Source organism: Lytechinus variegatus, chromosome 10 (genome assembly GCF_018143015.1).
Source record: "Lytechinus variegatus isolate NC3 chromosome 10, Lvar_3.0, whole genome shotgun sequence".
Taxonomy (NCBI): domain Eukaryota; kingdom Metazoa; phylum Echinodermata; class Echinoidea; order Temnopleuroida; family Toxopneustidae; genus Lytechinus; species Lytechinus variegatus.
Window position 1 is genome coordinate 22,905,433 of NC_054749.1, and position 72,089 is coordinate 22,977,521.

Sequence of the window (72,089 nt, forward strand, 5' to 3'; positions counted from 1 at the left end):
CTTTGATAGATTATCATGCATTTATGTTGTGGAGGAGTATATAGAGGATTCAATTTGAGAAAAGTTTAAATAATAGTACGATATATAAAAAAAACTCACCATAAATTAACCAATTTATTGATTAAATGAATATAATATTATACATATCAGTTTAATTCATTATCTATTTATTATGTGAATTTTATTTCTTATCTAATATTCATGCTTTTTAATTCGTTCGTTTATTTATCAATTTTTTTTCCAATTGAGATGTTAAATAATTGATTCATTGATTTAACTTTCTTTCTTGTCTATTTCATTCATTTTTTAATTTCATTTATTAATCTATTTATTTATTCATTCATTTTACTTTAAAACCATTTTGTTGCCTGCATTTTTTAAAGATATTTTGTTATAATATCGGCATCATCATCATCATCAACAACAACAACAACAACAGCATATGTCATTATCAAAATTAGACGTAAACAGTATAGCGCCATCTCTAGTTTGAAACATTATACTGAAGAGCTGTGCCATTTTCAAAGCTCAATTTTATGATAAAAGGCACTTTTAAAAAGAAGTCAGATGGATCGAATGCTCAAATATTGATGTATTTAATATTTCTGCGTACCCGTTTTATTTCTCGATGCATCAGAAGAATCACTTTCATGTCATCGAATAAAGATAAACCGAAAAGTGATGTAGCGCCAGCTATAGTTGAAAATCTTATACCTGTATGATATTGCAGAGCAGCTCTAGCGCCCTTCAAAAGTTATTTTTAAAAGTTCTGTACGTTCGTCTATCGTTCAAAAAAAATATGAATGAATGATGTTGCATGGTCTTGTGTTTTCGTTATATCTAAAAAAATATAACACACCTTGTTGTGGGCGTAAAGTTTTACCTATAAAACTTGTTTGCCCCTCCCAACTAAGTGGAAGATAGACTGCATGGTTATGGTTTCAGCATGAGAGCATGGGCAAGTAAAAGATTGGTCAGGGTTAAACTTTTCCTTTTTGAACTCCCAAGATTTCTCTAAGTTTGACTTGAAATTTCATCTACGTCCTATAGTTCATTTCAACACTCGAGCTGAAACTCTTTAGCATATTGTGTTTGAATGGCTAGCTAACTTTCATTTTCGAATGGGATTAAAATTATAAGATTTTCCCTGTTAAAAGCAGGGTTTGGGGGTTCGATTCCCACTTAGATGTGCTAGTGCCCTTTGGCCAAAGGCATTTGTCCTCAGATTAGCGGCGGATCTTAAGCATTCAGTTAATCCGAAATCACCGATTTCTTGTTTTGTATTGGGGTTCTATTGACTCATAGGCCTACATGATAATAAACAGTGGGATCCATAAATGCATGTTTTATTTAAATTTATGACAAATTTCGAATTACAAGAGACAGGGATGAAAAGTCAAGCTTACAATGTCTATTCCTTGGCAGACCGTGAAGTCGTTTTGTCGATTAGGTCTATAATGAGTCGTAGAAATTATAACAAACTCCTATGCCTCTTGTTTTTCACATGTTATCATTTTGATTGAACCTTTTCAATTCGATCATGATATCAACGCACTTATCTATATGCTACTGATGATGTTCATTTTGAGTGATGATTAAACATGGTAAGGGGCAAATGATTAAAATACCCATCAGTTCTACAAAAAAACTTAACAATTTTGATCAATAATAAATGAGGAGGAAACAAAATCCATAGGGGCCTACTTATACACCCACATATACACCATTAGCTGGGTATATATCCCCTGCACGAAGAACTGAAGGGAAGAATAAATAAATGAATTATTTAACACTACACTCTAAAAAAAGAAATGTTAACTAAATGATTTGAAAGGTTGGACGAGTGACAACATTTTCTAAATGTTGCATTTACCTCTTTAAATGGTTCTACCCAACACGTAAAGGTCAAGTCCACCTCAGAAAAACGCTGATTTGAATCAATAGAGAAAAATCAGACAACACAATGCTGAAAATTTCATCAAAATCGGATGTAAAATAAGAAAGTTATGACATTTCAAAGTTTCGCTTATTTTTAACAAATAGTTATATGAACGAGCCAGTTACATCCAAATGAGAGAGTCGATGATGACACTCACTCACTATTTCTTTTCTTTTTTATTGTTTGAATTATACAATATTTCAATTTTTACGAATTTGACGATAAGGACCTCCTTGCCTGAAGCACAAAATGTTAAAACAATGGAATTCCACGTGTTCAGGGAGGAATGAAACTTCATTTCACATGACAATGACGAGAAAATCAAAATATTTCATATCTCATATAATAAAATACAAAAGAAATAGTGAGTGAGTGATGTCATCAGTTCCCTCATTTGCATACCAACCGAGATGTGCATATAACTGTTTTGTGAAATGAAGCGAAACTTTAAAATGTCATAACTTTCTTATTTTACATCCGATTTTGATGAAACTTTCAGTGTTATGCTCGTTAGATTTTTCTCTTTTTATTCAAATCAACTTTTTGTTGGGGTGGACTTGTCCTTTAAAATGTTGGATTCAGCTTTATACATGGTTGAATGTAACATTTGGAAAAGGTTGTCACTCCTCCAACCTATGTTGATTTAACATTCGAATTTTTAGAGTGTATATAGTCCCCAATTAGGGTTAGATAAAGGATTTCTTGAAAGACTGGGGAAATAGGACCCATTCTTTTAATCACAAAAGTGCAATCATTCTATAGGCCAAGGCTAACAAGAAGAAACATTTCCTCTGCAATAGGGGTAGACCTATATACATGCAGCAATTATGAAGTATTTATTTTCATCTTGGATCATAAATGTCTGGGTTAATACATAGGCGGCGGAACTTCGCGGGGGGGGGGGGGACCTGTCCCCCCTAAATTTGAGGTGGGGAGAGGAGGGTCCCCCTAAATTGTTTGTTGAGAACTTTTTTTTTGCTTGTCGATTTTGTTTCATGCGTCCCCCCTAAGCCCCCCTGAAATGTTTGTGGTCACCCCCCTAAAATTTAGGTTGATGACCTTTTTTTTTTCTTTGCTTGTTAAGTTTTTTCCGTGTCCATCCAAAATTTCAGGTGGCCCCCTATTTTTTTGGCTTCAGCCGCCAATGTAATATACCCCAGGCCTTGTAATGTTGATTTCATTATCTCCGTGAAAAAAAAAATCATTTGGATATTTCTGTAAATTATACTCAGTCATATTGCATCATAGAGATGTATCTCTATGATATTGCGTTAAAATTGGCAACGCATCGTTGTTCTATTCATCTTGTGTTTACATTTCGCGCGATGCATGATCAGTGATACACAGATATAAAAATGAGATAGGAAGTGGTCTATTGACGGGCTTTGCATAATCATAAGGCAGTTCTTTGCCATACGAGAGGATATAGGCAAGTAGTAGCTTTTAATACTTTAATAGGTAAGATTTTTTTTAGAAAGAATTGTATTTTTGCATTGATAATAAGGCATCGTTAACTCAATACTGTGTGGTGCTCGATCGCGTCCCGCTCGGCTCTGCTCTGAGCTCTGGCGACAACCCTCCCGACGCGAACCGAAGGCGATCTGCCGAAGCTTTGGGGCGAGCCTCGCCTGGCCTGGCCATATTTATACATTACATGATTGCCTTTTGCTACGAGCTCGAACTAGAGCTTGACTATAATATAGCAACCTTGTTCATAGACCAAAAGCTTCGTTCCCTGTTATGTTGGTTGTTCAGCTGAACTCCGTTGGCTTCTCTCACCACATCGGCGGATCCAGGGGGGGTGCGCAGGGTGCGCGTGCCCCCCCTAATATTTGAGCGGCGCCGAAGGCGCCGCTCAAAATAAAGAAAATAAAAAAAAAGTAAAAGAAAGAAAAGGCGCCGCTTGAAAAATCAAAAATAAAGGAAAGAAAGGGAAAAGGCGCTGCTTAAAAAAAAAATTATACACTGATATAACATTAGCAACAGTAAAGGAAAGACTATCCCCAGCAAAGCGTAATCATATCATCTTCCTTATTTTTTCTTTTAACTACCCTTTTCCCAACAACTTCGCCGGTAGCAGTGCGCTGCCTGCATATAACTGGCGCCAATCAAGAATAATCAGCGCCACCTTAATCTAAATCGGCGCCGGACAAGAATAATCAGCGCTATTTAGTTATAAATCGGCGCCAGTCAAGAAAAATCGGCACTGCCAGAGTCTTAACCGGCGCCGATCAATGATAATTAGCGCCGCCTAAATCTAAATCGACGCTGGACAAGAACAATCGGCGTCATCTGGTTATAAATCGGCGCCGGTAAAGAAAAATCGGCGCTGCCTGAGTTCTTAACCGGCGCCGCAAGGATAATCAGCGCCACCTATATCTAAATCGGGGGTGGTCAAGAATAATCAGCATCACCTGGTTAAAAATCGGCGCCAGTCAAGAATAATCGGCGCCTCCTGGTTCTAGATCGGCGCCAGTCGATTATGGATTGCCGCTGCCTGAATCTTACGTAACGTCGGTAAAAATAATCACTACTACTTGTTTCAATCGGCGCGGTCAAGACAAATCGGCGCTGCCTTTGTCTTAACCGGCGCCACCTAAATTTAAATCGGCGCCGGTCAAGAATGATCAGCGTCGCCTGATTTCAATAAATAAGCGCCGGTAGAATAATGAAGAAGGGCCTATTGCTAACCAAATCTAGATCGGCGCCGCGGTCAAGAATGATCGTTTTGCCCTCCCCCAATAATTCCGCATGTGCAAAAACAATAAGATGGTAATGTTACACAGAAATCAGCAAACGAGACTGAGCTACACAACTCGTTCTTTATTAAAAATCGTGCTCAAATTATCAGATTGGAACATAAAAATTTTCAGCTCGCGCTTCGCGCTCGCATCATTTTTATAGCAATACCCCATACTTTTCATGATTAAATAGGTGAATAGAATGTCCCGTTTTTAGTTCTGAACCTCAAAAGAACTCCCGCTTCGATTTGCAATAATCTTTTGTTGGATATAATCTTGTTCTTTATTAAAACGTACATTAAACTGTAATGTTTTCAGATCGAAATATCAAAATTTTAAGCTCGCGCTTCGCGCTCGCATTTTTTTTAGATACCCATCTTAATCATTGGTACCAAGAATGCTTAGAATATCAAGCTTTCTGGTCAGAATATAAGTAAATTTCAGCTCGCCCTCGGCACTCGCATTATCTGTGTAGTGAGATATGTATCCTCCTCATGAGTTACTACAAACAGTCCTAAACAGGCACCTTTTTCCTGTTTTCAGGTCAGTATACTTTAAAAATTTCAGCTCGCGCTTCGCGCTCGCATTAATTTGTCGGTGAAATATGTGTCTCTATCTCATGAGTCATGTATATCTATATGATATGAGTCATATATATATATATATATATATATATATATATATATATATATATATATATATGCATGTGTGTGTGTGTGTGCGTGTGCGTGTTTTGACAGGGTCAGGCATTACCTCTTTTTCTTTTTCAACATTTTCTTTTATGGCGCCGGTGAAGTGCAAAAATATGTGCGCCGCTCGGCAGTGCGCCCCCCCTTTCGCCAAAAGCTGGATCCGCCTATGCACCAAATACAGAGACCAAAGTTCTAGCGCGATCTGTACAGGGACTCAATGGCCATGGCCATATGTTTATGTAGGCCTAGGCCTACTTAAGATCGGATAAAACGGGGAAGTGAATTTGCGCGACAGCTGAGGTAAGTCACTGTTTTTGTCCCTTTTAACTTGATTTTTCTCCGTTTTTTGGCTATCAATGCCAAGAGGGGATATTAATTTGCATTTTGGTCGCATTAATTTTCAAATTTTTTATTCATTAAAGACAAAAATTGAAGAGCCCCGACGGGGGGATTTTGCATTGCAAGTCCCCTAATGGTGGGTGCACGATAGCGAGCCGTCTGTGTATGAGGAGAAATTAAAAAAAAAAAATGTTATAAAACTCCTCGAAACAGACGGCTGCCAGCTGTCTACCTTGTTCATTGAATGGGTGGACTACTTGTATGTGGCAGTGTATCCTATTGCCGGACACCTTTATTTCAGTGCTTTAATTAAAAATGACAACTAGAGCCTCAAATTCATAATCATATTTCATGGACATGATGGAATAGCAACCAAGGGCGATTTTTTTTTGATCGAGGCTCAATCAAAAAAAATTCGCACTTGCTATTCCAAATATAATTATGAATGAAAATTATGAATATGATAAAATTATTTTATATTTAGATCTACCAACCCTTTTCTTTGCATCGCACTTGCCGCATACCCCTCCACGAAAAACAATTTATTTTCGTGCGCGACAAAATAATCATGATTCCGGACGGGTAAAGATATCCTTTATTATAATGATGTAAGACTAAGAACAATATTTATGTGATTTTTTCTTATATCATATCATGAGTAAATTCTAAGTTTTTGTTTGCTTTTTTTATATCGAATCTGAGCAGATGTTGGTAATAAATTTGTGTTTGCTAACTAATTTTATCTGTCTTTTTAACTGCATATTCCATGGCACTGTCTAATATTATACTCTTTCGTATCGTGACGCTTATCAAGTTCTATCAATGCACTAGCTGCCGATCGACGGCTCTACTCACGGTAAACCTCGCGCACAGGTATCCTGGAGGCTTCTGGGGAGTAAAAGTCATCTAATGACCTAGGCTTACTCCCCATGAAGCCTGGGACGGATAGCCATATCTGGCTGTAGAAGCTATGATTTCCCATGGTGAAACAAGACCTAAATCACCAATTTTGCGTTTTGTTTTGCGCCCAAACTAACGTACATGGGCCAAAACAATATTTACACCCAGTTTTTAATAAAGTTCTTAATATTTATGAAATAAAAGATAAAACTTACCCAGTCTGTTTACGTCGCCATTTTGCAGTCTTTTGTTATCGATACCACACGCGTGTAAAGCTGCAACTTAGATTTGTTTTAAATACTTGCCTCGGCCGATAAATATCACGAATTGTAAAATATTTGTTTTGGTCGATAAATATAAAATAATTTTAATGACATCAGATTTCAACACGGTACTTGAAATCACCCAATCTATACAGGGAATGCTAACTCCTTCAATTTACTGCCAAGATTTCTTCATTATTATGCCACCCCCTCTTTAAAATGATGTGAGTGCAAGGAGTATTTTTATGTGTTTTTATTACCAAAGGCAGAGCACTATTTCCATAAAAGAAATTGCAAATGACCCACCAGAGTTTATATTGATTTGTGAAAATTTGAAATATGATTTCTTTTTGCTGCTTTGCTTTGATTAAATTTGGTGTCTTCTAAGTTCTTTGTGAACTCCAGTTTTATTAATGTACTGGTACTTTGAAAATTGATAATGTGTCTTTGTATACTTCACAGGTAAATGAAAAGAAGATGAGTACTGAAAAGAAACCAAAGCCTCCTAGGCCACCTGCACCCAACCTGGCTGCTAAGAAAAACATTAAGAAGCAAGCGTCCTCTGGGTTGTCATTCAGCTTCAATGACTTGAAGGCAGTAGACAGTGATGAAGATGACAAGAGCTTTACTTCTTTCACAAAACCTGAACGGGACAATCATATTTCTGATCCAGCAAAAGTAAAAGAGTTGAAACCTTTGACAACTGCTAGTCATGACTTTAAAACCAAAGAGATGAAGCCTTTGACTCATTCTAGTAATGGGGCCATGCTTGGAGAGCCCCAGTCTCTTCAAAAGGAAGACAGGGACTCGTCGTTTGAGGACATCTTTGATGCTGTCAACCGTCTCCCAAGTTCAAAACCAGTAGCTGTATCTAAACCAGTGACAGAGCAGGTTAGGAAAGTACAAGAAGAGATCGAAAGGTCATCCCCACCGAGAAGTAGCACCAACACTGAGAACAGGGAGAGCGATAGCATTAAAAGCAAACCAAAGCTCCAGAAGGGAGGGTCAGGCATTTTGAAAGTAGCAACAGAAGTCCTTGAGGAGAAAGAAAATGAATCTTTCAAGTTGCCATCAGATTCACAGGAGGCGCTTGCAGATCCTTTGAGCTTCCTCGACAAGGTCATGGAAGACCAACTAGGTAGTAGCTTTGAGGATGATGACAGTAGCCTTGGAAAGGGTAGTCTTTTGAGGAAAAGAAGACAAAGTGGGAATGGCAAGAAGAAGATCCTTCAACAGCAGCCTCGCACAAAGAGTTTGGATGCTGACATGGGTCAAAACAACGGAAAGGTGGAGCAGGAGGATTCAATGGATATTAACCCTTGCTACTTCAATGTCCCTACCCCTGCAGAGCTAAAGGATGAACCAATAAGACGGCCAGACAGTATTCCCACCTCAAGATCAGGTCCTAAGTCCAAAACCAAAGCGATATCTCTCTCTGGTCTTCTGGCCTCCCCAGACATCACCGAAGAAGACAATGAAAAACCAAGCTCCAGTGTCAACTCTGATGGCTTCCAAACTCCAGACATGCCACCAGATGACGACTGGGTAACCATTGACAAGAAAGCTCCAGCAGGCACATCTAGTCCTCCCTCATCCAGCCAGCTCCTGTCACCAGAAGAAGAGAAGAAAACTGTCCAAGCAACTCCTCAAAGTCTTCATCCATCTTTGCCTTTCTATACCCTCTACACTTTGACATTCCTAACTTTCCTGTACTACATTTTCCCTTTGCCACTTTACATCACTGGCTTCCTAACTGGCCTCCTTTGTTCCTTCTACCTTGTACTGTTCTTGATCTGGATGAACCTGCCACCAACAGACAACTCTTTCAAGGAGCCTGATGGTACTGATGGAGATCCTCTTGTCATCCCAGGGCCTCGCCTGACTGCTTCCAAGGTCAGGATCAAAGAACAAGAGAAAGTCACCTTGAAGGTAAGTTTCTGTTTAATAGAAGACACATTTAGCAATGATATTTTCATATTTTTTTCTGAGATAATCATTTCATAACATTATTGCTAGATAATATTTTGCATGTTAAATAAGTTTGTTTTAGAAAGCTCTTGCTTCAACTGAAACATGCATGCATGTGAAATTTTGTTCCAAATATTGGCTTCTGCATTTTCTTTGTGAAAAATCTTGGTTTCTTAAAATCATTGACATCCCTCCTTCGATTTTCTCCATTAAACGAGACTCAGGATAATCTTGCATGTTATTTTTATACAGGCACACGTAGATGTACATGTATTAAAAGACCAGGGCACTCCGTCGTACAAAGAGTTGCGATCGATCCAATCAACCTCAACTATTATGGAAATCCATGACTCATTTTTCATACAGGAAAATTTTCATATTGTCCTTCATAAAGAAAAGGGAACACACAAATTATCAAGAAAGTGATGAATGCATGAGTATACATTAAATCTAGAAAACAAATTGATGAAATGTGCATTTTTTTAAATGTTGGCGTTGGTGGTTTTCCATGGTTTTGGTTGATCGGATCAATCACAGATTTTTGTCAGTCGGCCCAGGGCTTAAATTACCCCAAGGCCATGGCCTATTGATTGGCCCTTACACCCTCTTTCACTGTCCTTTTTAAAAGTGATATTGCCCTAAAAATATAGAAATTAAAGCCTGAAAGTCCTCTAGATATTAAGAACTACATTTGCAACAGGGCCCCGTCTTATAAAGAGTTGTGATTGAACTGATCACTCATAATTATGGACAGCCAGTAATGTCAACATCTATTATGTTTGATCAAAATATTTTCTAACTTTGATGTTTATTCATGACATGTATTCATTTTTTTCTTGAAAATTTACTGTGCTCTTTGTTTACAAAGGACATAGTGCAAATTTCTTGTAGAAAAAATTATGACACTGATGGATGTCCATAGAGTTATGATTGATTGGATCAGTCATAACTCTTTGTAAGATGGGGCCCAGAATAGAGATATCAACCTTTCTTTTTAAATGGTTAGTCTGATTTGATTCAGAAAGTATTGAACTTAATCCTGATCTAGTCACTTGTTATTTTCTATGGGAAGGCAGTCAACATTTGAAAATTGCTACTCTATACATTGTCAAGGTACTTGACATAAGAATTGATACAAGGTGGTTTCAAACCGCCTCGATCACAAGAATCCCCTTTAAATTACAAGAACTTTTTTAGGCTAAAAAATACCCATTAATTATTCCTGCATTCACACCGCCCCGAAACATACCCTTCGGAATAAATTCCTGAAGTAGGAGCATGCGCAGTATGGTGTGATAAGCAGGCAAGGTGAGAGATTCAAACAACTAGCTCAGCAGCAACCCACGGCACCCGTGCCCAACTACACGCTGGGCTAAAAGTTCCCTAACTTGCTTTCACATTGCCAAAATACCTGCGACCTTGGAAAAATCCCCGCGAAAGTTCTCGTAATTTTGCCAAATACCTACTCTTTAGTGGGTATTTTCTTTCGGGGATATTACGCGTAATTTGCTTTCACATTGCCAATATTACCTGGTATTTTCTGATCGAGTAAATTTCAGAAAATACCTGGAACTGACGAACTTCGAGGCGGTCTGAAACTACCTAAGTGTCCCTAGTCTCTTTGTATTTGGGAGGGTAACAAAGGGTAACATTGGGAATAAAATTTTGCATAAAGATGAATTCCAACCCTAATAGTGTTAATGTGGCTTTGGATTCTTTGAAGGAGAAACTACACCTTCATACATGTACATTGTATATATAAAAATAAACATAAATTTTGGAAAATTGTCTATTAAATTAAAAAAATTGCCTTGTACAACCTTTATTTATTAGGAAGGTTAAGAAATGATAATGATAAGTTATGATATTGATTGAGGTTTTCTTTTCGCTATTATATTGGATTTGTATCCAAGATAGCTACATAAAATCTATGCAGCTATCGTTGCACAGATCGCGCCTTTTCAAAGTGCTCACCATTATTAACAACAACAACAGTGATTCATCTGTTCACTATTAAAGCCACATAGATTACCTTTAATATAGTTGCTTTTGCTGTGCTATTCCTGTCAGAATAAGATCTTGGAGGTATTCCCCTCAGTACTGTCTCCCAAGTTTTTTGAAATGCAATACATACATGTACATGTATCAGACATTGTCCCAAGCAATCAGTCAAGTTCTGATTGCTGATATTGAATTTCTTCTGTTGAGTAACGCCTAGGGTATATTATTTTCAAGTCTAGATTAAGTAGGTCTGTAGATGTTAAAACACCATGCATGTAGGTTTATAGAGAGAAGGTGCATTGAGGTACATACATTAGTACCATTGGTCAACATATTTCATTCATCTACTGACATGTATAGAATTTTATTCAGTTTTTCACCTGAATTCACCAGAATTCACCCAAATTCACCAAAATATGTCAATCCATGACAGAATAAACCTATATTACGTATGCATAAAATGAACATGGTACATGTACATGTAAGGTTTAAAAATGTATATATATGCAGATCATATGTATTCATGTACATGTACATACCGGTACACATGTACATTGTAGGCCTACATGTATCATTTTGATGATCAATATGATATGAACAGAAGCTCGAGCTATTTCTGTGGTAAATTTCACCTACAATATGTAATATAAATAATGTAGTGGATTTGCCTGAATACAGGATACATCTACATGTATTGTATAAGTGAACCTAGACCAAAACCAGTTTCCAAACTAATAACCTTGATATTTGTGGCTTTTTATTTCAACCTGCTATTTAGAATGCAGTTCTACTTCTCTGAAAATGAAAGCAAACATTTCTCAGAGTCAGTGATCCCTGTAAATTCCCAATCCTGTTTGCACAGGAAAAATAGAGTCCTGAGTAGAACTCTCATGTTATACCTTTGTCATGTTGATTTTAGGTCATAGAAATATGAGGGATGACAACGCTTTTCATCAAGTCTCAAAACATTTTTTGCCCACCCATTACATAGATCTGTCTTAATTACTGTACCTCCATCACTCACTGCCGCCCCCCTCCTGCCACCTTCTCTGCCTACATACATGTACCCTACTCCCGATCTCTGCTTCCCCCCACCCTTGCAGTATTGTGAAAAATGTAGAATATACTGTATGTGAATGTGAGACTTAAATTGTGACAAAGTCAGTATTGAATTGCCGTTGATTTTGAAAGGTCAAGAACATTCTCTATACACATGTACGTTGTCATATTCTGCACAACTTTGGCGAGAGGAATTTTTGTATTAAAAAAAAGAAGTCTACAGTACATACATTAGGCATGACATGTAAAGGCCTACACTAATGCAATTTTATTTTACCATTCCTTTATTCTTATCAAATAAATTTCTATATCAAATTTTGCAATGTAAGTTATGAAGTAATAATACATTCACAGTACTGACATACTTAGTCCTATACAAACTCTACCAGAAACCAGTGAAAGTTACCTTTATATAAATTGGAAGCTGAGAAATATCCAATACGGAATGAAGGTTGAATAATTAGGCTGTTTGGAATACTCCTCTCTTTAATACTGGTAATTATATCTAGGTTAACTCTGACCATGTCATCTTAAAATGACTTAAATGTGTTTTATTAAACATATGTGAAATCATGAAATCTATGTGTACATGAAGCCCAAAAACCTTGTTCACACTGGAGGTAACACAGTTAAAAACATCAAATATGCCTATAAAGGTCAAGTCCACCTCAGAAAAATGTTGATTTGAATCAATAGAGACAAATCAGACAAGCACAATGCTGAAAATTTCATCAAAATCGGATGTAAAATAATAAAGTTATGACATTTCAAAGTTTCGCTTATTTTTAACAAAATAGTTATATGAAAGAGCCAGTTACATCCAAATGAGAGAGTCGATGATGTCTCTCACTCACTATTTCTTTGTTTTTTATTGTTTGAATTATACAATATTTCAATTTTTACGAATTTGACGATTAGGACCTCCTTGCCTGAAGCACAAAATATTAAAATAATGGAATTCCATGTGTTCAGGGATGAATGAAACTTCATTTCACATGACAATGACGAGAAAATAAAAATATTTCATATTTCATATAATAAAATACAAAAGAAATAGTGAGTGATATCATCAGTTCCTCATTTGCATACCGACCAAGATGTGCATATAACTGTTTTGTTAAATTAAGCGAAACTTAAAAATGCCATAACTTTCTTATTTTACATCCGATTTTGATGAAATTTTCAGTGTAATGCTTGTTGAATTTTTCTCTTTTTATTCAAATCAATTTTTTGTTGGGATGGACTTGTACTTAAAGGGTAACCTTCATGCTATACAGATAGCACATGTGGGACAGTGTATTATTACCATATTATTACTGCTTTGAAAAAGAACTGAACTAACCATGGTTGTTGGGTCCATTTCACACAGTATAAGAATCATTTGGCAAAGAGCCCTTTTTTTGAGGGGGGGGGGGGGGCCGGGGGGGGGGGGGTTACATCTGTTCATTTTATGAATGAATGATATTTTGATACCTTAAATGGGATGCCAGAAATATTCCACAAGATGATGAGTGCGGTATTTGAATGGCATAATTCTGGTATCATGAAGAATAGACATCCTTATTATTGACTTAACGATCATTAGTCAACAGACTGCAATACAAAACCATATTGCAGCTTTAGCCTACAAGTATAGCCTTTAGGGGATTTGCCAGATTTTCAGTGTATTGTGCAACTACGCTCTGGTATTGCACAGGCAAGTCATAGACCATGGAGGTAGGAAGCTCTAGACCGAGACAGTATTCACTGCTAAAACATCCTACACATACATGTATTGATACTTATATGCAATATCTGTTTGATCGTGGTTTAGAAAACCAGTGGTCTCAGTTAAACATCACTGTTCAACACACTGCACTTTTTTTCCTTAACCCCAGGAAATTGGTGGGGCTCCCCCTCCCTTCTCCCCTTCCCTTTCAATTTAGTATTTCAATACTGTATCCTGGTTTAATACGGTTGGATCTCCATTGCTGTTTGAGCCCTGGCGACCCGGAGGGGCCACTTACACTGTACATTGACGAGTGGATACCATGCGCGACCAAAAAAACGCGTAAAAAGGATGTCTTTTTCACGATAGGGCACGTTACGTACGTAACGTGATAAGGGTGTCAAAAACACAAAAATAATGAAAAAAGGGTATCTATTTCGCTAGGAAAATTACGTGTTTAGGGTCGAATTTGCGGGGATGATAAAACAAAATTCAAATGTTTTATAAAGGATGTCCTTTTTGCCCCAATACTTCGTGTTTAGAGTCCGATTTGCGCGAGGTGTGGAAGATGTGGTCGTACTAAACCAAAGTAAAGCCGACGACCGAAGGACCCGTAACAATAAAACATTCCTGTACTTGTTTAGGGGTTCATTTCAGGGAATATTTGCCAAGAGTATATCGTTTTGTTTCCAATACTTGTTAAGGGTAGGGTTTCACACGCCAATACTTGTTAAGGGGTGCATTTTCAGAATATGGAAATTACGTGTTTAGGGTGCTTTTCGAGACCCCATGGTCGCGCATGGTATCCACTTGTGAATGGAAGTGGCCCCCCCCCCCCCCCCCCCCCGGGCCTGGCGATTCATAATATTACTGGCAGGTGCAAATCTATGGAGGATCGATGCCACGCAGACAAACTGAAAACGAAACACTTCTCTCAAAGAAATACCGATACAAACGGGAATCCCCAACATAAAGGACAATATTAAACCAAGGAGGTCCTACAATTTCTCCTTGATTGAACAAGGACTTGAGTGTCTGATATATGACACTGAATTGAAGTATTAATCATTAGAGACCAGTGATTAACAAAAGCTAATGGGTTTTAATGCATTTATTCTAATACACTTGTGCATGATGTACATGTATTTATTATTGTATACACTTCTGAAGGGCAAGATCTGAAGAATACTTGAGTTAAGTGTGATGGATTGCTTTTAATCACTTAAAGAATATTTTCCCCAAAGGCAACAAGCTCCAATGCACCCATGCTTTATTATACAGTATGTCTCTAGGACCTTGCTAAGCCTCAACCTATAATAACAACTTGTGCATGCAATTTAGTACTAAATGAAGCAAGCGTCAATATTGAAACCTCCGCTTTCAATTCAAGCTCATGGGGATCAGAAATAATGTAATGCTTACATGTAATCCCTTTAGTACATGTTGCCATGTTAACAATCATCTTATTTTGATACAATGTGGTCAGTGGTAGTATTGAAAGGTTTAAAGACCTGGTCACACTGCCCGAGCGTTGTTGGAGCGTTCGTGGAGTGGTAGGGAGAGAGGTCGAATTTCGCCCCCAAAATTGGGGAAAAAATTTTAAAAACAAAATACAATCGAAATCGAAAATGGTGAACGGTAGCGAGCGGTGACGATTTTTTTTCTCTCCGCTCCACGACCGCTCCAACAACGCTTGGGCGGTGTGACCAGGACTTAAGAAGACATTTCCTCTGGATCTCTTCCTTAATTTCAAGGTGCGAATTCATGGGGCCCTACTAAGGAGCTTTTGTACACCTCACTGAATCCTGAGATTGGATCAGGCCATTTCCCAAGAGAGAGAGACTTGCAAATCAATTCTCCCTCCATGTCTGGAGATGCAAACTTTGATGATAATGAAGGGGTGGTGAGAGAGAGAGAGAAAGAGGAAAGAGATGCTGGATTTACATTTGGTAGGGGATGGAGACCGTCTCTGACCTTTTTAAATCATCCACTATTAACACTTAACACAGCTTATTAATTCAAGTTAATGGCCATATTTTAAATGGTTTATTTATTAACAGTAATTTATTGCTTTTTCCCTTCCAAAAGACTGCCCAGGATTGCTACCATTATATTGAACTACCAACCATCGAAGAGGTGAACCCCATCTTGCATTGATCTATCTTCGTTTGACCCCCCCCCCCCCCGTGTGTTTCGGGCTTATTGTAATAACAACATTTTGTTCTCAATTTTGTGCATTGATGATGTCTTGATGCGGATTGTTCAATTCCTGAATTAAACAAATGGAAAAAATTATAATGAGAAATCAAATTTTGTTTTTATTGTCAGTAAATCCTGAAAGTATTGCCCTTTTTGCTGTGAACCTTGGTTTCATTTGGTTTTATTTCCTGCATAAAACAAACAATATTATTTTAATTTTTGTATACATATTATTAAAACGATATTATATCACTGAAAACTTTATTATGAAGTCATGACGTGTATTTTTAGACAGCACTAACCTCTGACGTAGAATTTGCTGTGTCACTACTAATGCAGTAATATGTATGTTTTCCCTTGTGAGTTATCATAGTTCTATCTTGAAACTTGAGCTGAAAGTTCATTTCAAACTTACCCGGTATACGTCACATATCTTGAACCTTGAGTTTTGTTGGCTGTGTAAATTATTATCAGTGTACTAAATTTGTTTTTTGTCATGGAGTTTGAAGGGTAAAATGGAGTTCAAGTACATGAAAAAATGAAATGAAATGACCTGATAATTGGCATACATTTACCCAAGGAGCTTCCTTGGTTTACCCTGTTGAACAAAATTAGAATTAAGTTTGTTTATCAGATGACTTGCCTCAGTCAGTGTGTTATAGAAGAAAATGATGAACTGAAAGATATGTTTACACTGTAGATTACATTACAATGGGAAAATATTAGGTTTGTTAGAACACATTTGCAAAGATATGTATTGTTCAGTGGTGGTTGAATGTTTTTTTCATACACATGTTGAAAATAAAGAAGGAGAAGAACCACATTGAAAACTATTTCCCATTAAAAAATGTTTTTCCCAGTTGCTTCTGTACTGATAGAGATTTATTTTACAAAGAAGTAACAAGCACATCTTCATGTTTCTTGCTCAACTCTCCACATTTTTAACAAGGAAGATTAAATTGTTTCATAGCCTGGGTACAATTTTCATGATAATTATTTTGCATGAATTGGATCATGGTTTTTAATATAGGCCTAAGTAAGAAAATGGTTATATTATTTTGGGTTATACATGATTCGATGATATCCATTACAGTACATGAAGTTTTAAAAAAAATCCTGCATGTATGTAGGTACTGGTACCTTTAAATGAAGTCAACATTGTCACTACATGTAGATGCCCGATGGATGTGTTAATGAAAAAATAATGCACAGATGATATTTGAATTTGTAATGATATCATTTTGATTTTTGAATGATTTATTTCATTATCTTTTTATCCTCAGGGCTGGATGAATGAATTGTCCACTCCCTATGATCCTGAAACATATCACGTCAATCAAACACATTCCATCTTTGTGCGTCTCGAAGGCCACACCCTGAGACTGTCCAAGCCAAAGCAGAATATTGCTCGAAGGGCAATGTTCGATGAGCCTACACCCCGTCCAGAATTCATTCACCAACGTATCTACGACATACGGGGAAGCCACGTTTACCTGCAACCAGAGGGTCTCGTGAAGAAGAGGTTGTGGAGCAAGAAATATCCATTATTTATAGAGCTACCAAAGAAGGGATTATCTGTTGAGAAGAAGGATGTTTCACCCCCTGATGATGGGACTGCTCAGGGTATGGGCTTTGATGTCGTCAAGAAAGACGAATGCGACGACAAGGTCTTGGTGTTGTTCGCAAGGACAGGTCGCGAGAAAGAGGAATGGTTTTGGAAATTTGAGGCAGCTGCAGTCGCTAACCGAGTCCGTCCAATCCAAACACTCCACAAGAAGGTGTTCCTTGTGGGGAATGACTTCATCGGGGAAGATGGGAACCCGGTGTACAGGGGTGACCCTGATGACATGACGTCCCGCAAATCCATGGTGGACTTCTTCAAGTTCCTTGCCAAGGTGATGCCCAAGGAGAAGGATGTCAAGGAACTCATCGTCCAGGACGTAAAAGCCAAAGCAGGAGGGGTTACCTATGCCAGCCCCGGTCGTAGACCTGGGAAAAGTGGGTCGGAGCGGGAACCGAGTAGCATTCCAGGTGCAGTCAGCAACGATGCCCCTGTTGCTTGGGTCAACGCTGTCATAGGGAGATTCTTCTGGGACTTCTTGAGGGAACAGCAGTGGGCAGACCTCATCCAGACCAAACTTCAAAAGAAGCTTTCCAAATTAAAGGTAAATAAAATTTTGTTAAATCACATGTTTCCCATTCAGTTGAATCCTTATTAAATGTCACATTTCCTTGATATATTTCAGTAAGCATCTTTAGTTAGGGAAAAATGTCCTTGCTAAAAATTGACTAGTGACATCCATTGTGTTTCAGTGATAAAGGAGCGAGTTGGCTCAGTTGGTAAAGTGTCTGCTTGTCGAACCAAAGGTTGTGGGTTCAAGTCCAACCCGGGCGGATGACTGAAGCCTGCGTTGTGTGTAAACGTGTCCATCCCCTGTTCCATAGATGCAGGCTATATTAACACCCTGTCCCTTTGAAAGGATACTAAATTGAGGCCCTATGTAAAGGAGAGTTCTCACCTTTGCACGTTAAGAACCCACTGCACTATTCGTATAAGAAAAGGGGGAACCCTGTTGCAGTGGTCCACCTGCATCCACCCTAATCAGTTATATTGGGAGGTGAAACCTGCTGGTCATAGAGATTCAGTTCTCTCTTTGCCTCCCAGGCACAAGTGATGCAAAACAATAATGATAATCTCATTTCTAAATGTGAATTTTCTCTTTAAGCATTTTATAAACTCTCCCTTGTTCATCCACCTAATGCTGGGGGTGTTTCACAAAGATTTATGACTTGGAGCTGCACTTAAATACCGAGTTGCATACGGTATGAAAGGCTTGACTGCATTGGTCAGATCGTGTCATGATGCGTATCTATCAATAAAATTGCGCGTTGCAAATCATGTGTACACACATTGGCATTTAAGTGCGACTTAAGTCATACTTAAATCTTTGTGAAACACCCCCCTTGACATTGGTGTTCATAAGGTCTGTGATATGAAAGGTGTGGTTTAACGTAGGTGTGATGGGGTTGGGTGAAACAAAATTACCCTTCATTGTATGTAGCTTTAGTATTAAATTCAAAATGTTCAAGGTGGTTTGGTGGTAAGTAATATAGAAAAAAAAGAAGTTTAACAGATGAACAGGCATAAACCCATGATTAGCCAAATTAATTCAAGATGACAAATCCTAAAACGTCACTGATAGATAAAACAATATTTCACCAGGCTGCCTCCTTGGTTAATAATTGATATTTGTGTTGGAGCCAGAGGCGATGTGTAGATGATTAATTGAAATCTTTGCACCAGTGATACCACGGTTAGAAAATAAATTGATTATTTAAGATACATCATTACATTAGGTATAAAGGCATTGATGTAAAATGGATGTGATGAAACTTCAATAGGGATTGGAAATGTTGGAATAGTACACATTCTTGAGGAAAAAACAACCCTTGTTGTCAGTAAACTTGTGCTTGGACTATGATTCCTTGGTAAATCAGAGAATAGTTGATGACTATTATACAACAATAGGTTATTTTTCAACATTTTTCACTATTCAGCATCACGAGCCACAATAATAATTGGTACATGCTGTTGTAATAATATCACACATTGATGTGTTCAGTTTTTGTACATTCTTCCTGAAATCAAATCCATAAAATCCTCAAAGAAATCAAAAACTTGAAAATGAAACTTAGGACAAAGAGCAAATGACACCAGTTGGCTTCCTGCATTAAAGATATATTGCTTAGATTTAATACCAGCTACTAGAAAGTTATACCCAATATAATGTTTTGTTTATTTGTCTGATTTTATTAACACCAACCTGATTTCGTACTAGTAGGGAATTTCCCCTTTGAAGCTGAAGCAGAAGATTATGACAGGAAGACTTTGCTAGAAGAGAATACCGGAAGACGAATTGATCAAATTTAAATAATCAGCGCTTTCTGACATTCAGTTAATATCACATCAGAGAATAAAAAAGTCATACTGTACATACAAGTGTAGTCAATTCTACTCATTTCTTTGATGACTTTCATGAACAGCTCTATATTGAAATGGAATATTAAAGTTAACATAAAAGCTCATAACATTAGTAATGTCCATGAAATAATGCTCATTTAATACATCTGCATGATATGTCCATGTACAAAGGGACATTTTCATTACATTGATTTATACCTTTTTTACATCCCTTAAAATTGCCTGATCTAAATGTTACTGAATAAAACTAATTCCCATGTACAGTATGTAAGTACTCCATGCCTATAATCCAAGTTTTTATTTGTTTCCTTGTAGATTAGAATAAATAAGAGGATCAAAGATGAGTAGTAAACTTGTTGAATCCTGTTTCATTTCCTTAGCAATCATTGCATAAAGGTTATTTTCATCATAAAACACAGAACTTATATTTTATCTGACCCCCCCCCATAAAAAAAAATCACACTTTCACTTTCACTCTATATGATACAAAGAATCCTATGAGAACTCAAGATGAAATAGTGTAACTTTAGAACAATTGTTTTCTACTAGTTAAAAAAAAGAGAAAATGATTGAAATTTCATTCATTTATTTCATTTTCTTTTTGCATATTGATCTAAACATAGTGCAGTGTACAAAGTACATGTAGGCCTACAGTGTACACTACAACCTCTATTTTGTATTGGAATTTATGGAAAATATATTTTGCCGTATTATATGCATCAATTTCATACATAAACATGCATTACATTTTACGATGTATACACATTTCGACATGTACATGTAGTACATGCGTAGCATAATAATTTTCCTTTTCCTGTGGAATGGATTTCCTTTCATTTCAAGCCTTGTTGAAATGACCCTGAAATTTTTCTTGAATGACATTTTTTTACACTGAAATTTTTGGTCCCCACTTACAAGTACACGTACATGTTGTACAGTACCAGGAAAAATACATACATGTAATATGTGACTTCCAATGACATACCAGGGGTCTTACAAAGAGTTACGATTTATCTGATCTATCACAACTATGGACGGCCAGCAATGTCAACATCTACATATGAAATATATGTTTGTTCAAAATTATTACTAGAAATGATATATTCAATTATTCATACATTTTCTGTTTTCTTGACAATTCAGTATGCTCATTTTGTTTTCAAAGGACAACAAACAAATCTCCGAAAGAAAAAAATATGACATTGTTGGATTTCCATAGAGTTACGATTGATCGGATCAATTATAACTCTTTGTTAGATGGGGTCCAGGGGTCTTACAAAGAGTTGCAATTGATCCAATCAATCACAACTATGGAAAGCCAGCAACGTCAACATCTTAAAAACATCTTTGTTTAAAATATTTCCTAGGAATTATGTACATGTATATTCATACATTCACTGTTTTGTTGTCAATTCAGTATGCTTCTCTTTGTTTCCAAAGGACATTATGCAAATTTCCTAAAGAAAAAAATTATGACATCGATGGATTTCCATATCATTAAATTTAAGGTTGATAAGATCAATCGTAACTCTTTGTAAGACAGGCCCCAGCAGTTGAATCAGTTTTTGGTTGGTTTTGTATCACTGCAGCATTGCGCAATCATGTAGTTCATGTACCACCTGTGCTACTACAGACAACTACATTATGCATGTAACAAGACCCAATTAATTACACTTCGCATGATGCTGAACTGCAAACAGCATCCAGCCCCCATCATCATTAGATCAATTGACTAATTGTGGGGCCACGGATGTGAAAAGGGGAATGGATGGCTAGCTGTTACATAATAACATACGGTAATGTACATGAAAGTAGGTTTCATGTGGAGGAAAAGCTGAAGCATTACAACAGCATATGCAATAGGAAGGGTACGATACAAATGAATTGTTCTGCTGACATGATTCCCGCCGAAGTGAATTCATGATTTTCACAGAACTCTTCAAGGTGGCTTGTACCTTTGTTTCTTTGTCATCCCTGCTTTAATGAAGTATGCCCTATGTAAATGAGAGATCTGATGTCAGTCATTCACTGTTTTGGATTTTTTCATATGAAATATCACATTTTTCATTGGGGGTAGGAGAGAATGGATATTAGCTCTTGATTTTAATAAACACATAAGTTCTAAATCATCATTAAAACATAATGGAAAGTGGGAGGGGGGGGGGCTGAGCCAAAAGTGGAGAGGGGGGGGGGCTGACCATACAAAAATCACAATCAGATGTTCATTTTTACATATTTGTACACGGTTTTGGAAAAAAATGGGGGGGGGGGGCTGAAGCCCACCCAGTCAATATTCATGCCTTTAGATTGCACAAAAAGAAATCATCTCTTATTTTTAGATTTGATTTGTTTTTGGTCAAACTGTCGTATGTGTATGTTCCTCCGTATGTTTTTCTAATTTTTTAGTTTAAAGTTCAAATTCAAGTTTTATTTAAATCAATCAAACAAGAGACATACATGTATTACACAATTTAACAAAATAATAAGACATGATGCAGGTTTGTATGCAGATGTGTAATTGTAAAAATGTTACCTTGTACTACACTGTAGAGAAAAATGTCATCTATGAATAATCTCTCTCTTGTGAAATTTACTGGTACATGAATACTTGACAGATCATATTCCACACATTTCAATAATGTATGCAATGTGGGATAAGTGTAATATTTGGGTAATAAAGGAAGAAGAATATGACAATGAAATTTCTGTGAATTAAGCTTTGGGTAAATAAAGGAAGAAGAATATGACAATGAAATTTCTGTGAATTAAGCTTTGGGTAAAAAAAATTCCAGAAATGTTGGTCACCATTACTACTTCAGACCCTTCTTGCTGTGGATTTGTCAAAAGTAAAAAAAAAAATGTAATCCATGAGCTTCCAGCAAGAAGGGACTTAACCTGAGGGGTAATTTGTATGATCATTATTTTTATTATACCTTTTTTTAATTTGCAGATAAATATTTTTAGTTTTACTTGAAATTTTGAAATAATCATTTGCATTGATCATTTGACAGCCTTGAAGATGTATTCTTTCAATATTTGAAATAAAAAGGTGAGCCCATCATGAAAATCCATCTCTTGATCCCACTCCCTCAGATACCCCACTTCATGGAAGCCTTGACCATCACGGAGACGGACCTGGGCCTGAACGCTCCCACGATACGCAAGGCGTCCAAGCCCACTGTTGACTCCAGGGGGATGTGGATCGACCTTGAGATGCACTACGGGGGATCCTGCTGGATGACCCTCACCACCAAGTTCAACCTCTGGAAGCTGGGCAAGGACACCCGCATGGAGAGAGAGATGGAGGATCTCATGACTGGCAAGAAGGAGGGCATCGAGAAGCTGGAAAGGTAATTATACCAACCAACTCCCCCTCCCCCCTCCTCCCCCCCTCCTCCCCCCCCCTCCTCCCCCCCCCTCCTCCCCCTCTGTTGATTAGAATGCCTTGCTGACAGGCATAAGGTGCTGTGGCCTGGGATTGAACCCCAGACTTTCATGTGCCCAGTCAGGCTCCACCATGACCACTCGGCCACATCACCACAATTGATTGTCTTAAATGATACTTTAATTGTCAGTATTGAATAGTTTAGAGTCACCTGTGCCTGTGAGATAAAATGAAAACTGAATCAGAGAGCGTTTCATGAAAGGGTTTGTCAGACATTTCATCCTGTTTTGTTTGACAGTTTCCATAGCAACAGTAAAATTCTCAGCCGATCAAAATCAAGGAAAGCTGTCAGATCTGAAAACTTGTCCAACAAAAATATTAATGAAACGCCCCCAGGTTGATCACTTTTGGGGCATTTTCTGATTCTCCTGCATAATGTGATATCTGTCTTAAAAGGATATGAATTTATCAAATTAATACTTTTGATTCTTGTGTATGCATGGGTATTACAAAGCAAATCTTGTTTGAATTCTGTTGTGAAAGTGCTTTTAAGAAAAAATGATTTGTTATCAAAATGTTGCTTGCAATGCTAAGAGGGTCAAGAGACAGTTTATGAAATTAAGTCTGCTTGGATGCTTTGTCCATTGCATGCCCCCACAATGCAACAGAATGAATTCACCAGTTTTCACACAATTTTGATCAATATGAGTTTGAAAATGAACACCATTGCCTTGTAGACATGCGCTCACTGTTTAATCAGTATGTAAAGCGGTATTACCCCCCCCCAAAAAAAAAAGCGAACAAGCAAACACTGGATTGCTTTATATCAAAAGCAAGTTTATGTATACATGTAATTCATTTTTGTTTCACATTTAAATCTCAAAATGTGCGAGCCTTTGGCATGTTGTATCTTGACTTGCTGACAATATTTTGTTGACCAGTTCAGCAAATTTTCACAATTTTGCTTCATAACACATCAATCCTGGCACGCATTCAGCTATTTTTATCATAATTTGTCATGTGCAATCAAGTTTCTTACAGCTTTGATTTGCATACAAACTTGGAATACTAGTGTATATTGGATTTTGAGCCAACTATGTATATTGTATTTTTTTTATCTCTAAACTATTCAATCCAATTTTTTAATTTAATTTATTATTTTGTTCCATTATACATTTGAGACACGAAGGCCTGCATGTATTATGTTTCAAAATGGTTTGAAATTCTCTTTCTGTACTTTCAGGTCTTATATTACAAACAAGGAAATTCCAAGGCAGAATATCTATATGGTGCACAGTATTCATGCATCTGAAATTCATTTGATCTCCATTCTGAAAATTGGATTCTCGAATTCTAAGGCAAAATATCTAGATTCGTTGCACAGTGTGCGTGCATTAATATGAAATTCGTTTGATCTCCATCCTGAAAATTTGATTCTCCATACTTACCTTGAGGCATGTGATTAATGTCTTCCTTTTCTCTCTATCTCTTTATCAGACCTTCTCTCTCTGTTTCTTCTATCTGCATTTTTCCATCTCTCTTTCCATTTCTCTTTTTTATCTCTGACTTTGTATCTTCTCGGTACTTCTGTTTCTCTTCCCTCTTTCCAAGTCTCCTAAAAACCCTCAAATTATCATGATTTCTTTCTTGATGTATTCTTTACATTTTTTGCTGTGAATGAAGCCATTTTGAAAGGTCTTCGTGTAATTAGATACGTGCACCATCCATTATTGTCAATATTGATTGTAAAGGTTGTTGATGACTCAGGCGCATTTTTTAATTTTCTTTCAGACGTGCTCCCCCGTCAGAACCGTCTCTCAGGTTGGGTTGCAAATTTGTTTTATTTTGTTTGGAAGAATCTGATTTATGAACTTCTTGCAGATTGAGTAACTCTGATATTGCAAACTAAGTCACTGTATATTTAAGTATTCAGTCTGATATTTGTGATATATTTTGTTTTTAGACTTTGGAATATTAATATTTTCTCCCTCTGTTCTTTCTTTGCTCTCTGATTTGTGTGTCTCTCACCCTCCCTATTAAACTTCATCTCTTTACTCTCTTACTTTCTCTCTTTCTAATTTGCATATTTTGATCTTTATTCGCTTTCATTATCTATGACGTTTATTGTCCAATATTGTATTCCTGATTTCAATAACAAATATAAAATACTTCTCTCTACCGAAGTACTCCAATATTTTATTATGCCCCACTGTTATTTATCCATAGGATTTATCTTTCGATTCACCGTTTCGTTTGTGTAAATTCCTCTATATCGTGTTTTGCTGTTACCTTTTCTTTCAAACTTTTTGTGTGTTGCCCTCTATACTTTTTTTCATATATTCCCTCTCTAGTATAAGCTCAGTTGCAGGCATTCTTTATTTCTTTTCTATTTCCCTTTTTGTCAGCTTTGACAATTTATGAAAAATGGATCACCATAAAAATGATATTTTGAAATCAAACATGAATTAGATTTTTACTTTTGTTTCAAATAAGAATTGCAAGTAATTACTCAGTTTGCAAGAGGTTTTGTATATCTATATCCCTTGTTGCATAAAACTGGCAAAATCTCAACATATTAAACATACCATTGAGTCCCTTTACTTGATATAAGAAGGGTATCAGATGCTCCAATTATAGATATTGATATACAGTGTACATGTGACTTTTTGTCAATCACCATACATGTATATTTTGGGGAACAGAAGGGTACTGATAACCTCTTATGTATAGGGTTTGAGATTCAGAAATTTGCCAGTATTTTGCAACAACGCTTTGTTTTGCCAGTTAACCCTTTCAGTATTAGACTTTAGTGTTAATACTATTAACCTTAATTAGTCACCCCTTTCCAAGTAGAACAGTCATTATACTTTCAACTTTATACAAGAAACGCTGTCATATCCACTCATTAATACAAAACAACAAAAATCTGAATTCTACCCTGATCAGAAAATTCAAGTATTTGTGCCAATCATAATGTGAAAGAATGCCTTTTAAAATAAGAAAGAAATATAGCCGCGAAAATGATAATTTTTTGCAGGAAACCCCAGGCAAGAAAATATGCATCCATTGTTACGAGCTTTAAAATTTTTTCCCATTTCATGCTGGTGTACTCAGTATGAGTCTGTTTACATCACAAGGGCATTGCCGGTACATGTATGTTGAAAATCCTTTCATGCAATCATTCTGGATTGTGTATATTTGTACTTGAAGTATATAGTTCAAAGACAAAAAAAATACAAATGCAAGCATCTAAAGAAAGCATTTTTCCCCATTACTGCGTATATCTTGATTATAACATGAATAGTTGGGCCTAAATATATTTTGAAATCTAAAGTTGGTAAAAGAGTATAAATGTGTGAACCAACAACATACATGTAGGGATGGTTCAGGCTTTCAACCTGACACTTTTGGAGAAAAGGGCAAAATAAGGATTAATTTAGAAATTAATCCTTACATGTATCTTGGTTTATTGATTGAGAAATTTAAAGTCATTTCTTACCACCCTTCTTTTTGACCCCCTACATGTATGTCTGTATTGTCCTATTATAAAATAATGATTATATAGATACGTAATAATTGTTGTCAATTTGAAGATCACACTCTGAATTGTAAGGATTTTAAAATAAATCTTAATTAGCTGTGATTTAGATTTAAACATTGTGGATTTAAATATTTAAAACTAAAAGATTTGAATTTAAATCTTTTTAGATTGAAGAGTTTATACTTGTGATTAAAAATAAATAAAAAATTTGACTGGCAGCTATATTCAAAGCCAATCTAGATTTGATTATAAATCCTTGGAATTTAGATTGTATTTGTATATGATGTTTGCCCTATTAATAACCAGCACCTATGTACATGTACATGTAATACAGTCCTACCCTTGTGGCTAAATGTCAATTTATTAGTGGAACTTTACAAATCAATGTTGGTTTGATCTAATATTTGATCTCATATTGTAGTCATGATATTATTGTGCTTTTCCTTGTTTTAATCCTAAAGCCAATCTATACTGTAGAGTACCCCATTCTTGAGCATGTAGATTAGAATGTTGCCGTTTAAATGTCCAGCGATATGATGATCCGAGTGTGGATAGTGGATATTCTAATGATTAATATATTGATGCTTTAGCTCTTTTGTAATTAGCATTTATATGGTATTCTTCAAAGGACAAGTACGTCCACCCCAACAAAAAGGTGATTTAAATAAAAAAGAGAAAAATCTAACAAGCATAACACTGAAAGTCTCATCAAAATTGGATGTAAAATAAGAAAGTTACGACATTTTAAAGTTTCGCTTAATTTCACAAAACAGTATTATGCACATCCTGGTCGGTATGCAAATGAGGAGACTGATGACATCATCCACTCACTATTTCTTTTGTACCTTATTAAATGAAATATGAAATATTCAAATTTTCTCCTCATTGACAATTAATTCCTCCCTGAACATGTGGAATTAGCATTGTGTGATACTATACTACATGGTTCAGTCAAGTTAGTCCTTATTGTCAAATCTCTAAAAAATGAAATATTGTATAATTCAAACAATATAAAACAAAGAAAAAGTGAGTGAGGGACATCATCGACTGTCTCATTTGCATTTCACTGAGTTGTGCATATCACTGTTTTGTGAAAAATAGGCAAAATTAACTTTCTTATTTTACATTCGATTTTGATGAAATTTTCAGCGTTATACTTATGCTTGTTTGATTCTTCTTTATTTATTCACCTCAATATTTTTCTGGGGTGGACTTGACCTGTGAATACATTAAATTATCAATATATAAATCAATGTTTTGCATTAATCATTAGTTATTATTTTTAATCCAATTATATATTCTGCTTGAAGGATTTTGGTTTTCTAAATTTGTTGATAATTGGTCAATCATGGTAGATTACAGCTCTGAATTGTATTGGAAATTATTATTCACAAGTATTTGATGCCAAAATTGCAGCATAGTAATATTGAATGAAACAATGCATAAATGAAAATCATATGCTACCCCTCTGTTTTACACACATGAACATTATGTACTAACAATGGCTTTATTATGCAATGTATGAAAAAAAAAAGCATGGAAATATCTTCCCAAAGTGCCATGGCTGGGGATTGAACCCTAGACTTTCATGTGTCTCGCCAGACTCCTTAAACCACTTGGCCATGGGACCTCTACAGTGGACCTCTTCTCATATTATCAATATTTTGCTGTCTTGAATTGTTTCAATTCTTTAATTATTTTTTTGTGTGTACGTATGTTATAATATTGTTGTTTTGCTTCCATGATATATAACTTATAAGATTATTGTATTGGTATAAAATAAACTGATGTATTGTCAATTGCTAACCTTTCTTTCTTTATTGGTATAGTATACATTTGCATCATGATTTAATATTTTAACCCGACTTTGTTTTCCCTTTCCTTTTTTATTATCCCACATTTCCCTCTCTTTGCTTTCTTGCACATCTTCCCTTTCAACTCTAATCTTTGTGTCAATAAACAAAACTACATTGTGCTGCACTTAAATAGCAAAAAAGGCAGTAAGGGCATTTCTTACAAAAAATCTGCTGTAGACAAAGCCAGCATGTACTATCCCGATAACTCGCCCAATACTATGCATGGAAAATCAAGGTAAAAATATGGTTTTCCTTTAATCATTTTCTCATAATATGGATTTCACTCACCGTCACATTGTTTTGCTTCCATTCATTCAGTCATATCAGGAGTCTGTGTCATCAAACGTGCATTTTGGCAATTACAAGTAACAATCTCTGTTATATAGGCTATTAAAATTGTAAAATTTGATTGGTCAAAAATAAATTTGCCAGGAAACAGCTGGATCAAACTTTTACTGATGATTTTCTGGCAGAGGGTCAAGTGTCATAGGGAATTCATATACAAGACATTTGTGCAAAAATAAAGTTTAGTATATGATTAATGTCATGTTACTATTAATCAGGCAAAAGGTATGAGGTGAACCACTGGGCTAAAAGTTCCTGTAAATTGCTTTCACATTGCCAAAATACCTGCGACCTTAGAAAAATCCCCGCGAAAGTTCTCATAATTTTGCCAAGTACCTACTATTTAGTGGGTATTTTCTTTTGGGGATATTACGCGTAATTTGCTTTCACATTGCCAATATTACCTGGTATTTTCTGATTGGTAAATTTCCCAATCAGAAATACCTGGAACTGACGAACTTCGAGGCAGTCTGAAACCATCTACTGTTCAATTTTCATAAGCCGTGCATTCATATTAGTAACCGAGGGGAGGGGAATTCCCTGCATCTCAGGCATGCAGTATCTCTCCAATCTCGTTATCTGAATGATCGTTGAGAACTCTTGTACCTCTAGATCAAGGGGGTAGGGGGTAGCGTTTGGTGGAAGAGTGACCATGGGTGCGTAATTGAATTCGCTCATGTGTGAAATTTTGGTGGAGGAGGAAGGGAATCGCAGCTGTGTTACGGAGCAGCACGAAATTAGATAATGTTCGCGAATTGTCAGTGTGAAAATCACACAAGCAGAAGGGAGGGGACACTGTCTGTTTCCTCCCCTTAGATAACAGTTTTTATTCAGATAGAGGTATTGTGCTGTCACTGTATATGAACAAGGATTTATTAATAAGGCTAGAAATATAGGCCTCTTTGACCAAAGAATATCGTTCACATTGACATTGTGAACTTTCTCTATCCAATCATTCGTAGAAGTATTGTGAGATTCTTTCAGTTTCGCTTTTATATATTCTATTATGGCAAAATATCTGTTTGTGTGTTTATCATTTAAAATGTACTCCAGTCATCATTTTCATTTTTTTAACGCTCCATTTCAATGACTTGATCATGGTATTAAGTGGAAATACTCTAAAAGCGGTCTGTGAAAGTGGTTTCTTCTGTTATGTATATTTCACTTCCTGTTTTTCTTGCTCACTTTGTTCTTGATTTTAATATTTGTTGTTTTGTGATATTATGAATTTTATGAAATACGTAGACTCTTCATTCACAGAAAGCAAAATACTCTCATGTGCATATCTGCAGCATCCATTATACCTATTTCTATCCTGCACACACATTTTTCTTCTTTTGGGGTTTTCTTCCAAATCATCCTCTCTTTTGAAAAAAATCTGGAAAATCCATTAAATATGAAACAACGTGACAAGTATTTCCTGGTCATGTAGTTTCATGTTTAAACTATCAGATTCATTTCACTATATTACAGAGCCAGAGAAACGACATTAATAAAGTCTACAGTTCATGAATATGTTTTTATGCCTCAGTTTTTGTTATGTTGGCCAATTTATACAGTCCCAACTCCCAAGAAATAATTATCATTATTAAATGTCTTCTATTGAAATAATAATAATAACAAAAGTACACTTTCAAATCTGGAAAAAACCCAAGTGCTTTTCAATTTTCATTTATTTATTTATTTATTTTGTAATTTTTCCCCATTTAGTAGTATGATGCAAGTTTCAGTAAAGATGAGAAATCAACAGTGTAAAAGGGGCTTGTGTTTGTTTCTTGCTCATGCCATACATGTTACATGATTTAATGACTCAAAGGCTGGGAGGAAATATAATAAGACATTATTAATCCAATTCTCTTCCTGGGTTACATTCATATCCATGAAAAAATATGGAGATAGGCTGTATGAATGATACAGGATGAAACGTGCATGAACTGACAAAAACAAACAGTATGGCCTGAATCCACCAAGGTGATTTTGAAAACTATCACTTGAACCCATGGTCTATGCAGATTTTCTGTATAAATTACTCTTAATGTAACGCATACATTACAAAATGTCCAGTGCTAATTCGCGCTTTTATCAAAATGCACAAAATCGATTCCTTGATACCATGGTTGAACATGCTATTTTATTCACGAGTCCCCTGTTTCTAATTAATGAGACCACTGTTCAAAATAGTGTAAGTAACCATGGCAACAATTTGGCGCACTTGACAGAGCATGCATCAGCATTGGATATTTTTTGATATATGCTGTAACAAGCGTAATTTGTACAGGAATCTGCATAAACCACGGGTTCAACTGATTGTTTTCAAATCTACCTTTGTTAATAATGGCCTATGTGTGTCATCGCACCAGATGTAAGAATTTTATAGTACATCATGTTTTAATTCAAGAAATGGCATATACCGGATATATGTCCTCCTGATGATTTCTTTATCTGACACACTGGTACCATTGCTTACAATGTGTATTCATGCCAGATTGTGGAAGCACCAAGAAGCCCATGGCTGGAGGCTCATGTAAAAAAATGAAAGTATTTTAATGAAACAAACACTTCTATTAACAGGAAAATAATTAGAACCATGTCTAGTAATTACCACATAAAAAAAGGATGCAGTTTTTAAAATTAGAAGGTACTTTAATCCTTTTATTCAAACCCCAACTAATGTCTGGTGTCACTCATGTTTTATAATAGAATACCAAGAGTATGCTGTAGTGTGATATTTGATGCATCATTTTCTCAATGTCTAGATATTGATAGGTTAATTAGGTTTTCTCAAAAATTATGAATCTAGGTTAAAGAAAATGGTTCTGACTGTACATTAGCTCTTGTTTCATTCCATCAAAGCCTCATTTGTGTTGAATATTACATGTCACCTTACATGCGCCCATGAATGAATCTACATTGTAATATATTCATTAGAAAAACAAATGACACATAACATCAATAATGATATTCATGAGACTCATCACATTTCTCAGAGTACAAGTTGTATATACCCAAATCCTGGCATTGTGTCTTGCATTTTTTCTTAAAATATATATTCATCATTATGTGCCCCTTTTCTGCATTAAATGATAAATGGTCATGCTTTTTCAGCTATTTGTATCTCATTCAAATGAAATGTATACATTATTTTGATATTGTACATCTGAAAAGGTTGATATATCATATATATATATGTAGTACATTAAGGGAACTTTTTTTATACTACCAGCTTCTTCCTTTTTAAAAGTTTCCATTTCCCTTCTTTTTCTTTGCTATTAGATGTGAAAATGTATTTTGTATTCTTAATGTATACATATTATTTTAGTGTATATGCACAATTGCTTATACATGATGTATATGTAATGTGAGATGTAAGATTTTATAACAGATTTCAAGCAAAATAATATTTGATTTTTTAATTTTCTATTTGATGTGACATGTGTGAACTATGATGACAATATGTTTACATTAATATTCTATGTATGTATTACTATATTATATTTTATTTTATTTGCAGGAGACAAATGTCTGCTGCCCTCGATAGTGATGAGGAGGACAGTGCGGAGTCATCTGATGATGAGACGACAGAAGAAACTAACAGTACTACCAGTAATGATACAAGTCTACTAGAAGATGGGTAAGGGCCGAAAATAAGAAATCATGAAGAATGATTGTAATTATTCTATAGATGGGGGAGATTAACCTTGTAGTAAAAGGGGTTAGTCTGGGCTGAAATATATATATGATTTCACAATATAGATTTAAAGTACATGTAAGTAATATACTTCAATATTTCATCAAGATCAGACAGCGAATAATGAAGTTGTGGATTTCAAAAGTTTTACATGATTTCTATTAAACAGTTTTATGCATGAAGTCATGAATATGCAGCGAGTGAAGTGATGATGTCACATTGTGAATATCCCTCTCTGATTTTATTCATATTTACATAACAAATATAAACATGCTTATAAATAGAAATATCTCCATGTGTATGAATGTTTAGAATTCTTTGATGGAATAGGTCATTATGATCTCACTCATTGCATCAGTAGTCATTCTTAGTTTTATAAGCACTTGGAACAATAAAACTGAAATTTTGTTATTTAATGTCATAAAAATGCTATCAAGAAAAATGGGAAGATTATATATTACATGCATTATAGATCCCTCTCTGCAAAGTAATGCAGAAATTCTGTAAAATGCATAATGTTTGTTTTAATAATCTGATACAGATGAGCTTCCTCTGATTCTGCTTGTTTAACTCTACCCTACCCATTCATATCCTATTATTACCAGCCTGAAGTACCCCTTTAAAATTACCCAAATTACCTGGGTAATTGATATGATACTGTGCAGCAATTTCACTGCACATGACATTCAGAATGTTGTTCTGCATAATGAATACACTGATACTGCATTCAGGAGCAGCACAACCTGCTCTCACTGAATCAGTTCATGTTGGGTAGCTGAGTCGTGCTCGGAATTTAAAACTGGATATTTTTAGTTGAAATATTTGTTGGAATGTTTTGCAGACCACAAAGGATTTAATGAACTTGTTTGCAAGATATGTTGATTTTTTGTTGTTGCTTAAGTGAAATTGGATATAGTTTTAAATCAATATGAAAATAAATCCACCAAAATGAACATCAGTCTCCATCTTTAAATTTCTGGGTAAAGGCCTGGTCACACCGCCCGAACGTTGTTGGAGCGGTCGTGGAGCAGAGAGAAAAAATCATCACCGCTCGCTACTGTTCACCATTTTCGATTTCGATTGTTTTGGTTTTTTCTTTTCTTTCGATTTTTTTCCCCCAAATTTGTGAGCGAAATTCAACTCTCTTTCCCTTCCGCTCCACGACCGCTTGGGCGGTGTGACCAGGCCGTTAGCGTAACCATAACCCAAGGGATTTTTAAAATAATGTTTCAGTACTACCTTGACTTGGCTAAGTATCAAATGAAAAATTACTTAATAATGTGTGTGTTGATGAAGAACAAATACAGCCTAGTCGTCCGTAAAAAACTTTCTCTTAATACTTGAATGCATGTAGTCCAAAAGTGGAATGACCATACATTCTGCCCCTTTCTTAATGCGTCTCTGTAAACTTATTATGCAATATTAAGTGCATGGAATTGATGCATGGAAAAGACAAAGCACTTAGCAAGTGAGTAAACATATGTGTGTTTGGTTTTTACAGATGTGTATGTAATTATCAAACTCTTAGAAGCACTGTCCTATAATGTCATCAAGACAAGTAAGAACAACGCAGAGAGAATGCCTTACTTAGGGACATAAGTGCAGTAGTTGGTTTCATATGTGTTGTTATGTGTCTTATACCACTCAGCCAATGTACCTCCACAATTTTTATTTACAGGGGCCGCGGAAGCGCGGGGGGGGCTTCAGTCCCCCACATTTTTCCTAAACCGTGTACAAAAACGTAAAAATGACCATAGGATTGTGATTTTTTGCATGGTCAGCCCCCCCCCACTTTGAAAACCGTTCTGCGGCCCCTGATTTAAACCAATTTTCTCCAATAATACTCCCTCCCCCCACAATACTAATCGAGGGTAAGGGATTCACCAAAAGTTGGAATCCATTATAAGAAGCTGTTAACCAATCAAATCCTTTCTCCTCACAGGGCACGTAGCTCCAGCAAGATCCTGAGGTTCGTGAACAAGGTTGCCAACTCAAACTACTTCCAGAGGGCCACGCAGAATAAATACGTGAAGAGAGCCTTCAACGAGGTATCCAACACTGCTGTGGAACTCACAGTGGAAGTGAAGGAACTGAGAGGTGTGCTGGCTGTGAACATTCCTCCGCCGCCTTCTGATAGAATATGGTAGGAATGAGTGAAGGGGCAGTTCACAGTTGGTGGGGGTTGGGATGTTGGATTATCATCAATAATTCAGGGCACATATTGGTAGGAGTTTAGCATCATTCAGTATACTGGACCACTATTTTCAAGCATTTGACTTTCGTAATGTTTGTACAACATGCAAAAATAAGACATTATTGAAGGGGTGGGTGTGCATCTATTTCAAAATCATGGATTGTTAAAGAAACTTATCTCAAATGACTGAAAAGAAGTTAGATGTGGGTTGGCTTGCCATATTTACTTTGACTGTGAAGATGTTCTCGTTCTTTTACAAGTTGAGATAAGAAATGATTCTAGGCTATGGCTATGAACCAGAAAAACAATCTCTATGCTCAGAAAAAATGCAATGGTTATTTTTGAAATATTTTGTTTTTCTTATTTTAAACTTTGTGTATCTATTGTATTATGTATCCACCACTTTGAACTCTTTTCATTGGGTGGCAAATGGTATAGTTTGAAAAAAGGAATTTTCCCTCAATTTGACTATTTTCTTTTTTATTCTTTCAGGTATGGATTCCGAGGAAAACCTCACCTGTGGTTGTCAGCCAAGCCTAAGCTGGGGACAAGACAGGTCACGATAACCCACATCACAGAGTATATTGAGAAGAAACTAGAGAAAGAGTTTCAGGTAAATGAACCTCTTTGGTCATGGTTATAGAGGGGAGTGATTCATCACGTGGGTTGTAAGGTCCCTTGGGGATCTTTCTTGAAGCCGTTGGGGAAAGTTAAGCCTGATCCAGATATGTACGCCAAAGCCAAAATATTTTTTTTATAGTTTTAAGACATGGTGAAATGATCTGTCCCGCTTGTGTTCATAAATGTACAGTATACATTATGCTCAACTTCAAAATCATTGTCCAAAGTCGCATGGAGAAAGTGATTAGATAATAATTTTTTTACTATGATGTCATGAGTTTGTTTACACAACTCTGGCAGTGCAAGCAACTTTCTGTTAATTCCATATCCCATTCATTCCTGAAGTCTTAGAGCTTTTCTCAAAGACCACTCCTGCAGATTTTATGTATCAAGGATGGATTGTCTCTCACATTGCATATTCAGTTACTTCATTGTACCTTTAAAGAAAATCCAAACCAAAGAAGAGAAGCAATCTTATTGGAAAGAGTAAAACAATAGGAACAATTTTAAACAAATTTCATCAAAATCGGTTATGAAATAGGCAAGTTATGGACGTTTGAAAAGTCTTGTACTTTCTATGGGGATCCTCAAATCGGCAAACATCCTTCAAAATGGCTGATTTTGTGGACAACCCTCCATTTGTTTTGTACAAAAAATTTTAAGATTTTCCCCTTTATTTTACATATTTAACATCACCTCCTGACCTTGATGTATATGGTGTGGATTATATTTTCCCATGACATGTTATGCTCAGAATGATGCAATATGCAATTTAAAGATAATAGGGAAAATCTGAAAAGTTATGTACAAAACAAAAGGAGAGTTTTCCACAAAATCAGTCATTTTGAAGCATATTTGCCAATTTGAGGATCCCCATAGTAACAAGACTTTCTAAATGTCCACAAATTGCTTATTTTACAACCAATTTTGATGAAACTTGTTTTAAATTGTTCCTCTTATTTTACTATTTCCAATAAGATCACTTCTCTTCTTGGGTTTTTGTTTCCTTTAATAGAACAGTTACTTAATATCAAGAATAAGATTATAATAACATTGATCTTTGATCCAGATGTATATCAAGTGAGGAAGTAGGCAATATGCTAACATCCACTAGGCAAGGACATCAAGAATCTTTGTCTTATAGGTTCAACTAGTCCACAGTTTGGCCAATTTGGACTGGACGTGATAGGGCGTAAGACCATAAATACTAATTGTATTGAATGATGGTCAATGTATTGAATATAAAAACATGAACCATTGAAAGTTAGCAATGCAAGAACTAATGGTTTTAGGTCCTCTCCGAGGGACATGGTTAGGAAATATGATCTGACAGCCTTACCAGTGATCACCAACCCTCTAAATATTCAAACCTTTGTAACTGGAAAATAAGAACACTACTCTACCAACCAAGCTTCCACTCTTTACGATGATCAAGCCAAACCTTTAGACCTACTCACAACCATGTTTGAGGGATACTATTGTAATCCTTTTCTTTTCCTTCTCTCCCTTTTTTTTTCTTTCAGAGAGTATTTGTACTGCCCAACATGGACGATATCCCTGTGCCAATCATGAACTTTGACATTGAGGAGCATCGCTTTGCCAGATGATAAATCACCCTGCCTCGACTATCCCTTGAACAGCGCCCCCAGGGTGATCTGCATGTCACTCTCGTATCCAAGTCGCATTTGTCCGTGATTCCAGTCCGCGATCAGCTTAATGTTAATGTTCCATGTTCATTGGAGTAGGATTGAAGTCTGCTGCTCCCATCACTGTTACCAGTTAAATTTGTCAACGTATTCATGTTTGCAGAAAATAGCCGTTGGTAGAAAGGATTGCTTCTTTCACCCTTAGAAACAAAATTGAATGTGTGTCATGTAATAGTGAATTGACGAGAGGGAGTGTGACATTGTGAAACCTACCTACTATGTTTGTAATTACTGGTTTCACAGAAATACAAGCTGTTTTTGAGGTACTTGTGACACTCTTGCGATTGGTTTATTTATGTTTTCAAAACTAGCCGATTTTGATCTAGTCGGGTGTTCTGCTTCCACAATAGCAATCTACTTATGTGAAAAATGCAGTCAGTGTGTATAAAAGATTGTGAGGAATTGAATATTGAGAGGAATGTGCTGCTAAGTGCTCAAGTAATGAACGTATGAATTGTAGGAAGATATAATTCTGGGGAATCAAAATAGAAAATTGACAGGGAATGAGAGATTTTTAATATTTGATTAAAGAAACCACATAATACGGCAATCGCTGCTAGTAAATAACAAAACATTTTCGTCTGAAAATAGATAATAAAAAATAAGAGCTGGTAAAGGTACATGAAAATAAAAAAACAAAAAATGAAAATCTATATTTTACTGTTCGAAATAGACATGAAATGAAAATACTCCAAAAATTTGCTTTGCCCAATTGATTGTGGGCCCAGCAGCCGCTGTGCAGCGCCAGATCGATGAGGCTCTATCCCTTTAATAGTTGAAAGCCAAACAGGGTAGGAGTAACTCCCGTCTTTTGGTCTGACGCGGCCGGGGTTTGAACCCCTGACCTCCCGGTCGTGAGACAGACACTCTACCAAGTGAACCAACACACCGGTTATATTAAATGCCTTGCTCACGGGCATAGGTGCCGTGGCCGGGGATCGAACCCCGGACTTTCCATGGATAGCCAGGCGCCTTAGACCACTTGGCCACGGCACTGCTACTAAAGAATGACTGTTTAAAAATAACAACAGGCATTGCCTTTAAACTGCCTGTAAACCATTCACACCATTCCCCCTTATTTTGTTTAGATACAACTCGTTGTACTCGATTGAAATCTAAATCTGATCAGTACTTGTCTATAAACGTAATGATTGAATCATGAGGAGTGATGGAGTGTTTTCATTGTATATTAGATAACATTGCAGCGCTTGTGTATCAGCATTGGAAAGGTGCTACATCAAACACCTTCTAAATCGAATAGATTGTAGCAGTATCATCCTGTCTGGGAGTATATTGTCTTATGTTGTGACATGGGGCCAATCATCTGATCGATATTACCATTTGTAATAATATTACCATTATGTGTGTGTGTGGCCTATAGTAGCCCAAGTCACAACCTTTGTTAGTGCCAAGTTGTCACTGTTCTTGTGGTTGTGCAACTAATTACTTGTGAGAATGGCTCCTTAGAATGTGACAATTGCTCTTGAAACTTTGCTTCAGTGGCAGAATCTTTTTTGAAGGTTGCTCCAATGGTTTAATCCAACAATACTTGTAGGTGTATGCCTGTTCATCAACAATGGAAATATGCCAAGCGCTCCACAGTATCACTTTGAAGTAGTTGCATATGGCAAAGCACTTAGTCCTGCATCCAAATTTCTATCACACTGGAACCTCTAACCACTAAACAAAGCCAGTGGCTTCAGTGGCAGTTCATTGAAGAACATTGTCATTTGAGTATTCTTTGATGGAGCAGTTGTCAGCAAGAGTATTGTTATCGGAGCATAGATAACAAAGCAATCATGGAATGATTAGGCTTTTAAAGCCATTATTATTTTATCTTTCATCGGGGATTTCATGTCCTCCAAGCGTTTATTCAGTTACAGATGTCATGTCATGTCATCTGTCATCCAGGATGGAAAGATGTAAGTACATCCTCCACTCCCTGGGGAGTATCCTAGCCAGTCGCCAATGCGCACACAATGCTGGACAAGGTAAAGCCATTACATCCTACCGGGTACCCAATTAGCACCTGGGTGGAGAGTGGCAGAGTGTGGATTAACGCCTTACCAAAGAACACTAGGCCGTAGTGGGTTTCGAACACATGACCCTCATATTACAAGGTGAGAGTCGGAACCACTACACCTAAGCTTTTCCACGTTGTTCATTCCATACTTTTTGGCTTTATGTTATTAGTCATTTCACACTTTCCCTGGCCATCTGGTTGAGGTTGAAGAAATCTTTGATGGAATAGCAGGATAGCTGAGTCAAAGAGGTAACTCAATAACAGCTATTTCAAGTTCTCTTAATTCTTGTTTCAGTAAATTGTGATCCACTTCCTATGAAAGCTATAGATTAGTATAGTATCTTTCTAAGGAGTACCGGTAATGAGTTAGGATATTATGATATTATTAGGATATGTGATCCTAATGTTTTTGTGTGTTTCTTCTTTGTTAAAAGTACCATTATCATTTCTTGTCAGCATCAGCATATTTGTGCAGTAATTTATGATTGAAAACTGAATATATATATATGAATAAAATAAAAGTCTATTTAATTATATTTTAAAAAAGCAAAGTGTACTTGAGTGAAAAAGATATGATATATGAATTTGATTTTTTTCTTAGCACCTAAGATATCTGTGTGGGATTATGTATATGTGTACATCGAAAACAAAGTAAACGAAAATGCCTTGTCATGTGATCTGTCTTCTAGTGGATCTGAGGATTTGCTTTTCACTCTTCATGATTAATTTTTAGTCTGTATGGAGTAATGTTTCTGTACATTCAATCTTTTGCATCATTATTTCAAGTTGAATTCTTGTGTGGTTGATTCAATGGTGAAAGCTTTCTTTTCCCTAGTTGTTCCTGTAGACTAGTTTGTGTTTGTGAAAATCGATGTAGTTACCGAGGACAGTCATTAAGATTCGTGCTCATTCTTTGAAGAAAAATTTGTTTCCTAGTGTAATACCAGTCGCACATTACTTGACTGTAAACGATTCTGTAAATCTCGTGCCATATTTTGAGACATTAGATAGGTCCTCTGATTCCTAACTCAATGGGTAATTGGACAATGAATGCGCAATGTTTATATATTAATGATGCACAATGGTAGTTTTACCTCCTTACTCTTAGGTCACCAGAGGTTTTTGCAGAAAATCAAATGCAACTAAAAAAATCAAGTGCAAGTAGGGCCTGAGTGGCCCCTGTAACACGAAGGTTAGTGATTAATTGCTAAATAATATTAGTGATTAATTGCTAATCTCTGTGTTATGGGGCCCTGGCTGGTTGCAATCCTGCATGTGACTCAAGAGTTGAGGTTGATTGTAGCTTTTTATGCCACAGGCCATAGGGTCAGTTTTCAGTTCAAAACATTTCAACTCGAGACGTGGAAAAACTTTTACTAAGTAGTTAACTTTTCTATCCAATTCATTGCTTATAGTGCAGTCACATGTTGCCTATGATGGTCATACTGGGATTCAAAAACAGGTATTTTTATTATTTTTGTACCAGCTTCCTGTGAGTGGTTCGTATAGAAATCTGTAAAACTTCTGTTATTGACTCACCGTTCAGACACAGGAGGGGAAATGTGACTGCCGCAATATTAGCAACTTTACTGAAGTAATGCAAGCCAGAATTGTTACTGAAAACTGATGCAGTATTGTCATTTGTCAAAAAAAAGATGGGTGCAAGTAATAGCTTTAAATAAATAAACAAAAAATTGCCTGCCAGTGAAGAATTCTGAAATATCTGGGTTTACCTTCAAAGTACTAAAGCAAAATTCAAAAATTAATTAACAAATTTAAGGGTAAATTAATATGTGTAATTTTCTGATTTCAGTGTTTAAAGAGAAATTCCAGTAGTTGCAGTAAACTCTGATTTCATGAGAAAGTCTGTAAAACAAGGCTTAATTGTCAGTATATCATCAAGGATATAGATCTGGTACAGTTACATTAACTGAACTTTGTGAAATCTTGAAATCTACGCTGAAAAATGTTCACACCGAAGAACCCCAACACAGATAAGCGCACGTGGGACAATGTATAATTATTGCTTAGAGCGTCGGGCCTGACGCTCTACTCGAATCCTGTGCTTATTTGCTGACTTCTCAGCAATTACACAATTTCTTCTAGAATCCTTTAGCACATGCGTTTTATTTATACAAACAGACACTTTGGTGGTCATTTCATTGGATTCTGTACGAACTCATTTTGATATCGTTACCAAAACTAGCATTTACCTTTAAATGGAGACCAACCCAGGAAAGAAATATCCAGACATATATTTATATATTGGCATTTTCACGGTAACTGACGTTTACACACTTCTGTGTGTATGATTATCTCTTAAACAACAAATGATGGGAGTTTGGTCCATTTGAGGGCATTTTTATCATTTATAAGTTTTCTCTAAAAATAGCATCCCCCCCAATTTTCTGAGGTATGTGAGGCCTATTTTCAAACTTTGAAATTGTCTCCCAATTCCTTGTGTTTTAAGCACTTATGAGAATGATAAATATGTATTTTTTAAAGATATCTTTTGAATCTAAAATTCAAACATATTAAATGAGGTATCAAGCCCCCGTTTTGTAAAAGTTTCTTTGAAGGTAACATTGCCATCCAACTACCAGTGGTAAGTGATGCTCAACAGCCATCAAAATAAAAATCAAGGATTCAACAAAAATTACCATCAGATCACAATTTTGCTATAAAATAATTTTTTTTTCTGTTTTCTGAGTAACCTTAAATCATCAGATGTTTCTTATTTTGTTGGAAAATCAGATATATGTTAATCAGTTTTTTTTTTCTCAAAAGTAGTTTGTGTGAGAAAAATATAATGTATAATAGAATCATTTGCGTGTGTCACATATAGATACTTTTTAACAGTATGTTTGTATATTTTATTACTACATCATATGCCATTTTCTTCCATTTGTAACATTGTTTGACTTCTGTAAAAAAAATATATATGTATGCTACAACTCATTAGCTTTTGTGCCTTTTTGTTTCATTTTGAAAACATTCTTCAATTTATCATGCTGCAGAAAAATAAGGAAAAAAAAGAAGTTATCCTTCAAAGGCTGTGTTATCTACATTGTTTTCATGAAACTTGTCATAGAATAAGTGTTAAATGTCTACAAATTTATCATCCAATTGAATGATATGATCCCAGTAGCTTGTAACTAATTGTTGCCAGCAAGCATTTTGAAACAAAGTCCAGGGGAGCGTTTCATCAACATTTATGTCCAACAAGTTGTCAGATCCGAAAACTTTCCCCGATCCTGATTGGCTGAGAGGTACTGTTGCTATGGTAATTGTCGGATAAAACAGGACTTGTCGGATAAAATCCTTTCATGAAACGTTCCCCTGATAAACAAATCTATTGTGTGTAGAAAATTGTATGTTATTGATTGAAGATTAATATGGGTCTATTATAAATGTTTCATTGAATTGTTATGTATCATGGACCTAGGTCCATGGTATGTATAAAGTAGTTTGAAATAGGGGGAGGGGTTAAGAATATGTTTTCTCTATATTTACCTTTAGAATGATTCAGATATTTAATGAAGCAATTCATAGTTTGTATTTTAGTAAAGAGACAATATAATACTTCTCAGGGGAAGGAATGGATTCACCAATGGATAACATCAATTTTAAGAACCTGTGTACCAATCATATCTCTTAAAGTTAAATCTATCTCTCTTCAAATTTATTTGCACTTGTACTACAGTACTTCATGTCCTTATCATTTACCCATGTCACTTGAATTGCTGTTTTGTTATTTGTCGTGAAACGTAACTTTACGATCATGAAAGCTTGTTGAGATCTGTCATTTTGTAATTGTTGTAATGTACATTGTTATATCATCATTCTTTGGTTAATTCATTTTGTGCCTCATTTGGTTATGTATTTGTTTTCCATGCATTGATAAGCATTGATTTTGAAATTCTTACTTAATTTCACACTTGAACAGTTCCAGTAAAACCAGGTTTATGGCGGTAAAGAATTATTAGTTTTAGGAAACTTGGGGTTTCATCGTTTAAACCAAATACACCAACACTTTGTTAGTCTTAATATGGTTCAGTAGTAATAGTTGAATGTAATTTCTTTAAGATAATCTGTGACTGTGTTGCTTATTAAGATACTTTTTCTCAAATTTACACATCAGACCAACCTAAAGATGTTCCAATTCTGTCATCTACCTATTATCTGACATGACTTGAATTCACCTAATTATGAAAGTGTCCTATTTGTAATATGCACTGTATCTAAGTTCTTACTGAATGGTTAAACTGGCACCGCAGGATGGCTGTATGTACAATTTTTTTTCGGGGGGGGGGGGGGTGTTTGGAGTAAGACAATTTTTTTTAAAAGAAACTTTAAAGCAAGGGAGCATACTGACTGAGCTTGCATGGGGATGGCTTTGCATTTTTCTGAAGTGATATTGAATTTTTATACGCACTTTGATGAATTTTGTGAAAACTGTCAGTAAAAAATGCTAAGTTTTCAATTTTTTTAAGGGGACAACTGCCCCCCCCCCCATTGCATACCACCATGTCTAGAAGGTTAATGGCCACCTTTATTGTTATAATTTAGATTAATTAGAGTCTTTCGTCATGAAAAGTGTAAATATGGCTAGCTTGACCTGCTTAATCGACCCCATTGGCAGAGTCATTGGTTGCTGGCATTCTATTTAGAATCCATCTAGTTTAATCTGATACATTCTTAAATTTACTCATAAATATTTTCTTTTTGAGCTAATAAAAAGAGGTGCAACCCTCCAACTGACCTCATTCATCTTGCCATAAAAATCTCCGAAATCAGAATAGGCCTATAAAGTTGGTCAGTAAATAAAGATCAGTCCTAAATATGTTTATTGATTGAGCCAGTGGGCATTATGTCCACATCATTTACAGTCATTTTTGTTATGCTACACTGCAGTGAACAAGTGATTGCAATGAATCTTCATACATGTAAAGGGTTTTGTAAACGTAATAACGTCTTCATTCTAGTTTTTCCTGTAGAGATGTGATTTTGTTGATTTTATTGTACTAGATGATGTAGAAGGTCCGGTGGATAGTGCAATTATAGCAAAATAAAGGTTAAACATTAAAATATAGTTATAGAAATAAATTCTTTAAGAGTTATTATATATTGTTTCTTGGTTCAGTTTAACCATTATCATCAAATTGAAGTAATCGTAATGCAATAAAATATGTTTATGATTGATTGAATTAAACCTCAGCAAAACTTACATGTTGTCTCTATGTTCTTTTATTTCAGTGTTTGTTTTTAATTATTCAAAATTATGCATTCCAATTATAGATCTTTATGTGGTATTTCATATTAAATAAGCTTGATGTAGACACTTTCTATATTTCAATTTTGGGCTATATGATGTCGCCATTATGGCCGCTATTGAATCCAAAGATCGTCAATAAAACATAATACCACCATTACTAACTCCCACCCCACGCCCACACAACATCTGTGTCAAAATATATCTTGCCATACTTATATGTAATATAACATTCCCTGTCAAAACTTATTTCCCAGAAACAAGGGAGAATATTGAGTTTCCCTCTAAAATTGAGTTATTCATTAAAATGGAAAAGATGCGTAAATATTCAAAATCCTATCCCTTTTACTCCTTTTTATTCGTCTTAACCCCTACTTTTTATTCTTCTTAACACCTACTTTTTATTGTATTCATCTGATTCTTAATCTGTCCATCCTTTAACTATATTGAAGCTAGTGATAGCTTGACAAATAGAGTGATTTTATCACACAATCCAATCATTATGTTCAATCTCTTCCTTAAAAATCCACATTTGTCCAACAATGAATCGACCTCTGTTTTCCTCGATAGATTCGATCAAGTCTGGTTCCCCTTTTATTTATTTGTCACCTTAATCAAAGCATTTCACCTTGATAACGGAACCGATGTTGTCAGACCAAACATTTCTATTGATTGTTTCTTTCTTATAAATGTGACAATGATTGCGGTCAAAGGTTACTCGAGTTTAATTGTTGCGTAATGGCAAATGATTCTAGTTTCTTAGAGTGATATTTTCATCACGGATATAAGATTATTTGTCATATCACGGGGCCGTTTCATAAAGCTGTTCGTAAGTTCAGAGCAACTTTGAGAACGACTGGTGAACCTTTCTTACGCGCTAAACCATCGCCAATGAACAGTTTGGTGTATACCGTTTACCACAAGAAAAGGGTTCACCAGTCGTTCTTAAAGTCGCTCTTATAACTTACAAACAGCTTTATGAAACACCCACCTGACCTATCAAGTGTTCAATTGTTATTAGATCACGAATTAACAAATTCTAGTATTTCCATTTAAACATAGGCCTACTTTTGTATAAATATGCCTACCGGTGTGTTATACAAGAGGGTACTTGTACATATTGCCTTCGCTCCTTCTCTGTCTATACCTCTTCCTTAGGAGTTATCGTAAATATTATCATCTAGGCCTATATCCCAACAGATCAACACAAAATAATTATTTTGATCGATCAGTCAATAATGGATTTTTTTCTTCTAAGATAGCATTATAACGTAAGTTTTACCCCCACCTCTTTGTTGAATAACTAAATCTAAGATGTACTTTTAGCGTGTACTTTACATGCCTATGATTATGAAGGGTATATCCATTAAACAAACATAATTGACAAGATTATCTTCCGAGGAAAACGGGTTTCGACTCTCACATTTATTCATCTTTATTCCCTCAGTTTTCACCGGTGTCTAAATCAAACCTCTATCAATGTCATCATACAATCGAGAATCCATGATTTCGAGTAGCATTATATATATTTCTCACTTTTCTTAGTTTGTTCATGCTGTCAAGTTCAGTTGTCTTTCTCAGACGTCACATCCTGACCTTATGACCTTTCACCTCACTTAACCTTCACGATCCTGCGCGAATCAGGGCCCCGTGCCCTCGACCCTCAAATCAAGTCTTGTTGCCTAGCAACAGCAGCGGATCTAAATAATCGACGGCGATCCCCCGCCCTCCGTTCCCTCATCACCCCCGTGTCGCCTGGCTGTACCGCAGCAGTGCGCGCGAACAAAAACAGCCCCCACCACTAACAACTCCGAAATCTTTTCATCCAAACAGCTCTTTTCTTCTTTCTTTATCATCGTGTCTTTTCTACTCCTTTCAATGGTCATGATAAATCGATACAAAGTGCAGAGTTCTCGGGACCCCTATACACAATATTTGTTTGGAATAACTTTATTCGCCTGCGGAACCGTAAACCGGCCGATGAAAGAGGTTTTTAATTCCTCTGAGTGACTATAGACCCCGACAACTTGAGTACGATCAAAGGTGTTTGTGAATTCAAGGAGATGGCAGCTAGCAGACGGAATTGATTCATTCTTCTCGCAAGCATAGATTATTTCATCAAATCTCGAAATCTCATCACATCTTGGTACTGACTTTAATATGAGAGCAGAAATCTTTGAAATGCGGTCAAGTTTTAGGTGACGAAAATCGTTCAATGCGGCTCAACGACACTGAAATCGGTGAGTTACCCAGCATATTAACCCCGATATTAACCTCAAAAATTGAAACAGTCTTTCATTATTGTTTTCTTTCGCCTTATAAATTGCATAAATTTTAAAAGCAAAAAAGGAAGAAAAATAATGTAATAAATGACTCAAACTTTGTAAAGGATCGTGGTGATATAACAGGACCAGCAATTTATGAAATGTCATTGAGAAAGTTAAATCAGTTATCAAAATAATACTAAAGAGAAAACAGAAGAGTGATAATTTGTTAATAGAAGAAAATGCAAAATATGACAACTGATGGTATTTAATGACAATATATTTTCTTCAATCAAGAAGGAAAGGGGTTTTGCATTAGTGACCTCCTTCAAGCAGTCGCCTAAAAAAAATTGTCAAATACCTATACAAAACCCCGAAAATTTATGATAAACATTTTAAGGTGCACATAATTAAAAACAATTATTGGAAGATTGTTTCATAATCATTGAAATTCAGTTCGGTTTATTCTGGTCACCATATATACAGCCCCATTAGCATCACAATTAAGTTGGGATATTTTTTTTAATCATACAATTTTCACATCGACCTTGTAATTGGAATTCTAATATCACGAATTCCAATTCATAATATCATAAAATGGAACATGTCATAATCAATTTACAATATAGACTTATCGATAATCACATACATGTATGTGATTATCAACAGTAAATCTTCTCTCATAAATCTCTCAACTTTCAGGTTTCTTTACAGAGTTTTTTTTGTGATACAACCATCAAGAAATGGTGAATAATTTGATTTTAGGTTGTACTTTTTTTCAATTAGACATATGTATGTATCAAAATGTAAGAGAAAAGAATGTATATCATATATTTTGACAACAAATTAAATAGATTTAGAATTGATTTATGACATTGTTTAACTTCATTTTTGTTAAGAATTTTCAAATGTAATCACGATATTTGTGCGTTCAAATCAAACTTTGTAATTATGGATTTTTAATTTATGATCATGAATGTTATATTTTACTATGTTCAATTTTGTTTTATGAGAGAATAGAATAAAAGATTACTAAAAAAATGTACGTCTCAAAATGGACGACAGAAAAATGGAAATGAATTTGTAAAGGGCTTGCAATTCGGAAGTGAAAATATCGAGACCTGAATCCCGCTTGTCGGTGAATCCATTTATTGACTTGGATGTCACGTCACCCCAGTACGGTGATAATTATGTTTGATTTTAAGATTTTTCTATATCAAACTAGAAATTTGTTATTGAATGATTTCTTCCGTGTTCTTGAATGATACTTTGCTTTGGGTGTGTGTGTGTGTGGGAGGGGGGGTACAAAACTATATCGCTAGACACCCGTCAGACCACAAGGCTGGCCCCTTTGTTTTACTTTTTAGGAGACAATGTCAACGCCAAGCAACACAAATTGAGATGAAATATAACACCAACCACAATAATGATAATGATGAACAAATTACACAAGTTTTTGAAACCACCCCTAGATTCATATATTATTTTTTCCTTTGCAAAATGATATGAACGTATTTCACCCCTCAAAGAAAGGCAGTGTGAGTTAGCTCGATTAACCATACCGTTTATCAAGAAATATCAGATCGCTATTACAGTCCAGCCCAATATGCATAATATAATGTTCATTTATATAGTGCTCTTACAATATATCATCGTTTCACAGCGCTTTACACAATGATGGAATAGAAAATTATAACTAATACATGTAAAGATTATTGATTAAACTTCCTAAACAAAAGTGAATATATTCCAGTATACTAACGTACTTTTCCACATCCTTAATGAGCTACGCGCATATCGCATCTTACCCATTCAAAATGTAATAATTATTTTGTTATAAATTGTTTTACCTTACCGTAAAACTTTTCAATATTGTTTTACCTTGTTATTTTGCTTTTTCTCACATGTTTTCGCTGCTTTGTATTTTTGTTTTGAACAGAATATTGGCAGATGCCGATGATGTTCCAACAAATTCAACTCAGTTCATCATAATCATAATTTTTTTAATGCCATGTACGGGAAGAGGGGGTGCTTTGTTTTGTTGGCACATTGTGCTCAACGATATACTTGAGTGCCCCCTTATGATCAAGTCTACTCTTAACATTGGTTAAGTCTTTTTCAATTTAACAATTCTATTTTGAGACCAAGTTCGTATATCTTTTTAAAGCTTAATTCTGTTTTCGGATAGCCTACTTTCCAAGTACAGGTATTGGGGTACTTTGTCTTGAAATAAATGAAAGGGTTACGTAGCAAACTGGAATTCAAACTCACAAAGATTCAAAAGCCCTAATTATTTCTATAACACCACGGTATACTTGAGTGCCCCTTGATGGTAAAGTCTTAACTTGGGTAAAGACTTTTTCAATCAAAAGAAAAATCTATTTTGGGACCAAGTTCGTATTGCTTTTTAAAGCTTAATCTGGTTTCCGAGCCTAATCCAAAGTATATACAGGTACATTGTCTTGAAATAAATCAATAGGTTATCAAATTGGCATTCAAACTGATTCAAAAGCCCTAATTATTTCTATAACAACGCGATATTCTGAATGCCCCCTTGATGATTTGTGATGTGTGTTTTTAAAAAAAAAATCTATCTTGGGACCAAGTTCGTATTGCTTTTTAAAGCTTAATCTGGTTTTCGGAGCCTAATCCAAAGTACAGGTACTTTGTCTTGAAATGAATCAATAAGTTAAAAAGTGGCATTCAAACTGATTAAAAACCCTAATTATTTCTATAACACCACGATAATCTGAATGCCCCCTTATGGTCAAGTCTGTTGCATGTGTCTTTTTCAGTAAAGAAAAAAAATCTATTTTGGGACCAAGTTCGTACTGATTTTCAAAGCTTATCCCTGTTTTCCGAGCCTAATCCAATGTCTTCAAATGAACCAATAGCTTGAAAAAAGTGGCATTCAAACTGATTCAAAAGCCTTAATTATTTCTTTATCACCACGATGTACTGAGTGCCCCCTTATGGCCAAGTCTTAACTTGGGTTAAATCTTTTTCAATTAAAAATTCTATTTTGGGACCAAGTTCGTAAGCTTATTTTTGTTTACCGGGCTTAATTCCAAGTACAGGTACTTTGGCTTGAAAAAGAATCTTGGGTTGGCAAACTGGTATTCAAACTGACTCAATAGCCCTAATTATTTCTTATTCACCTTAAAAGATTACATGATTAAGATCAAGAGGTGTTTCTTTACAAGGTATTATCTTAGGCAAGAAAGTGATGCTCAAATTAGAAACCCTGAGGAGGCTTTAATCAAAGGATAAGTGATTATTCAAGTTCAAAATAATATGAGGAGATGAGGTCGGCGTACCGCATAAATATCACCATTTTAAAATAATTTCTATTCAATTTTTAAAATACCATTACAATATACAACAGTCGACCTTACCAACACCACTACAACTCCAAGTTGACTAAAACTACGAAGACAAAGAAAAAAACCAACAGCAATGTTTTTTATGAGAAAAAAATAATAATTCGGCACACAGAATGCAATCTAAGGCGAAATGTAATATTTCATGAGTTCATTTTCAGTTTGTTTCGACATTTCTCAATGTGATCGATTGATAACGTTTTGCTAGGCCGAATATTATGTAATATCAGAAACGATCAGGATGGTCAAAGTGCATTGTTTCTTCATTTAATCGATTTGTAACTTTCCTCGTGTGTATGTTTTTCTCGAGGGGCTTTCACTGTCTCATCAAGCAGTCACGGTGTTGCCATCCTCGATACTTAGCAGCCATTTTGAATTCCTTTCTCTATTTTCAATAGATCGACCTCACCGAAGAATGACCCATTTTATTCCAGTATTGGTTAGACTTTATTGCTTAAAATCGATATACATCGTCATAAAAAAACCCTCCTGAAAGCTTTTCGTTTAATAAAGAGTGGTGGTTCTTAATTGGTTGGGTTTAATGGGTCACAATTGGCTCCAATTCGCTGTTTGCAAATTATTTCATCTCAATCACAACATGATGTTCGCTACAATCCAGACAGGTGACGCCTACTCGGCAATATCGTACTTCTTTTTAAAAATACCCCTTTTTCATACCTGATAAGTACATTTTTTTAATGGTTAGTGGCATTTTTTGTCTTTAAAATGGCTTTCGAATTTTCTGATAAACGTTCCTGCTTTTACCTAACATCATTTTAAGTTGGCCAAAATTGATCAAAATTAAGAAAGCCACCTGAAATAGGTTTATATTTTTTCCTAGTAGTATTTCTATATTGTGAAAAGAAATGTTAATCAGTGCCCTATTCCATCTTTGATATTGCTAATTATGATATTTTATTAGTGAGACATCACGGGGGTAGGGGCAGTGTAGAAAAGTGCCCTCATTTCCCAAGCACCATGAAACTAATCTTTATTGAATCGAATGCGCTAGTTATTACGCATTTTTAATGATACAAACAGGATTATGATAAAATCAAAATTCATAATACATGAATGATTAAAGTATAAGTGTCAGTGAAAAAAAAGAAAAAAGAAATTAAAACAAAACAAAGGATTGCTAAACTTTGGTAGGAAGGAAACGAGTAAGCGTTTCGTTATGTTGATACTAGATACTTTTTTCGATTTGCTTTATTTCATTTTCAACAGAACAAAATACAGATATGTAAAAAAGCGAGCTCAAACTAATCAATTCTTGCCCATGGGGTGATCCTTTTTTTGTACAATTTTCTTTCTTGTCGGTGTGTTAAAGAGAACATTAATTGAAGACGGCGAGAGGGGTCAGACATGTTATTGGAAAACAGAAACCTTAGCAATGTTCGACCGATGTTAGGGGAAGCTCTAAACAGGACTGAAGTGTCAACCCTTTATGTTCATTTTAACTATTAGCTGTTTGGCGGAACGATTTCATATACACAAGACTTTATAAAGAAATCAGTATGTTATTAAAGTATTGATAATTGACTCGCCAGTCGATGTCCTTTGAGGAAGATTTGGCAGATCTTTGGGGAAATTGGGGTTTCTTTTCACGCTTTGATTATTTCTGACACCTTTTCCCCCAATTATCATTGTTGAGTTATACATGTTATATCAGAACCTCAATATTGTCTATGGGAGGGGCGAGGGCTCCCTTTTTCAGATACCAACAAATATGTGATCAGGTTTTTAATATCTTACCCTTCGGGATCTACATTACAGGCAATAACAGTTTTTTTCTACTTGATTTCCAAACATCACTTTTATATTGATGGTGAATCGCGAAACATGATTTACAAGGTAGCGTTGCTCCACCTGCAAAAATATTAATATTCAAGAATATTGAATGTTCAGCGAACCATGACAGTGCAATAAAGCCGGTAAAGTTATTTTTAATGAAATTTATCTTTCCTAGAAAATCGAACACGAGAAGGAGAGATGGAATAAACCAATCGTTCCTCCTTTGTCAATTTCAATGGTAGTGGTTTCTATAATTATGGGAATATTTTTGATGGATGTTTCATGGAGAGCACTATATTTTTGTGGTCGACTTCACAGATTGCTTCATCATGGCGTCCTGTCAAATGACACCCTTTTGTCTCTATCATGCCTATGGTCATACTTATCCTCAGTTTCGAAGAATGGTTTGTTAGACTTTCATTTGTTGAAGCTTGTGAAATACTTTCTGAAGAACCCTTACGTCATACTTCCATGAAGGTAGAAATAAAGCAGTGATTCAAAGTGTGTGAACATAAATCATCTCTTCAGAAAGGAGTGTCCTTTAAAATTATTCAATAATTAATTTGTTCTTTGTTATGGTCTTGATCTCATCACTGCTTGGGGCAATTTAGCGTAAATATTGAAAAACATAAAACATGTTGGGTTAAGATGTATTGTGGCAAAATGTATTTTTTGTTCAAATTAACATGGTATAAGAAATTTGATACAATGACAGGATCTATTTGGGGAAATATTACTAAAAATAGTTCAATAATTATACTTATTATCATTAGTATAGAGACGTTTTAAAAATACTGTTCACACTCTTTTCAAATCCAAGTTTTTTCTTATTGTCGTCCTCGTCCGCTTTGTTCCTTCTCTTTCTCTACTACTACTACTACTACTACTACTACTACTACTACTACTACTACTACTACTACTACTACTACTACTACTACTACTACTACTACTACTACTACTACTACTACTACTACTACTACTACTACTACTATACTACTACTACTACTACTTCTTCTTCTTCTTCTTGTTTCTTCCTTTTCTTCTTCTTCTTCTCTTCTTCTTCTTATTTCTTCTTTCTTCTTCTTCTTCCGCTTTTTCTTCTCATTCCACTTTTCCCTTCTACTCCATATAATAGGTGAATATGACGATTGGATATGAAACATCTATAAAACACTGTATTGCGTTCAAATTTAGTCTGAAGTAAACATACTGAAAACAAATCGAGAATTGATATCGACACCATTTCGTAGACATGGCAACAGGAAGCCTGTGATTTTTCGAGAGACACGTAACCCGATGAACTTTGTCACCTTTGTAGTCTCATGTATACGATCCCTGAATTATATTTTTATGTTGCAATATACACTTCTCAGTGACAGACAGACTGACATGCTGATATATGAAGGTCCCTGAAACTTTGACACATGAAATATCAAGGAAAGACCGAGTATTTTTTGCTCTTTTACCGGATTTTATTCCTCAGGGAAAGTTGAATTTGACCAGAATCCATCCTGATTCATATTTTGAAAAACTCTGTCCGCATTTTATACTGCTATTATAAGGCTCATATTCTTAAACTCAAGTCTAGTAACTTTGATCATGGTTCAAACTTTTCAAACTATTTTCAAAACTAATATTATTGGCACGATTGGCACCAAAGCTTTGGTAAAATGTGAATGAAGTCAAATTGATGGAAATACGATTACAACCTTCTAATCTTACTAAATTAGCGTCTTTACCAATGTTTTTTTTTTCTATTGACTGATTTTTAAAGAAAATTCTTCTTTTTTTGACATCCGTCAGATTCAGCCCAGTTCTAAATTGTTAATAATCATTGTATGAAATAGTCATGAATATCAGATTTCTTAATATTTATATTTTTAATATCAGGTTCTTAAAAGTGTATCCATCACATAATGGCCAAAGTGTGTGTTTGATATTCACTGGATGTGTTAAAAGGGTAACTCTTTATTAGGTTATGTATGCTAAAACTGTGCTTTGAAATACAATTATGAATCATCCATAATTGTATTTAAAAATGGATGGGCTGTGCGGGAGGCAGTTTTTGCGCGGCGGGGGTTGCCGGTGGGCTGTCATCCATATCAAATGCCATTAAACAGAATTATTTTAATTGTGTTTCAGCTCCATCGATTTGTTTTATTGTTATATTCAACAAAAAGGTACAACGAAACAGAATCAAGGCGAGAACAGTTTCTCCTCAAATTCTCCGTGTCTGTATTTTTTTATTCGGTAAAATTTGATTGACTGTTTCTCTGTGAAAGGATATTCGGAAAACAAATAAACGAAACACGAAAAGTGCGATTGTGTATTAAGGTGAATGAATTGGTTCAATGCGTGGCTCCGGTTCGGATTCTCGTATAGCGCCCTCTAAAGAAATGTCGAGACAGTTACGCGTCTGCCAACCGGCGAGGGTGACGAAATATGAACAACCACGTCATGCTCTCTTTCATTGCAGATATTGATGTCCTTAACATCATTCATTATGACTTGGATGCAAATAATTTCTTTGAAAGATATTGACACTTTAATGTGAATCTTGACACTGTAAGGATTTAGAATACACATTTTTTATCGTCATTATTTATGTTTGTCTTTACAGAGTTTTTATGGTGATGTCCAACGGCTGACGAGATACTAGGATCGATTCTTAATGCACATGGTCAAGAGAAAAACAGGAACAACATGAATGACGATAGGGCCAAACCTGTCAGCGCTCCTTCACGGGTATCAAGTCGAGATGATGTGTGGAAAGACATCCGTGACTGGGCAAAACCTAGCAGACGAACTGACGATGACGATGATGAAGAGGGTGGCGATCAGGGACGTATTATCGGCTCCCAGATCAAAGACAACATCACAGAGCAAAGACTCCTCGAAAGCAGATTGCTTGATTTATCCAAGGAGAGGTATAAGTTTATAGTTCATGTCGCATGGCAGAGGAAAGCGTTCATGGACAAGCAGAGATGCAAGACTAGTGTTATGAAAGACTTGCTCCGAAACGTAGAGACTGTGGATCCGAATTCGCCGGCTGTACAGAAGGGAAAGAATCAGCGGAGTCGGTTAAACGAGAAACTCGAAACTTACCGCGATCTGGTTCGTAAGACATACAGTGAACAACGCAAGAAAGAACTGCAGACGTGCGCGCCAGATCCGGAAGAAATCAAGCCAATTATACCGGGAACCTATGACGATCCATTGTACAAAACTGAACCGTCGTTCAGCGCGAGGAGCAAGAAGCGAAGTGGGTTTGAAGGAGGCAGGCGGCGAGCACCACAAAATCCGACGATGTTCCCCGCGATTCAACCGCCGGAAAAGACCCGGCAGCCCAGTGTACCTCCGAACAATACGCGACGCGGTACAAGCCGCAGTAATGGGACAAATCGCTTACCAGACGCGGTCGGAATGAGAGCGGGACTGACAACCGCTCCAGGGCGGAATAGCCGAGACAACCGTGACAACGGCATGTTAAATCTATCATCAGAACACATACCTCGTTATTTGAAATACCGCTCGGTTTACGACGGGAGGTTTAAAGGACTTGAACGGTCACTGTCAGCGAGTTATGACGGAAAGGGTGGTCCGAGTATCGAAAACATTCTAAGTGGGCTACCACGTAGTATGTCTGTGGCTTTATAGTAAAAACAACAAAAAACATTATGAAATAACATAGATTTGCTGCTTTTTTTATTGATTCGAGTCTCTCAGTCACAATATGATGTAACACATGACAATCCGAGGTAAACTCGGCAAAGAATACTGTCTTGAAACGGATGAAGAAGTGACATCGCAGGATCAAGCAATGTTGTCTTGTTGACAAGTTTTGTATGACATGAGTATTGTATAAGCGGAGTTTACTTGTTATCCGATATATATTGGTCTGAATGATCATAAGACTGAAATCTGAAATAAATATATATTTTCCCTACTTTATTCTAAAAACATTTGAATAATTATTTTTCACTCATTGATCTATATGGAGTGTGAATAAATGTCTTAACCTGGTTTCCATCGCTTACCTATCTATCATCATGTTTGCTACGTCAGGGAAAGTTTTGACGACCAAACGCTGTCAATGTGTATTATCCTACATGTCTTTATCTAATATTATTCGAACATTATCATTGCATTTCTAAAAAGCCCTTCTTATTAAGTAATTGTTGATTCTATTATGTAAAAGATAACTATATATTTTTTTTACTTACGTACATTCTTGGGTATACTTAAAGTGCATAGATAGTGAAAATTTGGCTTTTAGTCCCTCTTTGAATTATCATCTGATAATCTGGGGGTTTTGTGGGTCAAAACAAGAAAAGGGATGTCAGAGAAAAGAGAATGGCTGGAGTTTTCGCTGGTATCTCAGGGATTATAATGATCCGCGAAATTTGTATTTATGGAGGACATCCACTCCTTGCACAGAAAGACAAAATATTCATTCCCAATAGTGATTTTAATTATCCGTTTTAAGTGTGAGTATATGTTTTGGGATTGTGTTGGGATATATAATATATGTTTTTTTAATGTAGGTGTGCCACCCTCCACAAATCATAATCATTAAATTTGTGCATCAGCACCGTAAATCATAGTTACATACCTTAAATAAACATTATGATTAGAACCATGTTTCATAAAACTGTTCGTATGATTATGCATGACCCTAGGAACAATTATTGTATGATGAGAAGCCGAATCGGATTGTGTATTTTTAAAAGAAGATAAAATATCATCATTAAAATATATGCTCTTAAAATGAAACTTTTTTCATGCAGGGTATAATTTCCGACATGGTGTCATCGAAAAAAGTCCCCAAATCATTCCACTTGGAAAGACATACGCAGCTATGGAATGCTCTTTATGAAAAACATAAATTATGAACTCATCATTTTTGTATTGCAAATCTTAATTTGTTTTAATATTAATTAACATATACATGCTTAGGTTTTTGAGGAGGATTATCATTCCATTTGAAACTGCATCGGATTGTTATGCTTGTCATTTTACACGGACATGATGGAGATGCTTGGCTGTGAAACGTGGAATTAGGTCAATATTGAAAAGTTGCTAAATAACCTGACATTGACAAATCATTCGATGTTTCACTTTGAGAATAAACGACTGTATTAACGGTCTCTTCACCGACTATTTAATCTTTACAAAAATGGACCTTACCACATGTTATCACGAGAAAGATAATTTTGAATATAATTAAATAACCCTAACCAAGCAAGGCATGTATTAAGCTCAAATAATATAAACTGATTGATTACACCCTTTCTGAATGAGTATAATAGATACAAACAACTTAGAAATATAAATGTACATTCTCTAAAACAGTGCAAACTGATTGCTCTAAATAATTAACATACTCACGTGCATCATAAATGATACATACAATAAAAATCGGGTATTTGAGAAATTCACTGCCGATCTTGCCTCGGACATCGTAAGGATTTAAATCGTTTAAAACCATTTCAGGCTATTATAGTCATGTCACTTTGTGTCGAACTACTACGATAGAACTATCATTCTTTAATGCTTAATGCGATCATGATCAGGGAGTATTGTGTAAGACATTTCATCAGAGAAATTCAAGTTCACTTAATTTTAATATGTTAAAATGGTAAGTTTTACTTGAATATTGTGTGAAGTAAAGTCAATTTATAACCATGCTCATGAATATTCTCCTGTAAAAGTTTTGTGTACTGTACATGGTTACTGTATGTACTCTACGATTTACCAGTGCCATTTATCGACACTGAATTAATTGTTTATTTTTGTTATTGTTAAATGTAAATGAGAGACTTTGTGAAATTGATATTCACTCTTACGATCCTGGTATATAAGGTATTAAATTACACCGATAATGCTGAGTTAATATGCGGGTCTGTATTATTCATAACCGTGTGCCTGGTCAAAGAAGCGAAGACTTATACATGATGGCGTTTATCAGGTTATCTTGTGAATTATTATTATTATTTTTTTTTTTTTTGGGGGGGGGGTGAATAGCGATGATTTTTATGATGATGGTATTGACTGCAAATGGTGGAGGCAAGAATGTTCAATCTAAAAATTTCTCCACTCCTTAACAGAAATCGTGATGATGGTATTGGTGGTGGTGCATGGTGATGGTGATGATGATGGCGAGGATGATGGTGAGGATGATAATGATGGTGATGATGATGGTGAGGATGACGGTGAGGATGATAATGATGGTGATGATGATGGTGAGGATGATAATGATGGTGATGATGATGGTGAGGATGATAATGATGGTGATGATGATGGTGATGATGATGGTGAGGATGATGGTGAGGATGATAATGATGGTGATGATGATGATCACGAAGATGATGATGGTGATGATGATGATCACGAAGATGATGATGGTGATGATGATGATCACGAAGATGATAATGGTGATGATGATGATAATGGTGATGATGATGATGATGATGATAATGATGGTGATGATGATGATGATGATAATGATGGTGATCACGAAGATGATAATGGTGATGATGATGATGACAATGATGAAGAGGATGATGATGATAATAATAATGATGATGATGATTATGATGATGGTGGTGGTGGCTTTGTTGCTGTTTTTATATGATTTATACGATTTTGTTAAATTTGAACATGTATATATTTTACTTTTTTATATGGAAATGGCTCAGTCGGTAGAGCGGGGGTTTCGGATTCCGGTGACCCGGGTTCGATTTCCAAATGGTGCGCTTGTGCCCTTTGGTAAGGCATTTATCCTCATTACCAGGTCCCTCGGAGAGGACCTTAAGCCGTTGGTCCCCTGGTTGCTTGCTCACATGCATTCGTGCTTTCTTAGCAGTCGGGCAAAAAAAAAGTCGGTATAAACATACAAACTCCACGATCAATTACTCCATTTGGTTTGAGTACATTACGCCCTCCTCGACAGCATGTTTGATGTACACGGGGTAATCCCGAAAAAATGCATTTACATCCATTTAGACAGACAATGTCGTACGGGGATGGGCGTTTCGAAGGGTTGATTTGATTTGATTTATTGATTTCCGTTTCAAAATAATTGCATACAATTATGATAAATAAAACACAACAAGGTTGAAAATACTGCAAGACATAATAAAATATGTATAACATAATCTTAGATTTAAGGAACGCAATTCAATAAACAAAGTTACCCAAGATGCATTTGTATTCAAAAGTAAAACGGAGGGTCTTGCCGAAAAAAGCAAAGCTTGTACAAAAGGCAAGCCCCTAACTTAGTTTCATTACAAAATTACAACAAAGAAATATTGGGTCGTAAAGATATATAGAATCTTTGTTTAATAATGAATACAACAAATTATTGTGCACTTTACAAAAAAAGTAACTGATGGATCGTGTGAGAAATATTTTGTTTTAAAACATTAGGAAGAGAGGGGGGGGTGAGGGGGAGAAGAGGGGAGGGACAGAGAAGTGCAGTGTAGATTACGTAGAAAGAAAGCGGGCAGCAGGAGCAGGTACTTTGGCTAATTGCAATTTTAAGAAGAAAAAAAGTAATAACAAATAATATACATGTATATGTATATAATATGAGCGCATATAATACACATATACACAAAAGCCGAGTATAATTAAATCAGACCTATTTGCAACGAGTATTGCAAAATTCACATTTTTTCAGTTTGCGTTTAGAAATATTTGTAATAGGGGATTCTTTAAAATCTTGAAGCATTGAGTTCCAGTAGGCAGGCCCGGAGAAGGCAAATTAATTCTTTGCAAATAAAGTTCTTGTAAAAGGAAGGTGATAATGTTGTCGTTGCCTTGTTGGGTAGATTTGAACATAAATTGACTAAGTTCGAAAAGATATGTCACTTACTTTGAGAAAAAATAAGATATCAGTATGTGATCTAAAGTGTGTTTGAAAAATTATTCTCAGAGCTTATTTCTGGAGAAGTAATATTCCATTTAGTTGTGTTTGTACTGCACATCCCCAGGCAATTATTCTTTATGGTAGAATAAGGGTGTATAATGTTAACAAAGTGCGAGAAGAGAGAACATGTTTGAGTTTATTAATAATTCCGATGTTTCTAGATATTGTTTTACATATACTACGAGGCTTCCATGGTGATTTGTTGTCAATAAGGACACCCAAGAATCTGGTAGTGGAATTGGGTCCTATCAGTAAGGTAGCTCCTGAACCACTCCAAGGCCTTACCTCTAACTCCATGGTGATAAGTAGAGCAAGACCAAAATAAGTTGCTGTTTATGTAACGTTTCAAACAGTATATAGGAAGTCTGATTTATGCCTCCTGACCCACAAAACGTACTTTCACACGTTTTGAATAGCGTATGAATTGACAAGAAATGGATACACATTAAAAATACTGGTGTCTTTTCAATTAAAATAAGTATTTGACAATATGAGCAATGGATACGCCAATGCCCCCTTCCTAATTGCAGGAAATAAAGAGTTAACACATTCCCTTAATTGATATCCAAAGTATTGAAAAATTACCAATATAGATTTTATGTGGCTCCTCTTTTGCAAAAGATTCCAAAATTAATCACGTTACATTTGACACTATTTTAGTTTGCTATTTAAAAATTGAATGGTAAGTATTTTAAAATGGTGATACTTATCCGGCACGCCGACCTCATCTCCTTCTCATATTATTTTGAACTTGAATAATCACTTACCTTTGATTAAAGCCTCCTTAGAGTTTCTAATTTGAGCGTCACTTTCTTGCCTGAGATAATACCTTGTAAAGAAACACCTCTTGATCTTAGTCATGTAATCTTTGAGGTGAATAAGAAATAATTAGGGCTATTGAGTCAGTTTGAATACCAGTTTGCCAACCCAATGATTCATTTCAATCCAAAGTACATGCACTTGGAATTAAGCCCGGAAAACAAAAATAAACTTACGAACTTGGTCCCAAAATAGAATTTTTGATTGAAAAAGATTTAACCCATGTTAAGACTTGACTATAAGGAGGCACAGATTCAGCCCTCAGTACATCGTGGTGTTATAGAAATAATTAAGGCTTTTGAATCAGTTTGAATGTCACTTTTTCAACTTATTGATTGATTTCAAGAAAAGGTACCTGTACATTGGATCAGGTCCGGAAAATAGAAATAAGCTTTAAAAAGCAAATTAACAACAATTAGATTACGATAATAATAAATTGTCATTTTGAAGGGGGTAGGGATGATACTACAAGGGGCCACCTGTGTGTTTTCGAAAGGTGGAAAATGAAAGAAAAGGAAGGGGGAAACGAAGAAAATATCTTTTAAATCTTTTATTTAAAAGATTAAAGATATCGTTAACCCCTTTTATTCAATTAAAAAAAATGACGTCACCTTGAATTAATAATTTTCCCTATCAAATTGCCCTGTCACCGCCCTTGGGGGAATAAAAATATGCTCTGGTGAATTGAGAAGTTTAGGTCAAGTAAACCACGAATTCTAACGTTTTCATTTGATGAACCAGTATTAAGGCGAAGAAATTGTATATCTTTTTGTAATTTAGAGAATGAAAAAAATAAAATACGAACAGAGAGAAGGTTGGAGTATTTTCATGGTATTTACATGGTCCAAAGTAGAGAGCGCAATGGGAGGCGCGCCTGTTAATTTTTGATGGAGTATTTCTGAATGCTATAGAGTTACATTTTATCGAGAGGGTTCAACCGGGGCTTCAATCACCAATGATCGTGCTTTCAAGAGATCTCATGCCGCTTTGTTGGGGTTTTTAATCCCCGTATTCACTAAGTGCAACCATCTGTAGGACAAGGGGGTTCGACTTTGCTACCATACCGGCCGCTCGGCCCCAAGGCTCAGACACTTAGCAACCGCTCGTCACGATCAATACCCCATGAGGAAACCTGGTTTTAATGGCATTTTCTCTCCAATGCACACGCATGTGCTATAAATTTATACAAATTTACTCAAATCAACTTCATAAGTCATTGGACGCTGCAGTTTACAAGGTAAGCAGAGCTTCGAAATTTCAGAGTAAACTTTAGTGTAAGCCTCGATAACTATGATTGATTACGTATCTTTTGTTGGAACAGAATCCATAAAAGTTTTAAAGTCCTAACTACTATGCACAAGAAGGGTATAAACTCCAAAGTATAATAATGTTCTGATGTATCTTGGAATCCAGCGTTTATTTATTACTGTTCAGTTCGAGCCCGAGTTCAAGAAACGTGTGTATGAAACCCTAGACGAGAGTACGTAGTATGTAAAACTTCATTCAGTATATATTTCACTGTATTCTATTTGCAATTTATAACAACAATTTGTAATCAAGAAGAACATTTTGGTTCGATCCGTTTGAGATGCATTTTGCCACTATCAAAGAAAATAAAAACACTCAGGTAGGTTTCACAAAAATAAGTTTTGTGAAAATCATAACGGCAATATATATATGTATAATACTTCAGTTTATTTGGATGATAAAATAATGACAGTATTGGATATATCAGAGTATTGTTTTAATCACCTGCTGAAGCAGAGCAGGTGATGAATTACCCCCACATTAAAATCTGGAGGAGTATTGATAAAAATATAAATTTATTTATTCTTTCATCAAGTTATATGTTGGTGCATTATGGTATATGGTGTACTAAACACTAAAGAAGTATTTTTATTGCGATGTTATAAGATGAGTTATAATTGAAAATGAAAGCACAACAAGTTATCATAATCATGCAAATCTCTTAATGTTTCGTCATGTTTTACAAAGATTCTATATTAGTTTTCGTGTGACATATTTTAAATAAGTAGTATAAACGTTAAATTCAAAGAGCGCTGTGTCTAACAACTTATTCTTTAGCAGGTACGTGATGATAATTATGATATTACTAAACATCGATATGGATATTGTTACAATGTTGCAATGTTGACGTCAAACAAACACAAAAGCACTGACGTATTTCAGTGTTAATCAAACTTATTCATCACGCTCATTAAGTTGATGCAACGATAGAAAGAATAACATAAAGACTACATTAATCAATAGGATGACATAAAAAGTGGCTTTGTTTGGAATATTTGTACAATTTTCATTGCGTTACGTTATTTTTCTCTTAAATATCTTCTTGGCGCTTTTTGATCAATCATATTGAACCTTTACTGTATTTGAATCGATATTTATCCTTTATTTCTGTGTACAGTAATTATTTTCTTTTTGACTAAACGGCGAATGAACACAATTGCGGCGGGCCAGTACAACAGGTTTGCAAACTCAAATGAATGAAGCAAATCAATATTTTATTATCTTTGCCTGTGTCCTCTCTTGTAAAACTATCCCACAAAGATCAGTGTTGACTTGTAAAGCAAGGTTAAGTTTTTGAAAAACCACCATTGTCATCCACCACAATCATACTGGGTATAATGCATTTAGCAATGGCGACATGTTTATCGTGATGTGAAACGTAATGGCATGCATAAAGACATTAAGAAATAAAAGACTGCAACTACATAGCTTTAATTCTCGTTTATGTGCGTACTCGATCGGAGCTCTTTTGATCAATTATTGTTCATTCATGATAGACTTCATAATGAAATAAGCACATCTATTTTGCAGTTTCCTTGTTTGGTAAGTCATAAAACGCAAGGAACTTCTAGTAGCTGTTATTTCGTTCCATTCATCGCTTCCTCAACTCCTTTTGGGGCAATGTAATGTGTACGGCATTCAAAACTTGTTTGTATACATCTTTATTTATTATGTTGCTGCATGTTAAAGATGAAGTATTTCTTTTATGATAACATTTTGATTGTGAGACGTCACAAGCGTGCAGCTCGCTCACCTACAAATCATACAATATAAATTCCATAAAATGCTGCCCCCCAAAAATACCTGTGCTGTATAACCAGACTCTCTATTTGACAAATATTTCCATCGGGATGATTTGTCCAGTCATCATTAAATCAATAAAATAATATTGTAAGGAGGTTAATATATCGCATAAGGGCAGCTGTCATAACTCTGCTATCTTGGTTACATATGTGATGGGGTTTTGCTTAAATTTTCATTTATAAAATTACGTTTTCCGTTTGAAAATATTAAAACCAAGTTGATGCCAAACTAATATAGGCCCATAGTAAGAACGAATTATCTAGAAACAGTTGACTGACTCCGGGACTAACAAAATATTGTCCGAGTCTTAACGACATAAATAACACATTGTCAGTGAATAGCTAGCACTCTCTGTTATGGATAGATTACTGTATGTAAAGTAAAAACAAAAACAAAACAAACAAACAAAAAACAAATCAGTGTGTGTCTACTTCTGGTAATTACTTCTGAACGATATTCTGTCAAAAGTAGATAAGGGGCCTGTTGCAGAAAGAGTTGCGTTTAAACGCAAACCAAAAAATCAATCGCAAGTCCCAAATGCGCGCTGCTGATTGGTTGAAAATCAAGTTGCGCATGATTTTTAGAGTTGCGATTGATTGCAACTCTTTCTGCAACGGGCCCAAGAAATTATGATTGGACTTTCCAGTGATTCCACGGCCCTGGGAAGCGGGGGTGCACCCCTAAGATTTTCACAGGGGATGCTGCGTGTATTATTCTCCATAGGCAGTACCCCCCCTCCCCAATAATTCTGGTAGGTGTGGCAAATTCCAAAAATGTAAGGAAAATTACAAACATTTTCTAGTGAAACTTTTTTTTTTTGCTTGTCAAATTTCTTGGCACCAAAACGGCGTTCATTTTGTAGTGAAATTGTTTCTTTCTTTTTATTGTCAATTTTTTCTTCAGCACCCCCAGTCAAAAAGTCGCCCCCAGGGTCCTGAGTTATTCCCATTTATCTATTTGTGAATCTTAATTAATACGGTTGTCCAAAATGACTATCGCACGACTATTTTGTAATGCAACTATGACAACCAATCAAACTCGATCAGCGCTGCGAGTGATGAGAACTTGGTTGTTGAATAAGTCTACATAATGCTACAAATTTCAGACGTATTTCATCCATGTAAAGATTTATATCAACTGATAATCATCAGGCGTAACCAACATGACACTTCTTCCCATTTCTCTTTTATCTTTGTATATTGCTTTAGATCGTCACGTCACTTTTGAATAATAGAGTGATTTGAGGGATCACCATGGCAACCGGTCAAACACCACGGCTGCGGCGGGGAGAGAAGAAAAAGGAGTCTGTGAGCTGAGGGCTGGAAGAGAAAGACAGAGAAAGAGAGAGACGAACGAACTTGATATGAATGACTTTTGACCTTGCATATTCTACAAGTGCACCATCCATCATTCTGCTCAAAAGTGTACTTCGGAGCGGGGAGAAAATAATAGATTGATATTGTGCGAGAAGACTGGGAGGAAATAACAAGTGTTCTACTACCAATGTTCTATTGTGATTTGCTTTCAAAGATTTGACAACATAACGTGGACATCGAAATACAATCTGTGCAGGAAAGCATTAGTATTTTGTTCATTCACCTTTTGTCATGTTTTGTTTTTGAATAATGGATACATGGGAATGTAGTTTGAAGTCTGCAGATTGCTGTTTGTAACAATCTGAGTCTGATCTGCTATGTTAATGAGCTGGGAAAAGAAGAGCGACGACATTATTACTGTTAGCGATTTCGCTCTGCAAATTGATAATTTCAATTTGTCACAAATAAACCTCGCAGAGTGTTCTGGAGATGTGCTATCCTGATAATACGCCCAGAGTCGGAATGCATCCAAATTAACCAGTGACACTGAAAGTAGATTACTGAGCTAATAAAACAGCACCCATCGTGATTTTCATTAGAGATTGTTATGATTCAATGAAACCGAAACGTGTGCAATGTACTCATATATCAAAAAAGCTTAGCCTGATCCATTGTTCTCAACCAAATTGTCTCATCGATGGATCGCAAATATATATAGATGACAAAGTTCTGTCTGTATGCAATCGATGGAAAGGGATCTGCGACAATGATAATGCTGATAAAAATATGATTTCTGATCGGTCAGTCTATTGAATTCGAGACGATGACCCAGAGGCTGACCGAAGCCATCGTTCGGCTTCGTTACCGCCAGATAAAAGCTTTGCTTGACCAGGGGGTCAATATCAACAATAAGCTGGACGATGGTCGAACCCCACTGATGGTCACCCTGGATGTGCCCGATGACGAAAAGCGAAGGCATATGTTTAGGTTTCTCGTACACCATGGTGCCGAGATGCTGGAGTCGGACAGTGATGACGTCACAATTTTTCAGCATTGCTGTCGTCTGGGGTTCCTGGATCTGATGGAGATAATCCTAAAGAAGGCCGGGGTGAGTGCCGTCAATATGATGGGACGCGATAAACATGGTAGAACTGCTTTGTACCATGCAGTGGCCAGCGAGGATGAAATGATAGTCAACAAGGTCCTGGATCATATTGATTTGAGACAGCAGAGCGTTGACGTACCCGACAATGACGGCCTGACGCCGCTCCTGCTCGCCAGGCGTCTGGGGTTGACGAACATCGCCGACTTGCTCATCAAGAGAGGCAAGGCCAACCCACGAATATGCGACCGACAGATGCACATGAACGCAGAGGAGTGGGCTGAAGCTGCGAGACGCAAGGAAGAAGAAGAGCAAGCCCATGCCAAGAAACTGGCGCGAGAACGTTACATGATCTTTCCTCCTATAGACCATGCCACGAAAAGGAATGAAAGGATCGCAAAGATGAAAGCGAAAACCATTTCCATGCCAAATCTTACCACGAAAAATTTGAACATCAGCACTTCGGTCTCGTCGTCGACGTCACCATCCTTGCCGAATAGTGCTTCGACGATCGACAGCCAACCCGTGCGATTGCCAAGCTTATCTCAGTCGAACAAACACTCTCGACATCCCTTCGCCAACGGCAACGATGTCGATTTTCGAACAAAGTCCATTGACTCTGCCATCACTCTGCTCGGACTTGCGTCACAAACAGCAGACGACAAGCAATACGCGCAATCGTTTGTATCAAGCAGTCAACACGGGCCTATCGGACATGCGCAGAGCAAGAGCAGCAATCGTCAATTACAGAGAACATGGGCGACGGTGATGGATGCGTACTCGGTCCAAAATACAGCAAATTTTCGAAAGCCCGCCAAAGCGCCTAGTCTTCCCGATATAAACGCCGACATTGACGCATCGGGCCAACGGACAAAAATGTCGACGCTTGCGATTATCATGCGAGCGACGCGAGGAGGTGGGAAAGGAAAAACGAAAAATGGAAAACACAAATTGAAAAGCATTTCTGAGTCCAAAGACGATGGCGATCACGAGCACCGAGGGAAGCTTTCTCGAAGGAAGACGTCAACGCTTTCGACATCGTCTGTGCGTCCAGATGGAAAATCTACAGAGAATATGTCTTCTTTGCAAGAAGATGAAACCGAATGGGTTAGTAAGAATAAGAAGAAAAAAGACAGACAAAATTCATCTCACAAGAATGAGCCGTTGCCAAAAATATTCGTGTCATGATCCTTTTCAGAAAGTATACGCCTTCTCAAAATACAAATGTTAATAGTGATGTTTTATAATGATACTGAGTTATGATATCAAAATGTATTTCGTATAATCTACGTGTATTTCTATCATATGGTTTTATCATAGAGCTATTACAGAGCTCTATGGTTTTATTGACTGTAATCAAGCTCGCAGTCTGTGAGAGCCGCGGCTATATTGACTTAAAATAATATATAGCGCAGAGCGGCCCTTATAATATATCGGGCATCATAATTTGAAAGGGCCGCTCCCACGTTTTTTTTTAAATATCTTGATTGGCCGTTGAGTAGTATAACCATGATGTAGTTCCCGGGGGGTGTCGCCCAATTTTTTTTCAGGGGTGCAAAACGACCTAATTTTGTCGTCACTTTCCCAAATAGGTGTGTATTGGTTTTAACCTCTTTAATTCATATCTTTTTGAAATCACCTTTTTCCTTTTGCTTCCATTATTGTCTCATCCTTTCCCCTAACTTTTTTTTGGAAAAATCAGGGGGGGGGGGTCATTGCCCCATGACCCCTGCTGAGAAACCCCTTGGTAGTTTTATAATTTGGTGAAAGGGTTTAGGTATAACAGTGCCTTTTAATGGCCTTGTAATTTGCTTACCTTTAACTTGCCACTGTGACTATTGACATGTCATGGTAAGAATTTCTCCAATAGTCGTATTTGAATTACTGCGTAAAATAGTTGGCTTTTTCGAATCACTGAGTATGACTGACCAATGATTAAAAGAATGACCTCGTTGAACAAAATGTCTGTATAAGTTTCACACACAATAAAGAATTATTTTCTATTTTTTTTTAATATTTGATTTTCGTGCAAGTCAGATTTAGGTGAAGTGTCATGTGGCCCTCAATTATCAAAGACTTGCATGTAAATACACATGTTTGTAAAGCAATTACATTTGTAGATTACATACTGCTAATAAAAATTGCTCTCCGTATTTCTAAAGAGCTCTATACATCACGTATATTGTAATCAATTTAATTTTGCACTTTACATTTAAACTCCAGAAAACTTGCAATCCACCCTTTTCCTCATTTAAATTTATTTCCTTCTATTATTTTTATTCAAATATTCCAAAAATTACAAATATATGTTATAATTCTGTACCCGTTCATTTTTTGTTAACTCAAACATGTTTAAGAAACCTCTGACTCCGCATTTCAGCCGGTCTACCCTCGATTAAAGAATACCAATATAAAAATCATGCGCTTTGACATTCTTTCCTCAGATATATTGGTTGTCAATATAGAAAAAACACTTTTCTTGATTTCTTTAACTGAAATTAAATCAGATCACAGAATACCGTGCAGAAGTATAATTATTATTTTCGCTTCTGGAATAGCATTGACTCATATAGTTGATACCATTTCGGGTCAGGCAGAATTGAAAAAAATATATATTCTAAATTGGTTTGTCGATATTATCTGCAATCGAGATATGATATTTGGATGAAAACGGAATGACTGATTTTATTTCAGAATAAAAAAAGCAGATGCAAGTTGATTTTACTTGCTTAGTTCATTTACATTTTTGTTTTACGTGATAAAAAATAAATCACTTGAACCATAAATTTGTAATTCTCATCTGCTTGTAGAGTATAGGCATGCTGAAACATGTTTCAGAAGCGAACATTCTTAAGAACATCAGTGGCATACAGATGGGGGAGGGGGGCTTGGGGCGTTTACCCCCTCTCCTCTAATATTTCACGACCAAGAAAATAGAGGAATAGAAAGGAAAGGAAAGAAAGAAGGGTGAAATATGGTAGTATTTTTTCTAAAAAATATTTTATGTCAAAATCTATCACAAAATTGATTTTTTTTATAAAAATGTCAAAATTTTCAACAAATTTTCAAAAAGCAACCTTTTTATAAATGTTGCCCACTAAAGGACATTTATGCCATTTTCATACATTCTATTATCATGCACTACACTATAAACAAGTTGCATTATACTGCGATAAAATAGACTCTTCAATTTTGTTTTATCCCAGACAGGTGTATTTGCACAAAGGATAAAAGTTAAACTCTTACCTGCTTTACGACCTTTATAGCACGAGTGTTATTGATCGTTTTATTCAGATCTTTTCTTTTTAATACCAGAAAAGGACGTGCCTTATAGGAATTCTATCTGTCTTTAGATTAGCTTATAAGTGTTTATAACTTTTCGAACTGGGTATACAAAAAACACTCAGGTGACTACTGAATTACTTTGAATTGATTTCACCTTCAAATGAGTTTGACATGCGGTGCCTGATTTTAGAAATGTAGGCCTACTGTATATCTAAATGTAATTCTTTAGTCGTTTATGAAGTAAACTTGCATGTATAGACTGAAACAACTGAAATATTAAAATTGCCTTTAGCCTTCTTTAGAACTTAGGAACGACGAACATAAGATTTTTCTTCGAAGCATATAAAAAGAATTTCCTTCACAAGCTAATAATGTTCTATATTTTGCGGACATTAAACTTATATATATGTATTTTGATATAGGCTACAAAAATACTTGATTTAATCCACAATATACGAATGATATTTCATATACAATGTTTTTATTATAAAGTTTCACCATGTATAGCTACTATAAGAAATTAGAATTGGGCTGTGGGATTGGATTGATATTTCCCATTGATACTTTTGCATGGAGGTGACTGCAATTTTATGTGAAATAAAAGTATCTGGTATAAATTCGACTTGTTTGTTAGTGATATGATATATAATTATAATTTGATATTAGATTATCATTCCGGTGAAACGAGAGCTTTCATCATGTATATGGCCTATTGGACATCATTCTATTCTTGTTCGAGATCGTTCATTAAATGAAAGATGTGCCTTCAATACAAATTAATTACTGTGTTAATTCGATTATTCTGTGATTTAACATCCATGTTTTATTTTGTTTTATAAGGGTCTCTGTGTCCTGATGTTAACATATTTACCGAATGATAAATAATGATTAAATACTTAAATTAATTAATAAGGATAACAAATCAAACCTCTCAATTTGTAATACTTTCTCCTAATTTTTTTTTAATCAAAATGAAAATAAAAGAGAACAGTGGTAGTACCCCTGATTCTGTGACTTTTCAGTTATAAGAAATAAAAGAAGGAAGAGTAGGAAGAAAAGAGGGAGAGAGAGAAGTGAGAATAAGAACAAGGGGGGGGGGGTCTGGGTGTCTGACTCTAATACCCCTCGAGAGAGGAAAAAAGTTCGAGCACCTTTGGCAAATTTCAAAATAAAAATCTTTCTGTACTTCTTATGAATTTTAATATGAATACAATTCCTGTTTTCCTCCTAATCATGGTTTTCACCGTTACCCATTACCCCATAATGGATATAGCCATGGTCGACTAGACCATTGCTATTGTTGATTGTTTATCAAGTCAATACACCTTGTGTTCCAAGTCTCTTACTGTGACATGAAAAGCACTTAAATTCTTTAACTCGATAATTAAGTCTTAAATCGAGCATCCTCCTCACCAAATATTGTCTTATTTGTTGTGCAAATAGATAGTTTGCCTTCTTCTCAGACTATAATGCTCGCAAGCGACTTTTCAATTAGGCGAGAAGAATTTTCGTTGAACAGTAAAATCATGTTTTATTTGCAAAAGTGGATTTGAAGAGTGTGTTTCTAAAAGGCATTAAATCCATATTTACATATAGACAAAAATCCATAAGGATTTCGACAGGCGTCCATTGAAATGCCTCAGAAAACTCCATTTATTCTTGATTGGTTTCGTCATCATTTACATTTGATAATTAATACTGTCTTTTAATTCACAATAAACATTTTCTTGCATAACATTTCCTAGGATCTTACGATTCTGTTTTACACAATAAAGTGAACGAGTGAATGAAAATGCATTTGATGGTCATCACATTATTAAAAAAAATTGATAGCTAGTGGCTATTTCTTTTTGACATAGGGCCTATATCGAAAGTTCATTTTTATTAATCGAGTGTATTAAGTGCCTTTTGGAATCAAGCCATTCGTTTGTTTTCTCCGTTCATTTGCTCTGCATGTATGATCATTCAGTATGTTCATTATAAAATAAATATTGGTAGTGGGCTCGGTGGGAACTCAACAAATATTCATAAAGTAATTCCATCGAAAGCAAGGATCGAAACATTTTTTTAATTTGCGTTTATACAATGTTGTCTGAAAAAAAAGGTATCTGAAAGACAAAATACAAATTATCCTAAATGAGGGAGAGGGTGCTGGGAAGAGATGGAGGGGGGCGAGGGAGGTAGAGAATAGAGATAGAAAGAGGGGAAGGGGAGGAGGAGGGAAGTAATATTGAAGAGAGAGTGAGGGAGAGGGAGAGAGAGAGGGGGAGGACTGACAGACAGGGGAGGGGAGGGATGCGTTAAGCTTGGAATAAAAGTATTTATTTATTCAATGTCAGGATCTTACCGTATTTCAATTTACTTTGAAACTTTGTATATGGCAGTTATATCACATTCGCTTGTGGTGTGTCTACGGGAAGGGGGGGGGCAAGGGGCGCAAATAAAGAAAAGGAAAACAAAAAATGAAGAGAAAAGGCACAGAAAAGGAATACCACTGAAGGTGATTAATACCCCCGTCCTATGTTAATACCGTGGTAACAGTGGCGTAGCTACGGGGGGGGGGGCACGTGCCCCCCCCGAAAAAATTGGCACAGCAAAAAAAAGGGAGAAAGAAGAAAAGAAAAAGGTAAAGAAGAAGAAAGACAGAAGAAAAAAAAAGAAGAGGA

At 35.9% G+C, this 72,089-nt stretch overlaps 3 protein-coding genes across 7 annotated transcripts; all 3 read left to right on the top strand.

The window, feature by feature from the left end:
- The first annotated feature begins 3,258 nt into the window (after window positions 1-3,258).
- On the top strand, window positions 3,259-37,754 carry LOC121422491 (testis-expressed protein 2-like). 5 transcript variants are annotated; one of them, XM_041617576.1, is made up of 11 exons: window positions 3,259-3,397; window positions 7,337-8,803; window positions 15,699-15,746; window positions 17,093-17,974; window positions 22,885-23,141; window positions 24,968-24,997; window positions 28,707-28,808; window positions 32,430-32,549; window positions 34,549-34,749; window positions 35,293-35,413; window positions 36,945-37,754. In XM_041617576.1, exons 2-11 carry the CDS (start codon window positions 7,352-7,354, stop codon window positions 37,026-37,028), a joined length of 3,297 nt encoding a protein of 1,098 aa, XP_041473510.1. In that variant the 5' UTR covers window positions 3,259-3,397; window positions 7,337-7,351; the 3' UTR covers window positions 37,029-37,754. The 5 variants fall into 5 exon arrangements, with proteins under 5 accessions (XP_041473510.1, XP_041473509.1, XP_041473512.1 ...); XM_041617575.1 differs by having other exon boundaries at window positions 3,259-3,368; XM_041617578.1 differs by lacking the exon at window positions 28,707-28,808 and having other exon boundaries at window positions 3,259-3,368.
- Window positions 37,755-46,288: 8,534 nt separating this feature from the next.
- On the top strand, window positions 46,289-55,523 carry LOC121422471. Its single transcript, XM_041617540.1, has 2 exons — window positions 46,289-46,662; window positions 54,481-55,523. The coding sequence occupies exon 2, from the start codon at window positions 54,564-54,566 to the stop codon at window positions 55,515-55,517; it is 954 nt and encodes a 317-aa protein (XP_041473474.1). The 5' UTR covers window positions 46,289-46,662; window positions 54,481-54,563; the 3' UTR covers window positions 55,518-55,523.
- A 6,060-nt stretch (window positions 55,524-61,583) lies between these two features.
- On the top strand, window positions 61,584-69,124 carry LOC121422265. Its single transcript, XM_041617181.1, has 2 exons — window positions 61,584-61,846; window positions 64,929-69,124. Exon 2 carries the CDS (start codon window positions 65,860-65,862, stop codon window positions 67,324-67,326), a length of 1,467 nt encoding a protein of 488 aa, XP_041473115.1. The 5' UTR covers window positions 61,584-61,846; window positions 64,929-65,859; the 3' UTR covers window positions 67,327-69,124.
- The last annotated feature ends 2,965 nt before the right edge of the window (window positions 69,125-72,089 follow it).

Excerpts from the sequence above, each read along its gene's own strand:
- LOC121422491 (XM_041617576.1), top strand. The coding sequence starts at position 7,352 with ATGAGTACTGAAAAGAAACCAAAGCCTCCTAGGCCACCTGCACCCAAC. Across the intron at positions 32,550-34,548 it reads ACAAGTCTACTAGAAGATGG|GGCACGTAGCTCCAGCAAGA; the intron begins GTAAGGGCCGAA and ends TTCTCCTCACAG. Across the intron at positions 35,414-36,944 it reads AACTAGAGAAAGAGTTTCAG|AGAGTATTTGTACTGCCCAA; the intron begins GTAAATGAACCT and ends TTTTTCTTTCAG.
- LOC121422265 (XM_041617181.1), top strand. The coding sequence starts at position 65,860 with ATGACCCAGAGGCTGACCGAAGCCATCGTTCGGCTTCGTTACCGCCAG.
- LOC121422471 (XM_041617540.1), top strand. The coding sequence starts at position 54,564 with ATGAATGACGATAGGGCCAAACCTGTCAGCGCTCCTTCACGGGTATCA.